The following is a 72089-nucleotide window of genomic DNA, read 5'->3' as shown; positions in this document are numbered from 1 at the left end:
CATATTGAGAATGAAGGCTCTTTAAGACTACTGTGGGCCACAGGGAGAGGCAAGGGCAAGCCGTAAAAATGCTGAAAAGCTTTCCTACTGTTTCAAGTTGCCTGTTTCTTGGTTCAGTGTTGACTGAGTTGCTGTAAATCTCTAACTATTTTCTGGAGTTGTAATAAAGGTGATTTAGACAGTTTGCTCAATTTTTCAGTGATCTGTGGTGGGATGGGCCTTTGGAACTACCTACTCTACCATGTTCACTGATGTCACTCAAGAATTTAAAAAATGGTTTATTATGATATTTTACTTTAATGAGTGGGTCCAAGAAATTACATTAATGTTTATACAAATTGTTAATAGGATGGAATCCGACGTGGTAGACCCAGAGCAGATACTGTCCGGGATCTAATAAACGAAGGAGAGCATTCATCCAGCAGAATCCGTTGTAACATCTGTAATAGGGTGTTTCCACGGGAGAAATCGCTCCAGGCTCACAAAAGGACTCATACAGGTAAGTTGAGTAGAAGTAATATTTAAAGCTGATTTGATGTTTGGGCCCATAAATTAATATTTTAGTTGCTTTATATTTCCTTATTGTGAAGTTTTTTCAAACAGGCATTGTATAGTCCATTTCTTTTTTGTAGAAGGAATGGTTTTCTCAACATTGGTACCATGTGACTTCTAAAGGTATCATGGTAATTAATCTAGTTGTCATAGGAATGTTATTGCTAAATTTAGTTCTATCATTCTACCTACCTGAATTTTACTTGATATGCCCTTCAGTTGTCTGTATAATTGTTAAAACTGATTTGTAGGCCAAATACTAACACACTATGTGTCAAGTGTTTTAGCAGAATTTCTAGAATCCTTAGTGTGCCATCCGAATGTTTGACCTAGCTATCTAATCTGAGGTGAAGTATAATTTTTCAGAATTAAATGTACTGTAGGTAGCTATCCCAGGACTATCATATCTTTCTTTGTGTGGAGAAACTATACTTATGTTTTAAATACCATAGAGAAAGCAAAGAAATAACAGAGGGGCCCTTGTTCTTTCCATAGAGAAAGTTGGCCCCAGAAGAAGGAGCCTTTTGGTTCTAATAATGGTATTTAATAATTTACAGATGAGGAAACTGAGGCACCAAAAAAGCAATGACCACTGCCTTACAACCTCCCACACCCTTGAGTCTAGGGTGATGCCGGCCAATACAGTAGCACATGTGGCTCTTGAGCACTTGAAATTTGGCTAGTCTAATTGAGATGGGCAACATGTGTAAAACATGCTTAGTATGAAAAAGAGTAAACAGTGTCCTTAATGACTTTGATATTGATTACATATTGAAATTATAATATTTTAGATATACTGGGGTAAATAAAATATATTATCAAAATTAATTTCACCTGTTTCTTTTTGCTTTTGTAATGTGGTTACTAGAAGTGGTTCACATTATATTTCCATTGCGCAGTACTGGTCTAGAGTTTGGGCTTTTAAGCCTTAGTTGCCTATTGTTTTTCACTGTGTTTATGGTCACCACCCAGTTTTTGTTTTTGTTTTTGAAAAGATACATTTTAGTAATATGCTAGAATATAGTTTTCTTAGCTAAATCCCTGAAAAAGGGTAAAGTTTTAATTTTGAATCATTATAAACTAAGGTGGCCAAGAGGTTTTGACTTTAGGTACCATTCAGTAAAACCATTACTAAATGAAATATCTGGTTTTGGGAATTTTCAGATTTTTTTTGATCTAATTAGTCTGAAATACCCGCAAATAACTGGTTCACAGGCCATAAAGTATGTGTTGCCACTGTAGATAAGGTTCAGGACTCTTTGGCATAATGAGAAGATTCCCGAGTCTCAGGCCTGATCTATCACCAGTCTACCATGTGTCACCCCAATACTTTCAGGCCTTGGCCTGCTATGCTGTATGCCAGAGAACTGAGCCCAAGATTTGCATGGTATGGCTGAGCCCCAGTATGTAAATGCTTTGTCAGAAACTTTTCTCTTACTATTTTAAATACCCCCCCATATCCTGTGTTTTATTAATTTGTGTTTAACTATCACAATCATTTACTACATTTCTAAATAATGAGAAACTAGGGAGGATTTGTTATTGTCCTTTGAGTCATATAGGAAGGACCTGTGCATAGTTGTTGATCAAAGAATGATTTTTCAAAAAATAGTTTAATTATAGTTGAACAATATTTTCAAGCACTTTCTCAAGCCTAGCACTGTGTTGTATGTATGAATTGCAATGGAGTACAAAGTATTACACATCTTTGTATCAGGAGAGTACCAGGACACATAAATAACAGTGGATACTGAGTTTGTGAAGGGATACATAGTTCAATTACTTGGAGGTAGCAGGGAGGTGGGAGGAATTTCACTGAGAACCTACAGCACTGGGAAGATCTGAATGGGCAGAGAAGATTGGATTTCCAAGTAGAATGAGATGAGGACCAGCCTTATGGAATGCATCTCAGGAGTGAAGTAAAGATAAAGCCCGCCCTCTAACCCAGTAGCTACAGTGCAGATATTAGGGGACCAATGAAAGCAGATCATTTTCACTTGTTCAAGGGGCGTCGTAGGGTTTGAAGTGATTTAGGGGGTAGTTCATATGACAAAAGCAAGTGTTCCATGTCATTCACTCCAGAAGTGCTGTGCAGGGAATAGAGAGGGCAGCGAGAGTTCCTTCTGGGTGGGAGGGTCTGCCAGTCTAACCGGGCAAAGTACAGTGGGAAAGCAGGAGTGGGAGAGCTAGTGCTTTGGATAATGGGGAGAAAAATGACCGGATAAGCCGAAGATAACTTTAAGGTTTTCAAGCCGGGAACCTAAAAGCTCAAGGCCCAAGGACATTATTCCGGTGCCTCCCAGTGGAGAGCTGCTCAGGAGCATAGAAGTGATTCTGTTAGCACCAGCACTTCAGGTTTGAGAGGCCGTGACATGTTTGATTGTTCGGAGTCACAACTTATATAGAGGTTGATTCTCTCTGTCCCTTCTTCTTCTCACCTTATCGTCTCAGAAATAATACATAATATTTGTCTACTTAGGCGAGAGACCCTATCTGTGTGACTATCCAGACTGTGGAAAAGCCTTTGTTCAAAGTGGACAGCTCAAAACACATCAGCGCCTTCACACCGGAGAGAAACCTTTTGTTTGTTCAGAAAATGGTATGGTGTTAGGACTTAAGTTTATGTAAGAACTGGCTTGTGAGTTAAAAGTTAAAATATCTTTTACTTGAGGTTTTTTAGGAGGAGAGCTTTTGATGTAAATTCTGTAAAACATCCTAAGCTCTCTAAATTGTGATCCATGCTCATTTTCTGGGAAATGATTGATTTTTAAATAAAATATTCTTTTTAGATGAAAATCTTCAGGGGCAGTTAAAAACAGTATATTCAGGGGGCACCTGGCTGGCTCAGTTGGCAGAGCATGTGACTCTTGATCTTGGGGTTGGGAGTTTGAGCCCCATGATGGGCAGAGAGATTACTTAGAAAAATAATAATATATTCAGTTAGAGGTGGTAGAAAGATTTATACAAGTAAATACAGCCTTTCTGGTAGGCTTTTAGTTTGGTTTTAAACTTTTTAACTATTAAATTGAAGGAAATACTTGATTTCTAAATTTTCAATAAAGGGGGAGATTTTCCATTTTACTGCCACTGTTAGTAATTTCTTATCACTTTTCTTAAGTGATTTTCTAAATCTCCTATCAGAATTTCTTGAGATGTATTCCTTATGCACATTTTTACATAGTTATAGCTGAAATTCAATATAGGTTTGTGCTGTTGCTCTGTGGTTCTCTTGATTGTTGTCAGTTGTTAACAAACGTCTACGCTCTTTTCTCCAGAAACCAATATTACACTGTATGTTAACCAACTAAAATTTAAATTAAAAAAAAAAAAAACCAAAACGAATGTTTACACACCTTTTTTTTTTTTTTTAAGATTTTATTTATTTATTTGACAGAGAGAGACACAGCGAGAGAGGGAACACAAGCAGGGGGAGTGGGAGAGGGAGAAGCAGGCTTCCTGCAGAGCAGAGAGGCTGATGCGGGGCTTGATCCCAGGACCCTGGGATCATGACCTGAGCTGAAGGCAGACGCTTAACAACTGAGCCACCCAGGCGCCCCTGTTTACACACTTTCATTTGCTTAAGCATATGTACAATGATTGCCTCAATGTTGGATATTGAATATTTGTTTTTAAAATTTGTTCGTTGCCAACAAAGCTGAAGGGCATGGCTTCCTCTCCTCTGTAAAGCTTTGTTCATCTTATGGGATGTTTCCTTACAATCGATTCCAAGAATGGAATTCTTAGGTCAGAGGTTTTGACCATTTTTGCTAATAAATCACTTTCTGGTGGGGTTGATGCCTTTATGTTGCCATGACTAAGAGGTGAAGGATCTGCTTCCCCTTAGGATGGTTTTTTCCCTCCTCTAAGTTATAGAATGCTAAATCCCATGGTCTTAATTTGCTTTTCTTGGATACCAGGGAAACTGAACATTTTCCATGTTTGCTGGATGTCCAGATTCTGATAAGTGTTTCCCTCTATGTTTTGAAGGCTGCCTAAGCAGATTCACCCATGCAAACCGCCACTGTCCGAAGCACCCTTATGCCAGGCTGAAACGAGAGGAGCCCACAGACGCCCTCAGTAAGCACCAGGCTGTGGACAACCAGGCTGCCGCCGAGTGGTTGGCAAAGTAAGGTTCTCCCTGCACTCCACTGCAGAATTTCGCCCAGCACATGGGTTGATGTTGGGAGCTTCAACAGTTCTCTCATTTTAAATAAGTTGCTTTTATACACATTTTATAAAATAACTTGAAATGGTGCTTTATTTCCTTAAGCCACAGAATTGTTAGGAGTGGCACGAGGATCTGGTGTGTGATAGAAAACAAATACATGATATTAATTAGTCTGAGTGCCCAGCCCACAATTTATTTTAAAAGCAAGAATTTTCCTCATTTTCTAAGAATGTTTTATATGTTTTTGTATTCCACAGTGCAGCCTCTCTTCATTTTCTTTGTATTGGATATGTGCTGATTATTACTGGGATACAGGCTAGAGGTTCTTCTAAAGTAAAGTTCTACAAAGCACCCAGTTTAATTTTTTTTTTTTAATGGCAACAAGGGGGCCAGTATAAAAAAATTTCTCTAAAGGTATCCTGATTTAAGGAGTCATTTGTTGTGTACAAACCAGCATCAGCTCTTCGGGACCCTCCCTACTTCTTTGGATTCCTCTGCACTTAGGATCAAGTCTGGAATCCAATCCCTCTGCCATAGCTCTGCCTCCCTCTGGCAACGCAGCTGTGTCCAGCTACCTGGGCCTCGTATTTGTCAGCACCACTCTCAGTGGGGCTCCCAGGTCTTTGCTCCCTGCTCCCTCTGCCCGGAATGCCGCTTTCCTGTTCATTTAGCCACTCTGCTCTTTCTTCATTTCTTACCGGGGTCGAACATCGCTTCAGCAAGTCCTTCCCTAACCTGCTCACTAACCCCCAGAACAAACAAGGTTAGACCAACTTAATAGATGCTTTTACAACACACTGTGTTTTCTCTTTCAAAACCTTCATCACACATTTATTTGTTCAGTGTCTATCCTCCCTGCTGGACCGGAAGTTCCACCTGAGGAAGCATTATGTTTGTCTTGTTTACTGCATCACTTCCTCCCTCCTCCTTCCTCCTGCCTGGCCTCCGCTACCCCATTAACTCTAATTTTGTCCAGGTCAGAAACTTCTTGGTCATTTTGCCTTCGTCCTCCCTTTCTCCCATCTGCTCAGGGACGGACTGGTGGATTCTACTCAGTGTAAAGTCTAAACCCTTTGTTATGGCATTCAGAGTCCTTGATTGCCTGGTCCCAGCTGACCTTGCTAAGCTTCTTTGCTGTTTTCTGTTCCTAGTTGTCCTTGAAGTCATACTGAACTATTTGCATGTCTTTTTTTATACCTTTGAGTATTGACCAAATTTTTCCAGTTTGAGATGTCTGGATTTCCTGAAATCTAGTAGTTGTATTATTTTTGTGTGTGTAATTTTAAAAACAGCTTTACTGAGGTACAACTGACACACGATAGATTCTATACATTTAAAGTGTACAATTTGATATATTTTGACATATGTGTACACCTGTGAAACCATCATCACAATCAAGATGGTAAACATATCCATCACTTCCAAAAGTTTCCCCATGCTTCTTTGTAATTCATCACTCCTGCCCTTCCCTGCTTTCTTGCTCCTCAGACAACAGTGATCTGCTTTCTGTTACTGTGAACTAGTTTGCATTTTCTAGATTTTTATACAAATGGAGTCATACAGTATGTACTTCTGTTGTCTGGCTTCTTTTACTCAATGTAATTATTTTGTAATTCAACCATGTTGTTGACTGTATCAATGGTTTATTCTTTTTTTTTTTCCAGTTTAGTTTAGTTTTTTTTTTTTACTTGAAGTATAGTTGGCACACAATGTTACATTAGTTTCAGGTATACAGCATAGTGATTTACCAAGTCTGTACATTATGTTTGCTCACCTCAAGTGTAGCTACCATCTGTCACCTTACAACCCTGGGTTCATTCCTTCTTGCAGTGTAATCTGTTGTATGGATACACCTCAGCTTATTTATTCACTCACCTGTGGCTGGGCATTTGAGTTGTTTTTGCCTATTATAAATAAAGCTATGGTGTTAATATACAGCTTTGTATGGGACATTTTTGTATGGAGTGCTACTGTTCTTCAGATATGCCTTTCTTCAGTTACCTAAAGGTGGAACATTTTTTCTAGGGAATTATCAGTTGGCTATGTAATAGAATAATGGTGGTGCCTCTTAAATTTTTGAATAAGCTCTGTGTGTTACAGATACTACTCTGTCATATTTTGTGGGTTTCAAGTTTCTCATAGTTAGCTCTGTCAGAAGTCACCATCCCTCTGGGAATAGGATAAATAGGTTTCTAATGATTATTCTACTTTTTTAAAGTTTATTTCTTTATTGAGGTGTAATTGACATGTAACGTTTGTTCTACTATTGTGTATTTTACTGTAGTCCACTTCACATATGATCTTAAAGGCAGCGGTCGTTTATTGGCGAAAACCCTAGACTAGAGAATGGAGTAGAAGACTCAGAACTGCCAATTTTTGATTTTTGGAAATCTGAGCAAGTCCCTCAATTTCTTGACCTTAAACTTTGTCCTCTGTAATGGGAAATATATGTAATGTATGTGAAATTACTTTATAGCTTTATAAACTAAAACACAGAAAAAATAATACTGTGGTAAAGAACCTGTTCTCAAAAGGAAAATCAAACATTTGAAAAGGTCGTGTATACCTACAGCTAACGTGCATGCGTTTCCTATAGGTATTGGGAAATGAGAGAGCAGCGTGCCCCCACCTTGAAAGGAAAGCACGTTCAGAAGGCCGATCAGGAGCAGCAGGACCCTCTGGAATACCCTCAGTCTGACGAGGAGGACGATGAGAAGCGCGGGGCCCAGCGCCGGCTGCAGGAGCAGCGGGAGCGCCTGCACGGAGCCCTTGCTCTCATAGAGCTCGCCAACCTGACCGGAGCGCCGCTCCGCCAGTAGCCTGGACACCGGCTCTTCCACTGTACAGAAGTACTGCCCAGCGTACTTAAAAAGTAGATCCGTGGGCATAAGCTAAGCACCTTATTTGCTTATCATAGGCTGCTATTCTGTAGAAATTTATGAAGAATGTCATTGCCCCATAATATGGGGTGAGAGAGAATTGCACTTTTTTTTATATGGTAATGGATTTGTTGTAAAGTTTAAAATATTTTGTAAATATGGGACTTCTAGTACAGGGTAGAAAAAGACATATTGTGGGAAGCTAGATTTTGCAAGTTTAATGCATTCATTGGAAGCAGTTCTCACAGGAAGCACTTTCTGAATAAGACACTTGTATGAAAAAACAGAATGGTACATGTAGCCAAAGAACGTTGAAATAGATTATTTATAAGATCATTTTTAACAATGTATATTAGTATGTTTAACAATGCTGTAAACACTGAAGCAAGCCAGAAAGTATAAGATATGTGTGTAAGATATGTATTTTTAAACTGCAAAATAGTGTGCCTATTGAGAAGTGGAAAACTGACCATTTTGGAAGATGTTCTAAGTTATGGACTTTGGAAGAGAAGAGATTTTTGAGGATCTTGGTAAGATGCACCGTAGTTGAGAATTTTCAGAATTGGAGTAATATCAGTCTTATTCTATCTTTCTGAGGCTTTACAACTCACTATGATATTTACGTTTGAAAAGCACTTGGCATCCCTATTATGTTAACTTGGGAACTTTTGCACATTGCATATTTCTCATTTGCTGAAAAAGAGTGATTAATCTTGCAAAGTCTAGGTAACTTGGTAATTGGTTTTGTGTGTTGTTTTTTTTTTTTAATATTATGGGCCCTGTAATGAGATTTGGCACTTGGATTTTTATTAATAAAAGGGACATCTACAGGGTGGTTTTGTAGTGAACTGTTTTAGATCTTTTGTTAGCAAACACTAAATTTTAATTGTACTGCTTGTTTAGAATTATTAGCAGATGGAAGCCTCATATTTATATTTTCAGTGCATAGAGCCACCTTCTTGCTTTACTTCAGAATAACATGCCAAGCTATTTTGTGTTCACTAAATTTAGTTATCAGTTAAACACTGCAGAAAATAATAGCTACTCAAATAAGTAGGTTTCTGGAATAGTTTCAACTGCAAGTGTGCTAACTTGTGTGGTGGTTTTAAGCCATTTTTCCAAATAGATGAAGTTTTTAAATACCACTTTATGTACTGAAGCATGAACAGAAAAATCAAGACCTGAGCAGTTCACCTCCTTTATGTGTAGGCATAAACCTCCATCATTTAAGCTTTTGTTTAAGCAGAAACTTAATTTGATAGATTGCTTAATTGGAGTAAACCTCAGAGTAATAGAGGGAAATAATGGGCTCTTCAGTGCCTTTTTTTTTTCTTTTTGAAGTAGTAGCCTACGGACATAGTTTAAACATTATCTAAAATGTAGGCTTCTTTATCCAAAAATTCCAGCGTGTTGCAGTTCACAGGTTGTTTAAAATGCGTAGCCATGGGGAAGGGGTGGTATGTAAATGTCTTGGAAAGAAGCAAAAGTGTGAAAGATGATAGTAACAAATAATGTGTATGAATGAGGACATACTTTAAAAATGTAATTCCTCTGTACAGTAAATTACAAATCTTGAGGGATTCTTTTTTGTAATAAGAGAATTTATATTTGTAATGGTCTAAGAATTTTGTTTGTAATCTGGTATATAGAATTTTAACTTGCAGCACTTATAAGCACAGTAAGAGAGACTGTAGCATCAGAATTTTCATGGTTTAGGTTTCAGCATTTTCTCTAGAATTTTTCCTCTCAAATATAACTTAAATGAACTATGAAAAGCAACACTCATCAGCCTTGGGAAATTTAAAATTTGATGAACTTACCTAAAGAAGGAAGGGCAGTAAATTGTATTAAAAAATACAAATACTTCCCAATTCATGGATAATAAAATTTAAGGCCTTCAAAAGTAAGGGTTTTTGTTTCTTTTTCTGGTCAGCCTTTGTCAACTATAATAGTTATATTCACAAACATTTTTTATTTGTATAATTGGAAGTTTAAGAAATTATTACAATTACTATAGAAACATTTAAAATGTTCTTTTTTGATATAAGCTATATACTTGGACAAAATACATTGGCATCTAAAATTTGAGGTGTGTTAAGACTGCTTTTTGTTTTAAAAATGTGGTTTACATTCAAATTTTTGAAGTGTTTTATGCTTCATATGGCTCAGTTGTAGTTTGGCAGAGATAACAGCATAAGAATAAAGATGCTGTAATTTTAAAAGATGCTTTGAATAAAAATTTATTTTAATTTACAGTTTAGAGTACATGTTCATTCTTTTTTTTTTTTTTTAAGATTTTATTTATTTGAGAGAGACCACGAGGACAAGCAGAGGGGGAGGGAGAAGCAGACTCCCCCCTGAGCAGGGAGTCCAGCGTGGGGCTCGATCCCAGAACCCTGGGATCATGACCTGAGCTGAAGGCAGATGCTCAACCGACTGAGCCACCCAAGCATCCTTACATGTTCATTCTTGAACCCTTTTATACTGTTTTCCTATCAACAATATGATAACCATAATATAAAAAAATTGAAAAGGTAGAAATGTCACCTACAGCCCTACATCCTCCCATATTGTTATTTGGTGCGTTTTATATATCATTTCCAGTGTGTCTCCTCAGGCATCTGTTTAGCATGGTAGAAACCATAGTGTGGATTGCTTTTTCTTACTTTAAAATTATGGCCTTTTAGATTGTACATATTAATTTAACTTCCTCCTCTGGTTCATTGTTACAGTGTTAAAAATACACTGGTGTGGATAAGTATTGCCAGCTCTGTTCCAGGCCTCACGGTAAGGGTGATCAGGAACTGGGATTTTATTTCACTTATATTCAGGATGTGTTGAATGTGGTCATCTCCCTGAGAAGCCACTCAGGGCCTGTTTACTTTTTAAAGAGTCAAGCAAGTTGGTTTAATTTTTGTCATTAGTTATTTATCTTTAGTCATATACTTGCAATAGGCAAGGTTCAGCCTGTCTAGGCTTTGAGCAAAAGAATTTCACAGAGCTCTTCAGTGTGATTTGTAATTTAAACAGTTAGGATGAGATTTTGACAGCCACTTCAGATCCTGGAAGTATGTATGTTGTAGAAGCAAATTAAATGCAAATATGATTAAGGCTGTTATTAAAAGTGAGTTTACTGTTTTGCAGCCAAAACTTATTTGGAGACTCACTGGAAACTAAATTGATCTTTTTAAAGGAAATTATCCAAAATGACTTCAAGTTCAGAGTTTTTGGTTCAACTGGAATATGACTTCATTTTCTATTTCATTTCATTTATTTATTTATTTTTAAGTAGGCTCCATGCTGGGCAGGGCTTGAACTGAAGACTCTTGAGATCAAGACCCAAGCTGAGATCAAGAATCAGCTGCTTAACCTACTGAGCCACCCAGGCACCCCATTTTCTTTCTTTCCTTTTTTTTTTTTTTTTTTTAAGATTTTGTTTATTTGACAGAGAGAGACACAGCGAGACAGGGAACACAAGCAAGGAGAGTGGGAGGGGGAGAAGCAGGCTTCCCGCAGAGCGGGGAACTCGATATGGGGCTCGATCCCAGGACCCTGGGATCATGGCCTGAGCTGAAGGCAGACGCTTAACGACTGAGCCACCCAGGCGCCCCATTTTCTATTTTTAAAATGGTCTTAACGTGTGTTTGCTTTTTTATTTTGGGTAATGTGGACTCTTTCTGGCTTTTTTAGAGCTAGTTATTTGTTAAAAGTTCTGCTTTAGTTCTTATCAGTGTTGAAAATTACTGGTTGTTCAATGCCTACAACAGAAAAACAATTGTATGGCATCAATAGTTAGGCTCAAACATTTCTTTCATTTGAAATCTTTAGCTTTTCTAAAAAGCTAAAATTTCAGATTTTTAAAGTTAATTATTGAGAAAGAAAATAGGGGACACTTATTTGAAAAAAAAAATGCTACATCAGGTAGAGTGTGGTCAGAGTAGGCAGTTTTGGGAGGCTCTCCTTCACAACAAACACTGAAGCTAGTTGCTCTTCGCTTAGAAAAACAATGGGCCCTGATATTAAGGAGAGAACCAGCCATAAAGCACCTAGAGGCAAGGAAAGAGTTGAGGCTCTGCACCCACCTTAACCCTTGTTACTCCTACGTATTAACTGGAGAGAAATGAACACAGACGTTCACACAAGAACTTGTACATTAAGGCTCATGGAAGCATTTTGTATAAAAGCCCTAACTGGGAACAACCATGCCCATCAACTGGTGAATGGATAAACTGTGGTCCTACGCTGCAATTTAAAGAAATAAAAGGGGGGGGGGGGTGGCAAAGCCCTAAACAGTAAAAGCCTTGACAGAGTACATACATGAAATTTATACGACGTTCTAGAAGAGGCAAATCTAACTCGGCAATACAAATCAGAATGAGATGGGATTGCCTTCAGTGGGGCACAAAGCGCACTACTTGAGGTGATGGAAATGTGATTTGGGTGGTTGCAAGGGGGTACATATTTGTCAGAACAACGAACCGTGGGCTTGTGAAACTTCCATTTCCTTTTACGTAAATTATACATTAAAAAGTGTAGGGGAAAAAAGGCAAAACAAATGCTCAGGCTAAACTGCAGCCCCAGGAGGGCAGCTGGGAAGGCGGAAGGTCTGCTCTACTGTCCCAACCCCGTTTCTGTCGTCCGCCAGCGGGAAGGAGGTGCTTAGCCCCGGGGACCGGCGAGCGCCAGCTCGAGCCGCCCGCACCGTCCGCGCCGCAGCCGCGGGGCGCTCTCCCGGGGCGCGCACTCGGGGCGGCCGCGGCCCTTCCTGTCTCGGCCGCGCCCTCTCGCGGGTCGGCCGCGGGCGGGGACGGAACTGGGGCGGGGCGGGCCGGAGCGCGGCGGCGGGAGGGCGGCGGGCGGCGGGTGGCCGCGGGACATGACGGCGGGCGGCCAGGCCGAGGGCGCGGACCGGGACCCCGCCTCCGCGCGGCTGCCCTCCCGGGTGGCCAAGCTGCTGTCGGCGCTCTTCTACGGAACCTGCTCCTTCCTCATCGTGCTGGTCAACAAGGCGCTGCTGACCACCTACCGGTGAGGAGGACGCCGGGGGGCCGAGCGGGGGCCGCGGGGCGCCCGGCCGCTCGGCGGCGCCCGGTCCCGGGACCTTACCGCTCGCGGTGCCGCGCGAGGTCCCGGGGGTGGGGGCGCGGCGGGGCTGCCCCTGCCCTCCGAGCACTCCGGCCGCGGCCGGCTCGGCGGGCTGGCGGGGACAGAGAGCGCGGAGTCTCCCTGCTGATTTCACGGAGCCGGGACCTCCGCAGGCTTCTGAAAACCAAACCACAACCCAACAGAGTGGTTTTACTGTCGGGCAAGGCGGACACAGCTCACCACTGCGTACTGCTACCGCAAGACACGGCGCAGCTGTGCTTGTAGAGCTACACCCCAAAGCTTTCGAACGTCCTGGCGGGCTCAAACAAGTGATCCGAATGTGAGCTTCAAAGGCCAATAGTTCTGCACGCAGATCCCGATGTTCCACAGTCAGAGGAGTCCTGAGGCGGGACGTGCGTTGTTTGATCTTTCATTCTCGAATTACCAGTGTGTTCGCGGAAAACAATGAGAAGTTCACATGATGTACTTTTTTGGATTAGTGTGCAGTAAGCCAGATTTGTGGTTCCTTGAGCCTATTTATAAGGACTAGAAATTCCTGTTTAATTCTGCTATCCTTAGAGCAGCACTGAAAGCCCTGTGGATTTAGATCCAGCTACACCATCTGAGAGCTGTGCCTGCTGGGCCAGACCCATAGTCAGCAGTTTTCTCAGATGCAAAAGCTGGATAATTACCACCCTGTTAATTACCTCCCAGAGCTTTGCAGGAGCTGCCATAAGTGAGGGCTCTCTAACTATACTGCGGTACAAGACCGTGAAATCGTAGTTCTATAAAGAGCCTAAAAGAGACCTCAGAGAGTGTCTTCAGCTTTCTTATTTTATACTTGAGAAAGCTGAGACCCACATGAGCTTGGCTGGTTACACCTCCAACAGATGGTTACTGAGCACCTACTATGTGCCAAGCCCATTGCAGGCACCAGGGAAGCGGCTGTGATCAGTACAGAGCCCCTGCTCTGGAGATTCCACACCAGTGGTAGAGACAGAAAGAAGTGGGTTCATGAATAAGCAGGGTGATTTCAGGTATGGTATGAGAGTGCCTGGGGTGGAGTGGTTGGCACTAGAGCATTCCAAACTGAAGGGGCTGTGACGAAGGGGGACATGAGTTTGATCTGCTGGAGACCCAATGAGCAAGTGCAAAAAGGTAGAGATGACTGGGGGGGGGGTAGGCAGGGAAGGCAGGATCAGATCCTTCCTTCATTCAGTAATATTTATTAAGCACCTTTTGTGTGCCAGGCACTGTTCTAGGCACTTGGGATATCGGAGTGAATGAAGCAGATCAAAATCCCAAATGTCATGGAGCAAATATCCATCCTCCTAGAGCTTACATGGAACTTTCTAGTCAATCAGTAGATAAACTGGTAGAATTTATATTATGTCAGATGCAGTTGCGTGGTCAGGAGAAAAAAGTAAGGCAGGAAAGGGAGTTAGGGAGTGTGGGCATGGGAAAGAGTTTGCCATCTCCTGTGATCAGTGAAGCTTCACTGAGGAGGTGACATTTGAGCCAAGAGATGAGTGAGGCGAGGGAAATGAGGGAAGAACATTGCAAACATGAAAGAGAAAGGTGTTTGGGTGGGAGTGGTACTAGATGAGGTCCCAGGGTAATGGATTGCTAGATCGTGTAGGGCCTTTGAAGCCACCGTGGAGGCTCTGAGGGAGATAGGAGCCACTAGAAGGTGCTGAGCAGAGGAGTAACATCTAAATCCCTTCGGCTGCTGTGTTGAGAGCAGATATTGGGGGACCAGGGTGGAAGCAGGGAAACCATGATAAATAGTTTTGATTTTAGTCTAAATGCATTTGGGAGTTCCTTAGAAGGTTTTACCATGAGGAGTGACATGACATAATTTGTGGCATTAAGAAGATTTCTTTGGCTGGCAGGTGGTTGGAGAACTGATGGCATTGGAATCAGGGAGAGGAGCTAGGAAGCAATTGCTGTTTTCTAGATAATTCTGAGATGGCTTGGGACTGGGGTGAGGGGTAGCAGCAGATATGGAGGAAGAGAGAGATTTGGGATATTTTTTGGTGATCCTGCAGACCTACAAGGTCTCTACCAGTGTGTTGCAAGCATGCTTGTTGGTGTCCATGGAAAACACAAATGCTGCCTCAAAGAAATTAGAATGAACATATACCTAAACCTGTATCATTTAACACATACAATGCAAACTAATGAAAGAAAAAGAAAACTTAAGCCATCTATGATAAGAAACAAGAGAATGGTATTAAAAGGCTTGTTTGGGAGTGGTTGACAGTTACGTTGGATGAAGTTTGAAGGTCAGTCTTGGTTTTCTGCACTTGAATGAGCTGTGTGCTCTCTGGCCATGGCAGTTCACTGCCTCCAAAAACATGTGTCTTCTTGTTGGAAGCAGGGACCAGTAAACACTGGTTAAGTGCTTCGAAGATGAAGGGCAGTATCCAACCGGGAAGAATTATTATTGTATGAGACATCTATCTCATGCTCTAGTCTTTCCATCTTTAAAATTTTGAGTTCCGTGATTGAAGGAGGAAATGGAGTTTTTGTCTCTGCAAAACAAAACTCTTTCAATCCTTAGAAGTAAACATTTCACATTTCTGTAATGTAATATACAGTCGGAGAAGCCTGTTCAAATAACATTGTTCGTTCTCTAATCTCAAAATGCTTTAGGAGCACATTTTTGAGGGGAAGAGGGTTGGGTTAATTTCGTTGCAACAATAAACCTTAGAAATCTGATCCAAACATTAGCTATTTGAAGATAGAATGTTGTGTTGTAGAACAGAAGGAAGGACATTTCAATAATTACCTAATCCACAGGGTCATGGGAATGTAGCTCAAAGGATGTTTTTTTCTCTTCCATTTTGAACAGATTGTTTCTGTTTGGGGTACAAGACCGATGGGTGGTCTTTGTTCTTTGTTAGACTTCTCTGGTTCATTGTAAATGCTAGATTTATCTGATTGGACAGAGAGGTCTTTGAAGGATGTGAACTCTCAGACCCTGTTAAGGTGAGAGGGAAAAGGAAGGTCATCCAAGAATCTGTGGCCAGTTGGTTACACCAGTAGGTCTTTGGAATCAGATTCATGAAGGTTGTGCAGGTGGTCTGGAGTAGGCTTTTTGGTTGCCATTGTAATATACTGTTCTCTATGACATGCAAGAATTTACTAACAGTGCTTAATAAAAATATAGAGCTTAGTTGTATTTAGTTCAACAAGCATTTGCTGTAAATCTACTTCTTTATGCATCCTCCAGGACTTTGGGGATCATTTAACAGAGTGGTTTCCAAACCTGCCCGGGAATGTGAATTACTTGGAGAGGTTTTTATAAAAGCTATTGAATTGAGTCTCCAGTGGTGGGAACTAGAAAATCCATATTAAAAACAAAAACAACTCATAATTTTCTCTTAATCTGATGAACACCTGCTCTCTCCTCAAGACACTGCTCCCTTGGCCCCTGGATGCAGCTGGACCTTGGTCTCACCCTGGGTCTGGCCAGGAGGTGGGGGTGGGTCCTCTTGCCTCCCCACTGTCCAGACTTACCACTCCTTATGGTCCTCTGCGGTGGTTCTGGAGCTCCTGTCACTCACATATCAAAGAGTCCCGGTCTTCCTTTCCACCTGGACTGGTGTCAACCTTGGGGACTTCAGGATCCACCGAGGAACCCGCTTACCCGGTGTGGCCCCACTTCCTGCAGTCATTCCCATGGCCATGTGCTCGGCCTGACCTGCCAGGTGTCCACGCCCCACACCGCCTCCAGCTCGTGTTTGCACATCCAACCCTGCAAGTCCTTTCCCAGGCCCACTGGGGCTGGCACTTGTCCGGCACAGCCTACCACCTGCCTCCCCCCTTCACATGGAGCAGTGCAGACTGTTGTGGGAGAAAACCCACTTCTGAGCTGACCGGGTTGACTTTAAAATGATGATCACAAAGCTCAACTGGCTCTCCTTCCTACCTACTAGTTTCTTCTGGGGGCTTGCTTTCCTCATCTCAGAGCGACTCCTTCCCACTTTCTCCTTCCTCCTGAACCCTCCCACACCCCTACCCTCCACTCCCCATCTCTGATACTATTGAGAAAGTAGAAACCGTCAAAGAGGCCCCCACCTTGCCCTTGCTGCTAGGATGTAGGGAGCCTTTTGTCCCCGTGGGAGGTCCAGCTCTCCTCTTCTGCAGCTCTGCTCCTCCAGCTTCTTCGATCTCCTCCTCTATTCTGCTTCAGCAACCTTCAGCCCTTGAAAACATGTTCAGGTTTCTCAACATTGCAGGGCTCAATCCTAGGACCCTAGGATCTCAAGGGAAAATAACCCATACTTGATCCCTCATGGACCCTCATTGCTCTGTTCCTTTCAGAGTCTGACTCTTCAGAAGTCTTCATAGTCTTCACTTCCTCACATTCACTCGTACAAGAATTCAGTTAAAAAATTGGAGGTTATTTAAATACAGAAATGTACAAAGAAGACAATAATAATTATCTATATTCCCACTACCTAGAATCAGTATCTTGAAATATCTATTAAAAAATTTTTTTTTAAAGTAAACTCTGTGCCGAATATGGGGCTTTAACTCACGACCCTGAGATCAAGAGTCACATCCACTGACTGAGCTAGCTAGGTGCCTCTCTCTCTCTCTTTTTTTTTTTCTTCAAGAAAAGTCATTCTGTCATGATCATTACAAAGAATTCAAACAAAAGAAAAATATTAAGGTGAGATTTTAAGAAATACTATAAAGATGTATAGATTTACTTTTTAAAAAAGATTTATTTATTTGAGAGAGAGCGCTCAAGCGTGTGTGTGAGCAGGGGGAGGGGCAGAAGGAAAGAATCTCAAGCAGACTCCCAGCTGTGTGCAGAGTGGCCCCAAGATCATATATATATACGCCACATCTTTATCCGTTCATCTGTTGATGGACATCTGGGCTCTTTCCATATTTTGGCTATTGTGGACACTGGAAAGAGGGGCTTTAATTTAATTAATTAGTTTTTTAAGTATCACCTAGGTGCTCCCCACCCCCAGCACTTTTCATGGTGAAAAGTTTCAAGCATACAGAAAAATGGAAGGCAGAGTACAATGAATACCCATATACACATCACTGAATAATGAACATTTTATTATATTTGCTTCCCGCCCCCACCAGAAACCATTGAAAATAAGTTGCAAACATCATGATACTGCACTCCAAAATATTTTAACATGTCTCTCCTGAAATAGGGAGTCTCCTGCATAGTATCATTTTTGCTTTTAACAAACTTTAATGATTTCCTAAAGTAATCTAATACCATCCCAGTTGTCCCAAGATATTTTTATGGTTGTTTTAAACATTTAAATCAAGATCCAACCAAGCTTCATGAAATGCATAGAGTTATGCCTTTATAGTTTATTTTAATCTAGAAAAGCTCCTCATCCTATTTCTTCCCCATGATACTGACTTTTTGAAAAGCCTGGGCCAGGTATTTTATAAAATGTCCCACATTATGGATTGTCTGATTTATGTTTTGAAGGCTTGCTTAGCTTATTTCCCAACTGAAATTTAGATCTAAGAGCTTGATAACATTCAGAGTAAATCTTTTTGGCAAGGCTGCTGCCTAGCTGACCCTGTGAACTCATATTGTATCGTATCCGGGGCTGTCCCACTGTTTGTCATGCTGGCTGCATTTGAAGGTGGGAATTGCAAGTTGCACATATGTATGAAATTTAGTTTTAACTGAATTTCAAATATTGATTTCTTTACTATAAGTGTTAGTATTTCTTAAAAGATCCCTCTAAGATGAAGAGGTCATGAAAAACATTAAGAAGTTGATCTCATCAGGGCGCCTGGGTGGCTCATTCGATTAAGCGATTAAGCGTCTGCCTTCAGCTTGGGTCATGATCACAGGGTCCTGGGGTGGAGCCTCGCATGGCTTCCCACTCAACGGGGGCTCTGCCTATCTCTCTCCCTCTGCTCATGCTCTCTCCCTCTCTCTCTCTCTCATAAATAAAATCTTTTAAAAAATAGTTGATCTCATCATGTTTATCTTGTAAACACGTTTCAATTGTAAACACATTACAATATAAGGCCTCCCTGCTATGAAGGGTGAAGATACTTGCATGCTTCTTCCTGTCTCCCCTCCCCTCCTTATCTTGTTTTATAATGTAGCATCCTGTTGTGTAATTAGAATCCCACAGCTGTTTGCATCTGTTCTATATTTGAATGGATATAGTAATCAGCAACAGCCCTTTTACCACAATGTCTCCATTTCTAAATTCATTGTTTTGATTTGACACCTAATTGGTGGATTCCATTGTCAGGTAGTTTTTTTTTATGGATTTCATGGCTACTGGTTTACTTATGTCGAACATTCTTTAACAGTGTGCTTTTAGATCTGAAGATTCAGTCTATTTATTTTCCTCATGTCAACAAATTTGCTTTTTATCTTTGAATCATTTTCTCTCTTTATTGAGCTCCTTCTCTCCATGTATTATATTTTCCTCTCATCTGGTCTCTTTGTCTGTCCTCCATTAAGCCTTTTCTTGTTGTTTTACTGTTTGTTTATGTTGCTGTCTTGTGGTTTCGTTTGATGTGACTGGTTATATTCCCTGGCAAGCAGACTCGGAGATGCGGAGGAAGTATAGTGGGGGGAGCTGTTAGGATCCACTCCCAGGGTGGAGTGAGGGGGGTGGGGTTTGGCTGCGCTGCGAGCACAACAAAGCCTGATCCCAGGGGCTCTGGAGCTGGGGTGGCCCACCAGACTTCTCCCAAATTGGGGTGGGGGCCCTGGCCTTTACACCTTTGCACTCACCGGAGATAAGAATGCAGGTTGCTCACAGGGAGGGTGTTTGCGATGGGCAAGGCAGCTTTCTTCAGCTGAGGATGCTCTTGGGCAACTGGGGAATGAATGCTCAGTCCAGAAGGTGGTGTCTGGGTGGCACAACTAATTAATTTTATTCTCCTGGTGGTGCTGTCCAGGAGTATTCCTTCTGTTTTCTTTGATGAGCTCAGTCCATTCTTTATTCTCTTCTTGCCCTCGCTGAAATAGGTGCGTTTCCCTCTGACATACAGATTGAGGGCTCGGGGGGGTGTGTGTGTGGGGGGGGTATTTCCCTCCATTTTAGTAGCCTGAGAGAATGACTGGGAGCCAGTGTAGGTTTGGGCAGTGAGCAGGGTGTATGTGCTGCCTTGTTAAATATGGTGTGAAGTAGGGGTCAGGAGTGTGGATCTACATTACCTGGTGCCATTTGTTGAAAGACCGTCTTTCCCTCCCTGCTCTGCACGGTCATCTTTTTTTTTTTTTTTAAAGATTTTATTTATTTATTTGACAGAGAGAGACACAGCAAGAGAGGGAACACAAGCAGGGGGAGTGAGGGAGGGAGAAGCAGGCTTCCCGCGGAGCAGGGAGCCCGATGTGGGACTCGATCCCAGGACCCTGGGATCATGACCCGAGCCGAAGGCAGACACCTAACGACTGAGCCACCCAGGCGCCCCTGCACTGTCATCTTTGTCATATATGTGTGTATCTGTCCTCATCTCTGTTCTCATCCATTGTGTCAATGCAAAATGAACAAACCTTTTAGAATCTCTAAAAGTAAGAAAGAGAGTTTTATTCGAGCCCAAGTTAGGATAGCTGCCTGGGGAAACATGCTCTTCACAGGGAAGAAAGAGCTCCAGGTAATGAATGGTTTTTACAGGGTTATATATTGTTTTTACATCTTATAAAAGCTCAAAAGATTATATATTAACATATAGGCAAGAATGACAAGGTTTTTTTTCCTCATCAATTGTAATCTTTAATTAGTCTTTTATTAGATTTGTTCCTGGGTATATTATTATTATTATTTAAAGATTTTATTTATTTATTTGAGAGAGAGGGAGAGAGAGCATGAGTTGGGGGGAAGGGCCAGAGGGAGAGGGAGAAGCAGACTCCCCGCTGAGCAGGGAGCCTGATGCAGGGCTCAATCCTAGGACCCTAGGACCATGGTTGGTCTAAGATTTTTTAATAACTCCTGACATTATGTATTATAGACTGTCTGCAAACTTTTATCAGTTGTTAAAATTGTTTGTTATTCTGTGTTTTTAAACAGATTCCCATCACCAATTTTTCTTGGAATTGGACAGGTAAGTGAAAAAGAAAAATTAACTGCTTAATTAGTTGTCATCATACATGATGAAATTTTAAGTGCTTTTGTTTAAGACCATGGTTTACAAATTTATTCAGCGGGCAGAGGACCAGAGGATCATGGTACTTTTGGTGAAACAGCATGAAATATTGACACACATCTTATGTCTTTCTGTAATTTAGGAATAGTTGTCTTTGGAGGAAAAAAAAAACAACTACTTGTTTCAACTTCCTTAATTGAATTTACCCTAAAACAAGGGGCCCGAAGACTGACAGCCTCCAAGGCCTGGTGGGCAACAAATGAATGTGTTGGAGGCTGGGGTGGGACCAGGAGCACAGTTGCCCCAGTTGAAGTGTGCAGTTGGTACTCAGTTTAAGCCACTGTGCCGAGAGGAAAAGGGCTGGGGAGATGAGATTGGGTTCACTACACCCTTATTATCAAAACTCTGGAGGTGCTTCAAGAGAAGCAGGGGTTTTGAATTTTTACATCAAATTTCTAAATGCTGGCAACACATTCCAATTTTTACAAAACTCTCTATGGGCCTAGCTAAACATGTTTGCATTTTGCTTCCTGCAGTTTGTGATTTTTTTGTTCTCAAGTATAAAGACAAGGTTGGGAGTGCCTGGGTGGCTCAGTCGTTAAGTGTCTGACTTTGGCTCAGGTCATGATGCCAGGGTTCTGGGATCGAGCCCCACGTTGGGCTCTCTGCTCAGCGAGAAGCCTGCTTCTCTCTCTCCCACTCCCCCTACTTGTGTTCCCTCTCTCGCGGTGTCTCTCTCTGTCAAATAAATAAATAAAATCTTTTAAAAAAAAAAAAGACGAGGTTGGATAAGCTTTCAGACTAACTCCATTTGTCTGCTTCTGAAATTTCCCATTAATATTAATTCATGGCTTGTTTACTCTCTTGATCATATGCTGGTGATTTCTAGTAGGCAAGTGGTAACAGGCACCAAAGACACCTTTTTTTTTTTGTTTTGCTTTGTTTTTGCTTTAATTTATAGGGAGAAAAATGTAAAATTAGGACAATTGTATCTGTTAACTTAATTTTTAATTGTGAATCTTGGAAAGGATGTCATATGATTAAACATTATTCTGGTTAAATGTTTTGCTGCTAAGGCACTCTTTGCAACATCATTTTAGGGAAAAAAATAATAAGAAATAATATATTTCCTTAAGGTCAAAAATATATTATCTTAATGTTTCAATGTGAAATAGGTAGAAAAGAAGAGTACTTTAAAAGATCAGTGAATATGTGATCATGTGCCCTTAGTAATCCCCCAGGCAAATAAATTCACTGGCTTGTACTCAAAGTAAAGCCTTTCTGATATGCAATTTGTGGGGGAAGAGAGAAGCAGACCTAATTTAAAAAGTCTGAGTTGCAGAATATTTTAAGTAAGTGTTAGGATATTTCTGTAAGAATTACAAAGTAAGTTATAAACTATAATTATAATTCAAGATGGGCTCCTGTTATATTAATCTATCATAAGTATTACATTTGTAAACTCATTAGGCTCAAGGTTTAGGATGATAATCATGTCGAAGGAGTTCTTAAATTTTTGCATCATAATATGGAGAAAATTGAGTAAGTTCTAAAATTTGCATAAGAAGATGATATTAAGATTTTTTATTTCATAATAATAATCTGGAGTATTTCTAACACACTTGATGTACTCCAGATTAATAGGGTTCAAATGAGACATTTTTGCAGGACTGGCTAGATTGAAGAGAAAAATAAATCCCTTTTAAAACTGTTTTTCTCGGGGGCCCTGGGAGGCTCAGTCCTTAAGCATCTGCCTTCGGCTCAGGTCATGGTCCCAGGGTCCTGGGATCGAGCCCCGCATCAGGCTCCCTGCTCGGCGGGAAGCCTGCTTCTCCCTCTCCCACTCCCCCTGCTTGTGTTTCCTCTCTCGCTGTATCTCTCTCTCTCTGTCAAATAAATAAATAATTAGAAAAAAATCTTTAAAACTGTTTTTCTCTTAATTTGTCTTCTGTATTATAGGAATATTGGACGTTACAGAAAGTGTGTTTGTATGTGGAGTTTGCCCCCTCACAGTACCCTCAGTCTCTATGCGGGAAGGTGACCATATGCTCAGTACACAGGAAGTATGGTCCAGAATCAAGGAGTGGCCTCGCCGACTGGTCACTCTGGCCAGTTTTGGGGACATCATTTCTTTTTTCCCCTCTGTCACTGTTCCTTGAGCCCCTTGAGATAATATGTATATGTGTGAGTCTATTTGATCTTATACTTTTTGCTTATGATTCTGATGGAATTTATACATTGGCAAGAAAAACGATTTTAATATTCTAAGAAATAGTTATTATTTAGAACCTAGAAAATGGATTTTTTGGATAATATTTTCTTTTTGATGAATGTGTTTTCTTCTGATGACTTTGTACCTCAGTCTTTCCAGATGTTTTGCTGAAGTTTCTCCCTCTCCCCCTTTTTTTTTAGATGGCAGCTACCGTAATGATACTGTATGTATCCAAACTAAATAAAATAATTCACTTCCCTGATTTTGACAAGAAAATTCCTGTGAAGGTATGTGATGAAAAGTACATATAGCTTTGATGGAAGATGTGAAAATGCTATAGAATTATAAATTGATCTAAGAATACATGTCAGTTTCCACACACACTGTGCTCCCTGCTTACACTGGGTAGAGACTTTTTAATAGAGATATTATATTATTCATTCAGTTGTTCATTAAAATAATGTAATAATAGTAAAAGTGTGTGCTTAGCAATTGACATTAAATAAATGCTTTATGTCTTCTGAAACAGTAAAGCCCTACCAGGAGGGGCGCCTGGGTGGCTCAGTCGTTAAGCGTCTGCCTTCGGCTCAGGTCGTGATCCCAGGGTCCTGGGATCGAGCCCCACATCGGGCTCCCTGCTCCACAGGGAAGCCTGCTTCTCCCCTCCTTCTCCCCCTGCTTGTGTTCCCTCTCTCGCTATGTCTCTCTCTGTCAAATAAATAAATAAAATCTTTAAAAAAAAAAAAAAAAGCCCTACTAGGAATTGGTAAGCTTTTTTTAGCTTTTTTTTTTTTTTTTTTAATTTTTAAATGTTTAAGTAAATATTTAGGCTTTGTGGGCCAGACCATCTCTGTTGGAACTATTCAGCTCTGCCACTGTATTATGATATATAAATGAATTGCTGTGATTGTGTGCTAATAAAACTTTATTTACATAGACAAAAGATGGGCCGGATTTGGCTTTTAGGCCCTACTCTTCTGATCTTGTTTTAAGTTTTCATTTTTAGCTTGGATCCATAAAAGCTGTGAGTGGAAGGAAGAATACAATTTGATATCCATAGAAGTATACGGGTTTTTCTGTGGTGGAACTAGAAACATAAAACCTGCCTTTCCTTCTTGGGAATGTGGAACAGAACTACCTTTTGTGAACAGTTGCTGGTTCAATAAACAGATGTTTTAAGCCAGGCATTTAGTTCTTAGAGCAATCCTATACAACAGGTGGTATTAATTGGATTATGAGGACATGTTTGGATTTAAGGAAGTTAAATCAGACTATCAGTTCCTTGAGGGTGAGGACCTCAGACGGCTTTTTCTCTACCATGTCTCAAGGCCTGGAAAGATGCTGGCATCTATCACTAGATTATTCATTAGGCTGACTAAGCACATGTGTACAGCATCAATAATCAGGGACATTCACAAAAAGAGAAAAACAAAATACTGAAGTACAATGAAAGCTATTAACCCAATCATAATAGGAAAAATCAGAATATCGTTGGGTTTATTTTATGATATACTATAGTTTATCATATACTATAGTTTTTAAACATTTTAAAAATTTTAAAATTGTGGAATATGATCTAATATGTAGGGAAAAAGGCATCATACATGAATGTATAGTTGAATGAATACTAACCTGTGCAATCATTACCTTGGTCATGAGATGGGTCACAGAATCTCCTTACCCACTATTCTGACTTTTGTAATAATACTTTTTCTTCTTGCTTTCTTTGTAATTATTCTAATATGCATTCTTCAATTATGTTTTGCATGAATTAGTTTTGCTATTTTTGAATGTTCTGGAAAGAGAATACTGTTCTGAACATACTTAGGGTTGGATCTCAGTGCACATGTATTAGTCAGTTAGGGTTCCCATAACAAAGTACCACAGACTGGGGGTGGGGGGGTAGGGCTTAAACAACAGGAATGAGTTTTCTCACAGTTCTGGAGGCAAAAAAGTCCAAGATCAAGGTGTCAGCAGGGTTGGTTTCCGGTGAAAGTTCATTCCCTGGTGTGTGGACAGCTGCCATCTTGCTGTGTCCTGATGTGGCCTTTACTTTGTATGTGCATACTCCTGGTGTCTCCTTCTTAGAAGGACATCAGTCCTATTGGATTGAGCACCATCTTTATGACCTCATTTAACTTTAATTACCTCTTAAAAGCCTTATCTCCAAATATAGTCACATGGGGGTTAGGGCTTCAAGATATGAATTTTAAGGGGACACAATTTAATCTAAAAATGGCGCGTGTGGCATGAGTTTCTCTGGGAGGTATATCAAGAAGTGGAATGGTGAGGGTGCCTGGGTGGTTCAGTTGTTGAACGTCTGCCTTCGGCTCAGGTCATGATCCCGGGGTCCTGGGATTGAGCCCCATGTTGGGCTCCCTGCTCAGCGGGGAGCCTGTTTCTCCCTCTCCAGCTCCCCCTGCTTGTGTTCCCTCTCTCCCTGTCTCTCTATGTCAAATAAATAAAATCTTAAAAATAAAAAGAAGTGGAATGGTTGACTCCTATCCTATGCATATCTGCAACTTGAGTAAATAATGTCAAAATGTTCTCCAAGCTGGTTGTACCAGTTCACACTCCTGACGAAAGTGCATGAAAGTCCCTGTTGCTCTGCATTCTTGCCAATCCTTGATATGTCAGTCATTTTATTTATTTTTTTCACTTTTTGCTATTTTAATTACTGTGTGTCAATATGTCAGTCATTTTAAATTGTGCTAATCTGGTGGGCGTATAATGACTTCTTGGCCTTTATTTGCATTTTCTTGGTGATTAATGAGGGTTTTTTAAATGCCCATTTTGGATATCCTCTTTTGTGAAGTACTTGTTCAAGACTTTTGCCCATTTTTCTATTGGGTTGATGTCTTTTTCTTACTGATCTGTATAGGAGTTAAAAAAATGAATTAATGATAATCCTCTTGTTAGTTATATACAGTATTACAAACACATTTTCTACCTCTGGGGCATATCTTTTTATTTTCTTTATCCCATGTGTTTATCATGTATTTCTTTATCATGTATTTCCTATCATGAGCAGGAATCCTAATTTAAAGATAGTTAAATTTTTTTTTTAAAGATTTTATTTATTTATTTGACAGAGAGAGACACAGCAAGAGAGGGAACACAAGCAGGGGGAGTGGGAGAGGGAGAAGCAGGCTTCCCGTGGAGAAGGGAGCACGATGTGGGGCTCGATCCCAGGACCCTGGGATCATGACCTGAGCCAAAGGCAGACACTTAACAACTGAGCCACCCAGGCGCCCCCTAAAGATAGTTAAATTTTATCAGCCTTTTCCTTTATGATTAATCACTATTCTTCTTTAGGAAATCCTTCCTCACTTTGGGGTTATGATGATATTTTTCTAGATAAAAGGTATATATAGTTTTTCAGAATTAGGTTTTTAATCTGCTTGCAGTTAATTTTTGTGGATGGTGTGAGATAATGGCCCAATTTCATTTTTTTTCCCAAATGAGCACTCACTTGTCACAGACTTAATTGAAAAGTATATCTTTAATATTGTGCCACTCCTGTCATGGCACTATTATTCACATATGTTATTTCTGTGTTCTCCATGTCTTTTAATTTGTCTATTTGTGTTTTCTGCACCATTACCACACAGTCTTAATTACTATAGCTTTGTGGAAAGTTTTGCTATGAACTAGAGCAAATCTTTCCTTCTTGTTCGTGATCCTTCACATTTCTATATGGATATTGGAAGCAGCTTGTCAAGTTTCAGAAAAATAACCTTTTGTGATTTTAATTGGGATTTCATTGAAGTTATAAGTCAATTTGGGACAAATTGATATTTTTAAAGTATTGAATCTTTCAATCCATGAACAAAGTATACATATACCTTCTTTAATTGCCTGCAGTAAAATTTTATAATTTTCTCTGTAGAGTTCTAACATTTCTGTTAGTTTATTCCAAGGTACTTCTTCCTTTTTCTTTATTTTTGTTCTTGTATATATCTTTAAAAAATATATTTTTTGGAAAATTAGAGGGACATATTTTTCTATTACATTTATATATTGTTTTTGTATCTGCAAAATTATAGAATATTAATCATAATTTATTTCTGGTTTCCTTTAGATTTTTCTACATTCACTGTCAGGTCATCTGCAAAAAATGACAGTTTTGCTTCATTCTTTCCAACATTCTAACTTTTATTTCTTTTACGTGCCTTATTCTATAGCATAGGACCCTCAGTGCAATTTTTGATAGAAATGGTAATACTGACATCTTTGATCTCAAAGGGAAAGCTTTTAACATTTCACCATTAAGTATGTTGTTTGCTGTAGGTTTTTTGTAGATACCTCATATGCCTGTTCCAGTTATCTTTTTTTTTTTTTTTTTAAAGATTATTTGCAGGGGGAGGGGCATATGGAGAGGGAGAGAGAATCTCATGCAGCCTCAGTGCTGAGTGCAGAGCCCAGTTCAGGGCTTGAACTCGACCTTGAGATCATGACCTGAGCCGAAACCAAGTGTTGGACACTTAACTGACTGTACCACCTGGGCACCCCTGTCCCAATTATCTTATGCTGCAGAACGTAGTGACTCAAAACAGAAATCGTTGTATTATTTCTCACAGTTTCTGTGGTTAAGGTATTAGAGACAGTCTCAACTGGGTAGTTCTGGCTTAGGGCTTCTGTATGGTTTCTGACAGACAATAGCAGAGTGGAAACAATGATGGGTGTTCTGGTTGGTACAGCTGGGAGCTGGTCACAAATCTTTCTCTCCCTATTATCTCAGGCTTCTCTATGTGGTTACTCATGTAGGCTAGTTTGGGCTTCCTTACAAAATGGCAGGCTCTGGGGAGTCAAAATGGTTACACAATACTGAATTCTTCAAGGGCAGGTGTTGCAGCAAGCAGGGCAAAACGACCTTGCTTTTTATGACTTAGCCTCAAAGGTCACATAGCATCATTTCATCTGTACATTATTAGTTGAAACAGTCCCATGCAATTTTACGTGGAAGGGACTTAGAGCCTACCTCTGGATGAAAGGAAGGGTCAAAGTCACATTTTAAGAGCATGTGAAATGGGGAATACTATTGCAGCCATCATCTCTAATTGTGGATTTGTCTATTTCTCTTGATATTTCTGTCAGCTTTTTTGTTTGTTTTGTTTTATTTTATTTATTTTGAGTCTATATCATTAGGTGCCTAAAAATGTAACTAGTTAAATCTTACAGGTAAAGTGTTTTAATTATAGTTGACCCTTGAACAACACAGGCTTGAACTGCATAGGTAGATTATATGTGGATTTTTAAAAAAGATCTTTTATTTATTTATTTTAGAGAGAGAGAGAGAGAGAGAAAGCAGAGGGGAGGGGCAGAGGCAGAAGGACAAGCAGACTCCCTGCTGAGCAGGGTGCCTGATGGAGGGCTCAAACCCAGGACCCTGAGATCATGATGTGAGCCGAAGGCCAGAGGCTTAACTGACTGAGCCACCCAGGTGCCCCTACATGGATTTTTTTTTTTTTAATAAATACAGTACAGTGCTATAAATGTTTTCTCTTCCTTATGATTTTCTTAACATTTTCTTTCCTGTAACTTACTTTATTGTAAGAATATAGCATAAAATACATATAAAATAAAAATATGTGTTAATTGTCATTTATGTTATTACTAAGGCTGTCGGTCAATGGTAGGCTATTAGTACTTAAGTTTGGGGGAAGTCAAATTATACATGGATTTTCCACTGTGCAGGGAATTGGCATCCTTAAGCCCTGCATTGTTCAAGAGTCAACTGTATATGAGGTGGACCTTCTCTGTTTGAGTTCTTTTAGTGTTTCCCTGGAAGTTATAGCAGGCATACTTAACTTGTCAAATTCCAAATTAGATTAATAAGTGTGACTTCCCCCTTAACAGTGTAGGGACTTTTACCCATTTACCCTTCTTCCCAACCTAATATGCTCTTGTCAGCAGGTACTTTAATACTCTATTTTATGTAAATCTCTCAGTATATATTTTTTCTTTTTTAAAAAGCCATCAATGTTTGTTTATATTTACCCATGTATTTACTGCTTCCTTTGCTTTTCTTTCCTTTCTGCATCCCACACTTTCCACTGTCCTCCTGATTAAAGTACCTCCTTTAGAATTTACTAGTGGTGGGCTTAAATTCCCTTAGTTTTTGTTTGTCTGTAAAAGACTACAGTTTTCCTTGGCTTTTGAAAGATATTCTTGTTGGGGGTAGCATTCTAACTTGACAGATCTTTGAGGATGCCATTCTACTGTCCTCTGGCTTCCATTGTTTCTCTCTGGGTTTCTGTTCTCACTTTAGTTTTGGCCTGGGGACTCACCATCTTCCCACATGTTTGATGCTCTTATGAAGGTTTTAAATTATTTTATGTAGCATTTTTAATTGTTTTCAGTGGGGAGATTAACACAAATAATCTAGCCCACTGTTTCTAAAAACTAGAAGTCAGTATTGTTTTTTTTGTTGTTTGTTTTTTTGAGTTATATATGGAAAGTGGGCAACTGATTCTTTTCAGTGCCTAAGAACTTCTAAGATAAGTTGTACTATCCCAGGAGTGTTACTGTTGAGCCAGTTGTAGGCTGTCAACCAGAATGTTGTGAATAAGGGGAAGGTCCTAGGTCTGAGGTCCTCTCTTCTTCGTGTCTTCTTTCTTGAGCAAATCTCCTGATAATAAAATTTTGTAACTTTTTTTGGGGGGTAGATGACACTTAGTATTTCAAAATCCTTCAAAGAATATCTTATCTGAGTTACCTGCTTAATGTCTTTTTAGTGGAAAAAGAAATGCTGGACTCACCTTGATAGCTATGGATTATTATATCAGTCAAAAAGTTCTCAGTTAATGTGTGACCTTATGAAAGGATATATATTTTTTTTCATTCATGGAAGACTAGGTCTTACATTTTTGTGTGTTTATTCAGTATGTTTTGAACAATACTTCTCTTGACAATCGGAAAATAATCCAGGAGCTCAGAGCTCAGTAAACCTAATTCAAGTACTACTGGTACATTGTTTAACCTTGGTAGATACGTAATCGTTCTTGGCCTCGAAAACAAAGTAACTCCAAAGTAATATGGCTGGTAGACACAACTTTTTGAAAGGGTCACCACCCTTGTGACATCCCAGTGAGATATGAACCTTTGCTGTAATCCAGAAAAGTACATAATGCATAGATAACAAGTTTGTATGTCTTCTCAAGGGGCCTTCTGAACCTTATGCATATACTATAAATACCTATCCTCCACTCACCAACTCAGCCAGGTGTCTCCACTTAAGAGAGGTGCTTGTTCAGAGCCTCCCTTTAGGGAGATAGTCTGCTAATGTTGGTAAGGTCAACATTTCCGTTTTAACGCAGTTCCACCCCTCCCCGCCATGGTTACAGATATCACTGCCCACCTAACTATTTTGGTCACATGGAGAAACTCATGACGTGTTTTAGATTGTGGAAAATTCACAGTTGTTACAGGGAAACAGACTCAAATGATTTGCTTACTGACAGGAAGTGTCACCATTTATATATGTGAAGGAAAATCGTTATTGGAGTTCTAATCAAATATTCTTTCTTTTTTTTCATGGAAGCTGTTTCCTCTGCCTCTCCTCTATGTTGGAAACCACATAAGTGGATTATCAAGCACAAGTAAATTAAGGTAAGTGCAGGAGAATGGTTGATGGGAGGTTGTTGACTCATTTGTTTCCAGTGGTACGAAGACCAAGTTTGATTTTGAATATACTGCATGGGCTACATACGGAAGACAATAATATTTACTAATTTAAGAAAACTAAGTGGAGTTTTGAGTTTAATTTGCTAATGTTTTTAGGAAAGTTAAAAAGCTGATTTTTTTCCCTTTATATTCGAGTCTGAACATAGAATGTGAGATCTGTGGGCATGAAGACAGAGAAGGTCCTGATTTATCCAGGAGGATTTATTTACATTGTATATTCAATATCCAATTCATTTATATGAATGGTTCTGTGTAACTGGTTTTATCATGGTTTTGTAAAAGCAGGAACATTCTGTCAGATTTGGTGTAGTTCAGGTTTGGTACAGAGAAAAAGAAGTGACAGATGTAATTTTTAAGTGTGTTATATACTTCTGAAATTTGCATTTGCATATATTTTAGGGTCCTTTGATTAACTACTTTTGTTAAAAGTCACTATAAAAAATGGAAATGGAAGTATAGAAAGACCAAGCCACTCTCTACATCAGAAAACTTGGATGCAAGATATGTAGCCTAATTAACACACATGAATGCAGGTGTAAATAATGAGAAAATGAAGTTTGTGCAAAGGATGACAGAGATTGAGGTAAACCCTGTTAGTTTGGTGAGAGTAACGGGGCAGGTAGGAGGTAGACCAGAAGGAGAATGTTGTATAAAACAGACAACTGAAATCAGACCTGTTGTCTTTCCTCTTGTTTGGAAAGGACAGGTTGTGGTTGTGGAAAACAAAATGAAATATTGGCTGTAGTTATACATTTTAGTCGGTTTTTTGTTTCTTTCTGGGATCAGGAAGATCAATTTTCCTTATTTGTCTAAAATTGGTATTAAAGTGTCACGTGGGAGGTGCTATCCCTGCGTTCTCATGTATCCTGTTGGCCTGTCTCTGAGTGAGTGCGCCTGCAGCTGTGGGGGGATGGCTTCACTCAACACTGACAGCTGCTACCCCTCACACTGGAGGGCTCTGGAAGCCTCTGCTTTGTAGATGAGAGCTGCTGCTTTTTTTTTTTAAAGTGATTTTAGAAACATCCTTATTACAGGTGTTCTAAAATGCTCTGCATGCACTGCAGGATGTGTATAACTTCCATTCATCGATACAACACTGTTCTCAAGTAGCAAGCAGGTAGCAATGTTAGAAATATCTTTATTACAAGTGTTCTTAAACACTTTCTACATGCATCTAGAAGGGGGGGGCACTTCTTGGGTGCCGTGGGGCTTTCTGGAAGAGAGAAGGAAGCAGAAAATGAGACTGAGGAGGAAGAAGAATCGTTTATACATGGTGTCATGTAATGCATTCCTCTATGACTCATATTTTCCATAAACTGGTAGTTGGTTCTACTGGTTTGATCATCTTCAGGTTCAGTTTTTCAGGCAAGATCAGTTTATTGGTATGTTGGGTGCTTCCTACTGCATCATGGGACACATAATGTTTTAGCCCACTTTTTTAAAAATAGCTTTTTGAGGTATAATTGGCATAAAGTAAAGTACACATAATTAAAATGCACAATATGATAAATTTTGACCTATGTATACATCTGTGAAATCCATCACAATATCCAACACCCACAGAAATTTCCTCAAGTGTCCTACTTATAATGATATTAAATTGATCAATTCCCCTTTTATTTTTATTTATTTATTTATTTAATTTTTTTTTTATTCTTATGTTTCAATTCCCCTTTTAATAATTTTAAGGGATCAGTCTGGTCCCTTCATTAGAAAGTGTCCCATCACTCTTTCACCTAATGGTTTTAGCATTCATTGATGATAATTTTCTAAATCCATTATTTCATTACAAGTTACAGTATGGTGATCTTCTAACTATATCACCCCATCTGCATGTGTTGTCTAAACTTTAATAAGTACAAATTTGCACCATGTCACACAGGAAAGGCAGGATGTAAGCTTTATTTATACATGTTCAGAATAATAAATTAGTGTCCTGTCACCTTCAGTGGTGACCAGTGAGTTTTTGTTAATTTTTGTTTTTTTGCTATCATTATAAACTCATGAATTTTCATTTATTTGATAGAAATCTTTTGTCAGATACGTGTTTTGCAAATATTTTCTCTGTCTGTAGTTTGTCTTTTCATTCTCTTAATACGGTCTTTCAGAGCAGAAGTTTTAAATTTTAATGAAGTTCCATATCAAATTTTTTCTCTCATGGATCATGCTTTTGGTGTTGTTTTTAAGAACTCATTGCTGAGGGGCGCCTGGGTGGCTCACTCAGTTAAGTGTCCGTCTCTTGATTTCGGCTCAGGTCATGATCTCAGGGTTGTGAGATCGAGCCCTGCATCAGGCTCCACACTCAGCGGGGTGTCTGCTTGGCATTCTCTCTCTCCCTCTCCCTCTGCCTCTCCCCACCTCCTTCTCTTAAAAAAAAACAGACACACACACACACACATACACACAGATACTCATTGCTGAGGGGTGCCTCACTGGCTCAGTCAGTAGAGCATGTGACTCTTGATTTTGGGGTTATAAGTTTGAGCCCCACACTGGGTATACAGATTACTTAAAAAAATAAAATTAAAAAAAAATAAAGATAAAAACTCTTTGCTGAAACGAAAATCACCTAGATTTTCTCCTGTTTTATCTTCTAGGAATTTGATAGTTTGCATTTTACATTTAAGCATATGGTCTATTTTGAGTTTATTTGTGAAAGGTGTAGGGTCTATCTGGATTCTGTTTTTTGCATGTAGATATCCAGTTGTTTGAGCATCATTTGTTGAAAAGATCATCTTTCTCCACTGAATTATGTTTGCTCCTTTGTCAAAGATTAGTTGATTGTATTTGTGTAGGCTTATTTCTGGGCTCTATTGATCTATTTCATTTACTTGATGTTTCAAGTCATTGTATAAATAATTCTTTTGATGTTCACATTATTCCATCTCAGGCGAATGGGAGCCCCTTTGAGTTGGCTTTTTTGTTCTAGGGCCGCAGTAATCTGATTACTTCCTTGCTGTCTGGCACATGATGTCCCAGGCTTATCTTGGACTTTTCCTGCCATTTCTCCAAGGATCCCCTGGTTATTTTTAATGTTAAAGGTTATGTTGAGGCCACAGTCTGGGTGAGGGACTAGCCAACACAATTTCCTGATGATTAACATGTGGGTTGTGAGACAAAGAAAGGAGACAAAGATGACTTCATGGTTTTTGGAAGAATGGGATTACCATTGATTGGATTTATGCCTAGGAGGATTGCTGGTCATATGGCAGTTCTCTGTTTAACATTTTGAAGAATTGTTGAACTGTTTCCCAAAGTGGCTACACCAATTTACAGTCCTACCAGCAATGTAAGAAGGCTATGACTCTTCTACATTCTTGCCAAATTTGTTATTGTCTCTCTTTTGGATTATGGCTATTCTAATAGTTGTAAAGTAGTATCTTGTCATTGTATTGATTACATTTTTCTGATGACTAATGGTGTTGAGCATCTTTTCATGTGCTTGTTGGCTATTTTTTAATAGGGTTATTCATCTTTTTAAGTATTAAGTCTTCTTTATATATTCTATGTATAGGTACCTTATATTCATGATTGCAAATTTTTCTCTTATTTTGTGGGTTGTCTTTTTACTCTCTTAATGGTATACTTTGAAACACAAAAGTTTGAAGTTTTTAAAAATTTAACAAGGTAAAATATACATAACATAAAATTTACCATTTTAACCATTTTTAAGTGTACAGTTCATTGGCATTCAATATATTACGGTGTTGAGTAATGATCTCCAGTATTTCTAGAACTTTTGCATCATCTTAAACTGAAGCTCTGTACCCATTAAATAATAACTCCCCATTTTCTCATGCTCCCAGCCACTGATAACCTCTATTTTACATTCTGTCTCTATGAATTTGCCTACTGCAGATATTTCATACAAGTGAAATCATACAATCTTTGTCCTTTTAAATTATGGCTTATTTCATTTAGCATAATGTTTTCAAGGTTCATCCATGCTGTAGCATGTATCAGAATTTTAGTCCTTTTTTTTTTTTTAAGTAAACTCTACATCCAGTGTGGGACTCAAACATACAACCCCAAGATCAAGAGTCCCATCCTCTGCCGACTGAGACAGCCAGGCACCTCTGTTCCTTTTTCTTAAAGCTAAATAATATTCTGTTGTTTGTATATATCACCTTTGATTATCCATTTATAAAAATTGAAAATTTTGATGAAGGCTAATTTATCAGTTTTTTCTTTTGTGGCTTGTGCTTTTGGTGTTGTATCTAAGAAGACTTCGCCTAATCAAAGGTCATGAAGATTTACCCCTATGTTTTCTTCTAAGAATTTAATAATTTTGGCTCCTACCGGAATTCTCCTACAAAGACTTTAGGTCTTTGATACATTATGAGATCAATTCTTGTATGTGCTGTGAGGAAGGGGTCCATATTCATTCTTTTGCATGTGGATGGATATTCAGTTGTTCCAGCACCATTTGTTGAAAAGATTTTTCTTTCTCCATTGTATTGTCTTGGCACCCTTCTTGAAAATGAATTGACCATAATTGTATGGATTTATTTCTTGATTCTTAATCCTATTCCTTTGATTATATGTTTATAATCAATAACTAAATAGTACTGATTACTGTAGCTTTGTAGTAAGTTTTGAAATTGGGTCCACCAACTTTGTTCTTCTTTTTCAAGATTGTTCTGGCTTTCTGGTTTCCTTGCATTACCATATTAATTTTAGAATCAGCTTGTCAATTTCTGGGAGGAAAAAGCCAACTGAAATTTTGATAGGGATTCTGTTTAATCTAGATCTATTTGGGGGAGTATTTCCATTTTAATAATATTAAGCCTATTGATCCAGAAACATGGAGTATCTTTCCATTTACGCTTCTTTAATATTCTAACAATATTTTGTAGTTTTTAGTGTACAAGTCTTACACTTCTTTTCTTAAATTTATTCCTAAGAATTTTGTTCTTTTTCATGCTATCATTGACAGAATTGTTTTAATTTCCTTTTAGGTTTGCTCATTGCTGGTGTATAGAAGTGTAATTGATTTTTATATATTCAATTTTTTTTTTCCTGCACTCTTACTTAACTATTAGCCCAGCTAACTCTTTAGTGGATTCCTTAGGATTTTCTATATATGTCATCTGCAAATAGAGATAAATTTATTTCTTCCTTTCCAAACAGTATACTTTTTTTTTTTTCTTCTCCAGCTTAATTGCCCCTTCTAGAATCTCAAGTACTTATTGAATCGATGTAGTGTTGAGAGCAAACATTATGGTCTTATTACTGATCTTAGGGGGAAAACATTCAGTTTTTCATCATTAAATATACCTTACTTTCTTTTAAAAGACATCATGTAAAAATACTTTTTGGAATTAATTGACTTTTGGCTTGCTTTGAAAAAGGCAGTTCTAACCAGTCTCATAAGACATCTTTAAGTTGTGGACATAAAGTTCCTGTAAATTCTTTCTGTACCTGCTCTCCGGTTGTGATGTCATGTTCACGATCATATGAAACCCTTCCTCAGGTCTGGTCAGGAGGGGCTGGCCACTGCCCTCTTGGCTCTGGTTCTGACTTTCCTTCTCTAGGTCACCATCTTCTTAGGGTCACATCTGGAAGCAGATGAAAGTGGGCTGTTCCAGCCCAGGCAGTTTGTTGGTTGTGCATTGAGCTGTGTCTTGGAATCTCTGGGTTTTGACAGCCAGTGAAGGGTTCTTAAGTATTTTTAAAAGGCAGTGAATATAGCTTCATTACATAAAGTTTTGGGGAAAAAATAACCCATAATTTTATCCTCTAACATACTATTTTATTTATTTTTTAAGAACGATTTTATTTATCTGGGGGGAGGAAGCACAGAGGGAGAGGGAGAAGCAGACTCCCTGCTGAGCAGAGACTCCCCGCCGCCCCCCAACGCAGGGCTTGATCCCAGGACCCCAGGATCACAACCTGAGCTGAAGGCAGACACTTAATTGACTGAGCCACCCAGGCGCCCCTAACATACTATTTTAAATATCGATTTCAGTCTTTTCCCATATGTGGACTGTATCTTGTTTCAGTTGTAGACTCTACATAGTTTTGTGCTCTCCTTGTTTTATTTAATATTCATTTTCTAATAGTAGTATAAAGTTTTATATTATAGAGTTAACACATAATGTTCCCTCAGGTAGATTTATCATGTTTATTTTATCATTGTCTTGTGTGACTTTTAAGTCGTTTCTGATGTTTTCCCCAAAAACACTATTGCAGTGAACACATTTGTGCACATGGTTTTTTTCTTTCTTTTATATTAATACCATAGGTTAAGTGTCCCAACAAGAAATAATTAGGTCCCAGGTTAGCACAACTTAATGACTGTTGATACATAGTTCCAACTTGATTTGCCAAAGGGTGTGTTGGTTTATATTGCATACAGTCTTTTAGCATGGTCTTTGTAGTTTTAGCACAACCTTTGCAGTAGTTGGATAGCGTGTTGTTTAAAAATTGTTAATACGTGAAAAAAATTGCTAGTAAGCGAAAGTGGCATGAAACTATTAAATCTCCATTTCTTTTTATTATTTAATGTGATTTGTTAATGGGATAGGTGAGAATTAAGGTTCATTTCTTACATTTAATTTGGAAAGTTAGTGGGCTTAATTAAAAATGTAAACCATGTTAAAAAAATACTTGGCATCTGATGTTATTATATTTGAATCTTTTCCTGACAGCTTGCCGATGTTCACCGTGCTCAGGAAATTTACCATTCCACTCACTTTACTCCTGGAAACCATCATACTTGGGTGAGTTTTGTTTTTCCTCTATCCCCCTTGTGTCCTTTCCCCTCACCCCACATTATTTTTGCATAGCAAATTCTCAACATCTAGTTATTTTTCCAAATAGTTGATTTGAATTGCTAGTAGCAATAACTTAGGGCCCCATGGTTTATTCACTTAAAAGCATCTCCTGTTTCCATGATTCCTTAAGCACATAATGAGTGATTTTTTTACTTGTAATTTTATATTAGACTAATACATGTTTATGATAGAAAATTATTTAAGAAATGCAACAGCCTCAAAACAGATGTAAATATGTTTCCTGAACTAGATGGAATAGACACTGATTTTGGAATACAGAGGAAAAATTGTCCATGTATACATACAGGATAGAAATGCAGGAAATCACAGAAATGCATTCTGATACAGTGATTATGATGTAACATAGGAATAAATTAATTTTTATAATGTTGGTTTAAAAATCTCTCATAAAGATACTCAGGCTGATACCAAAAAAGTTGATTCTTAGTTTTGTTGGGAAGACTATTTAGCAATAAAATTTGGATGATGGCCCAGTGTTCTAAGTCCTACTGTTGAATTTTATCCTAATCTTTGGATGCTTGATAGAAGACCAACTACAGCTGCCAACAGAGGCTCTTCTGCATTTTGTCACAGCATCTTTCCAATGAGAACAGAGAAACACATTTATAATCAGATTAGACAGCTGCTTAAGAAATACATTTGGTCTAATTTATTAATCCACTTACAGATACTTACAGTGCTTTCTCTGTGTAAAGTGATGTCCATTAGATTTTAGCTATAAAACTGTGAACAATGTCTGTTTTCAGTTTAAGAATTATAATCCATGTTTTTTCCTCTCTTCCTCCTTTCCTTCTCCATCCATCCATCCATCCATCCACTACAGGAAACAGTATTCCTTGAACATCATCGTCAGTGTTTTTACCATCATACTTGGGGCTTTCGTAGCAGCTGGGTAAGACTTTGGACTGTTTCTGCTCAATAACTTCTTTAGGCCTTTGACAATAGGCCCAGCCCCGCCTCATTTTCCATTTTCCATCTGGCTGCAGTTGAATTGAGCAGCCAAGAGACAAGTGTGTTGATGTTCGTGGGTTCCCCATGTGTTCCTGTGAAAGTCAGACTGGGTTCCAGCTTGACCAGAACATTTCTGAGAACGTAGAAAGGGAACGTTAGAAAATATGAATACAGCTTTTCGTCATAAAAAGGAGTAAACTGTTTGCTGTTATTACTGAGTGTCTTCAGTACAAAAAATTTACTTGAAAAGTTCTTGGGCATTTGGTCAAGAATAACGACTATATAAAGCCCTGGAATGCTGATATGTTTATCACCTGTGATGCCTTAGCAGTCTGTTTCCAAGGGTGGCAGACTCTCATTAAATGTATTTGTATATTTGGGACATGAGCCAATACCAGTGCACGACTAAGTTGACCCTTGAACAACACAGGGATTAAGGGCATCAGTGCCCCCCTCCCCTGCCCCCACATAGTAGAAAATCTGAGTATAACTTTCAACTCCCTAAAAACTTCACTACTAATAGCTATTGTTGACCGGAAGCCTTACTGAGAACATAAATATTTGATTAACACATATTTTGTATGCTATATGTATTATATACTGGATTCCTAAAATAAAGCAAGCTAGGGATAAGTGTTAAGAAAATCATAAGAGAAAATACATTTACACTATTGTACTGTATTGAGTGACAGAAATCCACAGATAAATGGACAAGCACAGTTCAAACCTGTGTTGTTCAGGTGTATTATTCATTAACATGCAAGGCCAGAAATGTGGGCTCCCAAGTTTGCAGTTGAAAGCAGACAGTCAGACTCCTGGCTTTTATAGCCTAGTGGTTAAAGCATGTGTGCAGTCCTATTCTATGGGTCCAGGACTTAACCCGGCCCCTGTCAGCTGTTTCTCAGCCTTTCTGTGCCTCAGTTTTACTCATCTGTAAAGAATGTAATAGAAAAGCAAAGCCTCCCTGTCTGAAGGGAAGAATGCAAAGATTGGATGAATTTCAGTTAAACTAGTTTCCTTAACTGATTTAGAAATAAGAGTTCTGGGGGTGCCTGGGTGGCTCAGTCGGTTAAGCGTCCAACTCTTGATTTCGGCTTAGGTCATGATCTCAGGGTCCTTAGATGGAGCCCGCATCTGGCTCCATGCTCAGCGCAGAGTCTGCTTGTCCCTCTCCCTCCCCCTGTGCTCGCTTTCAAGTAAATAAATAAATAAAATCTTAAAAAAAAAGAAAGAAGAGTTCTGGATCACTAACTGCAAAATAAATAAGGATATAGATATTATCTTCTTCTAGTCTCCTCACTTACTAGCTGTATAACCAGGACAAGCTATTTAACTTCCCTCCACCCCAGTTATTTCAACTCTAAAATGGAGATTAGAATAGACCCAGCTAATAGGGTCTTTGTGTGAATTAAAGGGGATAACAATAAACTGGGGTTTACACTACTAGTACATGGCCAAGGCCACCAAAAACATGTTGAGTGTTTACTGCCGGGTGTCGTCCTAGGTGCAGGGGGATCCAGCAGCCAACAAAACAGACAAAAATCCCTGCTTTCACGGAGCTCCCGTTCTAGTTGGTGGAGACAGACAGTAAGCAAAAGAAACAGATTAGAAAATACAGCGTGCCAGATGGTGACAGATATTAACAATCTGTTTGTTTTATTGTGTGATAAATGTGTTCATCCCTTGCCTAGAGCACGGTTTGCTATTTACGTTTTCCTCGGTGAGGTCCTCCTTGGCGGTCCTGGCCGCGGCTGGATGGGGCCCCGTTGCGCGCTGGCCCCTGGTTTGCAGAGCCAGCGAGGACCTGAAGCAGCAGTACTTAGAGCCTGTTGTAATCATGAAGATTTTGTTCCAAGAAAGTCATAGGAGCAAAGTAGCTAAAAGAGGGAGGTGCTCTGTTGAAAGTGCCCTCCTGCCACAGTGCTTTGGGGTGTCCCCTGGGCAGCCTCTCTTTTCTAAGTCTCTTAGAGCTCAATTTGGAAACTGCTGACTTGGAGGCAGTTGTACACTTCTACAAAAAAACGGTTTATAAAAATGTCTGCAAGGCTGTGGTGAGGAATGGCGCTTCAGATGCTGTGTCTGTGGAGGCGTATTTCCAGACCCAGTGAGTAGAAATTCGGCTCATAGTTACCACATATGATATTCTAATGAGCTGAAAGGGTAAATAGTGTTTTCAGAGCATCTCACTTTCCCCCAAGAGCTGGCTTGGAACAGCACTTCTCAACTTTTTCCTTCCTCAGCGCCCAGAGAATGGATACTATCTAGGTGGGTGACAAGCACCCTTCTTCACTGCAGACCAGCCACGACCCCTCCCTTCTCGCCTCTCATTCAGATCTTCTCAACCAATTGCCAATAACTGTAGAGCTGATTCAGTCAGATGGGCCAGGTTATGCTGCTGTAACAAACAGTTCCCACATTTACACACCAAATATATTCTGGTCATGCTGCATACTCAGACCAACGTTAGTTAACACCCTGGGGGTGCTCTGCTTTTTGTAGCTACTCAGGGACCGAGGCGGATGGAACCCCTGCTTCAAAAGGGACTCCCTTCCTCATCCAGGAGGGAAGAGGGCATGTGGGGAATCGTGTGTTGGCTTTTCATGCCATGTGTTACCTCCTCTTACATTTCACTTGCCAAACAAGTCACATGGCCAAAAAAGTAGAACTATTATGTCTGTAAACAGCCCTAAATGACAGCGATGAGGGTTAACCATGAATCTGCTCTCGTGTATTAAAGCAAGCGAATTCTTTTCAAATTTCTGTGCTTTTCCCAGTGGCCTGAATGAGTGGTGCTGGGGACTTGTAGCCCCGGGAGCAGGAGACCTGAGAATTCTGGGAATTTCCCTCAGGCTCTCCGAGGAAGTGAGCAACACCTTTCCACTCCCCTAGAGACCTGGGGTTTTTATCCATTTTTTATCCCTTTGCCATTTTATGGAACAGCGGACTCTTCTTAACATGGAGCCAAATGTGAGTAGGCATGAGATTTGGAAGACCCTTATTTTGAGAGATTCTATTTTTTTTGTGATTGAACCAGAGAATTCTGATTTATGATGATCTAAAATTAATTTGCATTCTCATAGATGTATTTGTAGTTAATACCACCAGCGGAACCCTCGAGTAAATCTGGTTTAATTTGCATTCAGATTTTGATGGAATTTTTGCCTCCTTATTTTCTTCTCTTTAGTTAGAAATAATCTTTAAAAATTATTTTTTTAAATATTGCAGGGATCAGGATATGCCACTCCAAAATATGCCACTTTGGCATAAACATTATTTTGAGCTGAAGGCAATTAATTGAGAATCAACAGATGTAGGAAGAATTCTCTGTCTTCCTATTTCCTGGCTAAAAGCAGACCATAAATTTCCCTTTGTAAGGTGGTCCCCCCTACACCCTCCACTCTCACCACCACACCAGGAATAGGATAGCAGTTCTTATCACTGGTGATGGAGAATCAGTACCAAGATGAGTCTGCATAAATAAACCTTACTACAATAATCCTTCTCTTCCTTTAGTTTCCCCCATAAATTTCCTAGTCTTTTTTCCACAATTCATTTGTTCCTTGGAATCCAAACCTCTTCTTTTTTAAAATGATATCTAAGCCCCAGAGTCTAACCACTTATTTGAGATCATTTCTTTTTTGTGAACTCCTTTACATGTAAAATATTTAATAAAAGTTGTGTTCCTTTTTTCTCTTGTTAACCTACTGTCAGTCAAATTTGCAGGCTCCAGTCACTGAACCTAAGAGTGTAGAGGAAACCCCTTTGATGCTATTTTATGCTATTGGATGCTAATTTATGAATTATGACATGGGTCTGCTACTGTCTGTAAGATCAAGTGTGGTAGATGAGTCACATCAGGGCTCAGCTGTTCTCTCCCTCCTCCCTGTGCCATGTCCCCCTGCACATTTTTATACTAGTATTATTTATATAAAATGGAAATTGAAGAGAAGATGGTTCAAAAGAACGGGGAGAAAGGAGCCTTAGAGAAGTTGCAGAGGAAGAATGGGTCCCTGCCTTGCTTTTTCTGATGGACAGGGTGGGGGCGTGCCAGTGGATGATGTGACCGGCTGGGCACCAGATGGAGGTGGCAGTTCCTCCTTCAACCCCTCTTGCCCCAGTAACTGCCCAGCTGTCCCCACAGGGCTGTACCCTGGAGATGGCCCTGTTTATTACAATAAGCAAAGCCACTGTGGGTGTGTTGGACAAATCACTCCCCTTAGAAAAGAAGGGCTCACCAATTATTATGCCAGTTGATCGTTAGCGAAAAAAAGAAAGGGCTTTGCAGTTCAAGGAAGATGGTTAATGTCCCTCTGGTTTTAAGCCATTCATGATTGAATTGAAGCCACCTGATGGCCTGGTTTTGTTTTGTCTGGAGGCAGAGCAGAGGAATTAACCAGAGGGGGAAAATATGCCAGAGGAAAAAAAGGTAGTTACCAGCATCACAAGTGGATTTGATTAGGGAAAGATAAAACAGGCAGGCTTTGAAGGCCAAGTTGTGTGAGTTTCTGAATAATCGTCCTCCTTTTTGTGTTCTCCCTCCCAGTTCTGACCTTGCCTTTAACTTGGAAGGCTATATTTTTGTATTCCTGAATGATGTCTTCACAGCAGCAAATGGAGTTTATACCAAACAGAAAATGGACCCAAAGGTACCAGATTTTCACTCCTATGGTTTTTAGGCTTTGAAATTGCATGAAAAAAAATTTGCAAAGTTGGCATGTAATTTAATTTACATGTAATGCTTTATAAATCACTAATTTCTTTTCAGTTATCTTGTCTGTATGGGTTCTTGTTACCCCTGACCTTGCAAAGTTTTGGGTGAAAATAAGACAGGGAGGGAAAAGATACCACTATTTTCGACGCAGAGGCAGAATATATAAAGAGGAGATTATTTTGAAAGGCAAATAAAAATTAAAAGAAGGTTTTTGCCATCCTCCTCAGTGGCCAAGGCAAAGTCAGGGGTATTCTGAAGCAACTGCAGTTTGAGAGTCTGAAGGCGTGGGTTACAGACAGAAGTTTTGCTGTTTACTGGTCACTGTGACTTTGGACCCTTAACTTCTGCAGACCTCAGACTCCTCATCTGTGGAATGGCTCATGTGTAAGGTCCTGGCCAGCAATAAGTACCTGCCCTGATCAGTAATTGAGCAGCCCTCCCCCCGCCTCCTGAGAGACTGGTGGCCCCCCTGTCAAGGCCCCTCGAGCTTACCCCCACCCCAGCTGTTCCGGAAGCTCTGGAAGATGAGCCAGGCATATGTTGCTTTGTTCCAAGTTCTTTGTGTTGAGTGAGGGAGTTTGCTCTGATGGACAGACTTATTTCTATGAGCTGTTTTTTCTGCACGGACCTTTGTTTTTTACTGGTGGCAGTTTTACAAAAACAGGTTTGTTGCCTTTTGAGGGTCCCAGTATGTCACCCTTTATGAAAAATGGTGGAGAAGTGGTGTAGCCACTTTAATGAAAAGTAAATGTATGCAAGATAAGAAAACAAGATACCTGGTATTTTAATACTGCTGCTCCTTAACGGAAAGAGCGGATATTTTTAAGGAATTCTGTTTATATTAACATTTTAAATGTTCTTCATTCTGTTCCAGGTTTCCCATTCTGAATACAATACTTAAAAAAAAAAACAAACCAACCAACCAGTTGGAATGGTAGAGATGGGTGGGACCTGGGAGGCCTTCCATGTTCATCCGTTTTATCTGCCATTTTTGTGTAAAACAAATGTTTATTTTGCTATCGTGGTGTACTTGAAGTAAAGCCTTCTACATTAGGAATTTGCTAAAAAAAAAAAAAAAGGAATTTGCTGAAAATATTCCAACACAGAGTTGGTCAGAATAATTTTTAACTCTGCATAAATACATAGTTGTATAAATGGCTCCAGGAAATCTGATGCTTCATATTTCTAAAATTGAGTGTTTTCTTTGTTTTTGTAGGAGTTGGGTAAATATGGAGTGCTTTTCTACAATGCCTGCTTCATGATTATACCAACTCTTATCATTAGTGTCGCTACTGGAGACCTTCAACAGGTGAGCTGAGGACGGTCCTTAATTCCTGCGTAGCAATCTCTTAATAGTTAACTGCTGGTACTCACTACAGTGAAAAGTGTAACGGTAACTAGGATTTGCAGGGGGGTACGTACATGAAAGTGAGCTCTCTGATATCGCCAGTAACATCTTTGGCACGATCCTTTCTTTGGTATTTATCTTCAGACACATGGGAAGCAGCAGGAAGTAGTCACAAGAATCTGGACTTGAAGATTTTTTTTTTTTTAAATGACAGTAAAAATCTGAGTTTGAGTCTTAATATCCCTATTTACTGATGTGGGGATCCTGGGAAAGCTAACTTAGAAGGGGATTTTGATAGTTTTTAAAAATGGATTTAGTTATCTACTGCCTTTATAATGGACCTTTTGAAACACAGGCAAAGTAGAGAGAATAATTTAATGAACGTCATGTACCTACCACCCTGTGTCAACACTTTTGGCATTTTGCCATTCTTATTTCATCTATTCCCATCTGCTTGCATTTTTTTTTTTTTCTCCTGGAATATTTTAAAGCAAATTCCAGCAGTCATGGCATTTTGCATCTAAATATTCTGGGATGTACACTTGAATTTTGAGAATGTGTTGTTCATTTGGTGTTTGCCCTGCTTACCAGTTCACCGCACACACGTGAGAGACAAAAAGAATGGTCAGTTAGTAGGAACAGAGGAGGCCCAGCTGGAGGGAGTGAAGGCCAGTCTCAGGAAGGGCGAAGATTCGCCCCGTAGCATCCACAGTCGCCATCTTGAAGCATACCAGCCCCTGCCAAGCTCTACTTTTTCAGGGAGTTGCCAGCCATACCACTTCTAAGAATTTTGTCTGTATCTTAAGGGAGATGCTTAAGTTCGTGTGAGAAAATTTGCTGGGCAAAAATTACGATCCAGCCTGGCCTCTGCCCACAGAACCAAGCCCCAGACATTAACTCTCTTGTTACCAGACCCGGGGTGGGGGTTCAGAGGGGCCCTATGCAGTAGCCGTTCACCCACCACGTGACAGTATTGCTGTGTTTACTAACCAGCATGCTTCTGTGGTGTATACAGGTTGAGTGGATCCCATTTGTAGCCTTTTAGGGGTTTGAAGACTTTTGAGAAGGCTGCAGGCTCTTGTGGGCTCCTAGGGTGGATGTCAGGGCTTCTCATTCTTTCTTAAAGCTATACTTTCTCATTTGTACAATTCCTTTCCAAAAGAGGAGACAGCAGAAGAGCTTAGCAGCAATGTTATGAATGGCATGGTGACCAAAAACTGAATTTTAGGTATCTTATGAGTTAAATCCACTAGATGTATCATGTTAATAATTTTATAACATTGTTTCAGTAGGAATGTGTGTTCCCACATCCAAACCATTGCTTTATAAACTTGTAACATGTGCTCTCAGAAGTTTCACCTGCTTGTGGGATGCCTGGGTGGCTTGTGGGAGCATCTGATTCTTGATTTCAGCTCAAGTTATATCTCATGGGTCGTGGGATGGGGCCCTACAACGGGCTCTGTACTCAGTGGGGAGTCTGCTTCAAGATTCTCTCCCTCTGCCCCTCCCCCCACTCTCTCTCTCTCTCTCAAATAAGTCTAAAAAAAAGTTTCACCTGCTTGTAATGCTTTGCATCACAGAATTATTATACTTTCTCAGTTAATAATAAAAATAATAGCTAGTATTTATTGAGGACTTATTCTATCAGATTTGTTCAAAGCATTATACATGAACTATTTCACTGCTTTCCACAGCGGGCCTCTGAGGAGAGGGTACTGCTATTATCATCATCTTTTAGACAAGGAATCTAGAGCACAGTGTTTAAATAGCTTCCAGGGATAGCAGGTGAGCAGGCAGTCTGACTCTGGAACACAGCTTCCACTGTAATCCCAGTTACTTTATTGTGTATGAAAAGTGTTTGTTTCTTTCCTTCATGCATGAAAAACCATAACCTAGCACTTATATCTTAGAAAGTACAAGAGGCTGGGCGCCTGGGTGGCTCAGATGGTTAAGCGTCTGCCTTCGGCTCAGGTCATGATCTCACTCAGGGTCCTGGGATCGAGTTCCGCATCGGCCTCCCTGCTCCTTGGGAGCCTGCTTCTCCCTCTGCCTCTCTCTCTCTGTCTCTAATGAATAAATAAATAAAATCTTTAAGAAAAAAAAAAAAAAGAAAGTACAAGAGGCTGAACATATACTTTAACTTATTAAATAGTGATGTTCTAGAAGAATACTATGCTCCTATTTTGGCTTTTGGTGCTGAACTATCTCAATATTTACCATGTCTGGCCTCTTCTGTTTGCCTAGGCTCCTAAGATTTCAAACAGAAGTTCCTGTAGGTACCTTAGAGGCCCAGATGTGGTTATTACTCACTGTAATTCCAGATGGATCAGAACTAAATACATAGATTAATTTAAAAATCTATATGAAAATTATAATTTAGAAAAAAATAGAATGTGTTTATAACTGTAAGAAAGGCCTTCTATAGGGGTGCCTGGGTGGCTCAGTCATTAAGCGTCTGCCTTTGGCTCAGGTCATGATCCCAGGGTCCTGGGATCGAGCCCCGCATCAGGCTCTCTGCTCTGCGGGAAGCCTGCTTCTCCCTCTCCCACTCCCCCTGCTTGTGTTCCCTCTCTCGCTGTGTGTCTCTCTCTGTGAAATAAATAAATAAATAAAATCTTAAAAAAAAAAAGCCTTCTATAAAAATGACAAAATACAAAGTCATGAAACTAAAACTTTGACTCTATTTTCATTTAAAAGTATTATATGATAAGAGATGCCAAAAGATATGGGGCACTTTCTGTAATCAGTCATTTTTAAAACCCTGTAGAAAAAATGGTGGTATTTTTCACTAGTAAGATTGTTCTGCTCTGTTCCATTGAACCATAGCAAGCTTCTTCCAATCGGTTACTTTTTTTTTTTTAGATTTTATTTATTTGAGACAGAGAGAATGAGAGAGAGAGAGCACATGAGAGGGGGGAGGGTCAGAGGGAGAAGCAGGCTCCCTGCTGAGCAGGGAGCCCGATGCAGGACTCGATCCTGGGACTCCAGGATCATGACCTGAGCCGAAGGCAGTCGCTTAACCAACTGAGCCACCCAGGCGCCCCCAATCGGTTACTTTTAACTATGGTTGAATCCATTTTAGATTGTGAACCAAATACAATAAAGAAGAGAACTTATGTAATTAGGTTTGTTAGTCTAGAAAATTGTCTTTTATTTGCAGTTTGGTGTGATTGTACCAAAAGCTGATTGATGAATTACGGTGAAATGTTAACTTATTAATGGAAGTACTTTGCTGAGTCATTTTTCCTGGTTGACTGGAGAGGATCGGAAGTTGTGGTAAGACTCGTGTGTATGATTCACTGCACTGGAGGTCACTCCTGGACCTTGGACTTACACAGTCAACAAATCTGATAACAGCACCTTGATTTTGCCTCTGATTAGCAAAGTCAGCAATGCCAGCTCCTCTTGTCAACAGTTTCGGCCCCTGGAAAATACCGATTGGGTGACCTTTCTTTAGTCATTTGATTGCTGCAGTAGGTTCAGAGTACATGGTTTATTACAGCTGATGAATAGGGAGAAGTAATAGGACTTATTTTTCTGATAAAAAAGCCACATAAATGCAAAATAAAAAAGATTCACATTCTATCATACTTTTACAACAATAACAAGTCTACAGGAAGCAGTACTTTATTGTTATTCATCTTTAATTTCTGTTTTTTAAAAATATTTATTTACTTGAGAGAGTGTGCATGCAAGACAGCATGAGCAGGGGGGCAGAGGGAGAGGGAGAAGCAGACTCCCCACTGAGCAGGGAACTCAATGGAGGCTCGATGCCAGGACCCCGATATCATGACCTGAGCCAAAGTCAGATGCTTAACTGACTGAGCCACCCAGGCGCCCCCTCTGTTTTAAAATAAATGTCATACTACATTATTTTTTAAAATGTCAGCAGCACAGCCTCATCATTATTAAAGGAACAAAACAAAACTAAAATCTATTAAAATTTAGAGTGGCAAAGAATCCAAATATTTTTATGAACATTACTATATAGCCCTCAATGGTTTATATGACATCAGGAATATATAGTTTTTATTTACTGTTTGCAGAAATACTTACAGCTTGTTGAATCAATAAATATTTTTCTATCCTTGGTTTGAAGTTTGGAGCATATGGTTTTTTCTTATTGCCAGTTTTATTTTAATTTTAGATATAGAGTGTTTTCTATGTTTTATGTTTGGTTTTGGTCTTTGACTGCCTTGGGTATTTTCTGCCCCTATGATTGGCTTAGGCTTGCCAGTAAGACAGATTCATATTTATTATTTTTCTTTCACAAGTAAGCATTTAAAGAAAAGAATTTTATGATGGAAACTTTCAAACCTATACAGAAGGAGAACAAGTAGTATAACAAACCCCATGGACCCATCAGCCAGGTTCAACAATAGTCAACATTGATTGTGTCTCTTTTTGATAAGAGAGTAGGCAAAGTCTCACTAATGAAACAATGACAAGCATGGCAAGGATGTATTAATTGGAGGAGAATTCCATTCTAATTGGCCTAAAATTTTTGAATTATAAGCCTGACAAATATTTAAAGAGTTTTAAATCTATAAAGTTACTAAAACTTGACTAACAAAGTTTTGCCTAGGAGAAAGTGAATAGAATTTATATTTAATTATGTTATTCAGCACATACTTAGTGTAGTCTTGAGTCACCTTAAAATCATTTTTGGATGCAGGCAAAGGACAAATCATGAATAAAATGCTCCTTTTTATTGTTACCTGTCATTTCAAAAGGGTTAATTTCATTTTCTCAGCTAAGAGACTAAGACTAAGGTCTTGGAGAGTTGAAACTCTCTCATAAACTTCTCTGTCCCAGCTCCTCCACCCCGATTACTTGCTTGCTTTGTAAATAGCAAATAATAGTTTATTTGTTCATAATACTTACTAAGCATTTGTAAATTCTTTTTTTTAAAGATTTTATTTCTTTAGAGAGAGAGTGCATGCTAGCAAGCAGGGGAGGAACAGTGGGGGAGGGAGAGAATCTCAAGCAGACTCTGTGCTGAGCCCAGAACCCAAGGTCGGGCTCCATCCCATAACCTTGAGATCATGACCTGAGCCAAAACCAAGAGTCAGACGCTTAACTGACTGAGCCACCCAGGCTCCCCAAGCATTTGTAAATTCTTGAAAACAGTTCACAGACTTCGTTTTCTGAACTTCCCAACATTATTAATTTTATGATAAGCTTTCTTCTAAGATTATTTATACAAAGTAAGCCCAACCATGATTTTGCGACTACGGAAACTATAGCTATGTTGTGTGCTTGCCATGTGCCATCTTCCAAACAATTTCATTAAATCCTCACGTTGACCTTTTGAGGAAGTTTAAAAAAAAGATCCCTCTTTTGTAAAATGAATCTGAGATCCAGGGAGTAAAAGTAATATGCCCAACCTCACAAGCTGGTATTGCCTAGGATTTTTTAAGTTGTATTTTCTGTTGGCAAAAGTGTTTCCTGTACTAAAACACACAATTTGGTAAAAGCCATAGGTTTAAACTGCAATATTATTAGTCTAACCATTAGTTTTCTTTCTTTTTCATAATAGGCTGCTGAATTCAATGAATGGAAGAATGTTCTATTTATCATACAGTTTCTTCTTTCCTGTTTTTTGGGGTAAGAAACCATCCATAAGTAGAAGCTTGATCTATATGATATGTCTTGACAAATCAAATCAAAATACACATTCTATCTGCTCTGTCAAAATCCCTTTGTCTGTGCTTCTCCAGCTTTTTCTGGAAAGTAGCCCTGCAGCAGAGGAGTGGAGTGGGACCCAGGATCCCTGGGAACACAGCCAGAAGACCAGGAGCAAGCATGAAACGGTTTTATTTTTGAAAGTCATGCCGATGTCATATTCTACTCCAAAATATGATGTTGCCTATTGATTTCGGAAAGTTAGTCTGAATGACATCAGCTGATGTATCAAATTCAGTACTGTTTGTTGTCTTGGGCACAATGTCCCAAGTTTTTCAAGATCTTCCACCTCACATAAATATGTGGAAATGATAACCATTTATGCTAGTGCTGTACCTGCTGTATTCAGGGAGATTTTTGAGGTGAGATGTCCAGGCCATTGTACTGTCCCAACAATTTTAGACTTTTGTTCTTAAAATTTTCCTTATGTCCGTCTTCCTGTTGAGAAGCCATGCAGCTTGTGTCTTTTTTTTTAATCTTCTAAAAGCTTGAAAATTCCTTTTCATGAATAGATAATACATGCAACTGGTAAATAGTCCAGGAGCTGCAACAGAATGCACAGGGAACATAAGCTCCCCTCCCTTCTTCCCTGCTGTCCAGCACTGCAGTTTTCCTCTCCAGAGGTAACCACGGTTTGACAAGTCCTTGGAGTATCCTCCCTGAGCTGGGCTCCCTGCATATACAAACACCCGTGTCTTATCTCATGTGGAAAGGTGCTTTGAATGACTGTCTCAGGGAATTAGTTATCAAAAGACTTTTCCTGTGAAGAAAGATGGATTTCCTCCTTTTTTTTTTTTTTTTTTACTACCAATACTATAATTTTCATTATGTTTAAATGAACTAAGAGCAACTCACAATCTCTTTGATCAACACTTAAAAATTCTCAAACTTGATTTTAATTGCAGTGATTAGTCATCTATAATAAAAACATTTATGTACATCTTCCATTTCACTAATTCTCTCTTTAGCTGTGTCTGATTTGATGTTTAATCTGTTGATGGACTTTTTAATTTTTTTTTTTTTTTGGAGAGAGTGCATGAGTGGTGGGTGCGGGGGGCACAGAGGGAGAGGGAAAGAGAGAATCTTAAGCAGGCTCCATGCTGAGTGTTGATCCTGACATGAGGCTTGATCTCACTACCCTGAGATCATGACCTGAGCTGAAGTCAAGAGTCAGATGCTTAACTGACTGAGTCCCCCAGGCCTCCCAGGACTTTTTGATTTTAACAATTTTATGTTTTATTTGTAAAAGTTTCACGGTTTTGTTTTTTTTTTTCAAACTTTTCATTCCTAGTAGTCTCTCATTGGTGATCTTTGTGATTGTAGTAACTTTCATTTCTTTAAATGTTATGCACACAGCTATTCTATATTCTGTATCTAATGATTTCAATATCTGCAGTATTTAAGAATCTAAATGTGTATGTAGTTTGTGACTGTCAAACTGTGTGTGGTTGGTGACTTGTGGTTGTGAGCATATTGCTTAATCTAAGTGCTGTGGGCTGATTGCCAGTTCTCAGATTGCAAATCTGAGAAACTTTTCTGTAGGGACAGATTGTTTTTGCTCCTGCTGGTAGCCAGGTATTGCCCTCTACCTGGACCACTACAGGCATTTTCGTGGGTCTAGGCTCAGTGGGCTAAAGTGTCCCTCCCAACCTGGAGTTTGGCTCAAGGCTCAGTTTCTAGACAGTGCTGTTCTGCTAAGGTCTCTACCCTGAGGCACCCATGTTCTCTTCCAGCTGTCCTGCTGCTCTGACTCCCGCCGGGTCCTAATTCTTTCCCTCTGTTTCCAGGGCCTCCTTTTTTAAAGGAGGAGAGTCTGGGCGACCTCTTGTGCCTCTTTCAAGACCAACAATCTCTCAAGTAGTGTGTCCTTTCCTGGCACAGGAAGGTCCCGTAGGGCCCTTAGGCAGCCATTGCCAACTTAAGTGAAATATTTGTAGTTTTCTCAGTTGTTGTCTCGCATTTTACTTTGAAAAAAATCTAAGCTGTGTTTGTGAGTTACCCTTTGTCAAACCAGCTTTTCTTTTCTCTCTGATTAAAAAAAAAAAAATTCAATCCATATCACACAAACTCAGACTAGCACCTTTCTCTGACGAAACCCAGATTTACCTATGGACAACAGAGCCAAGTTTCAAAGTCTCTTCTCATTTCACTATAAACTTGATGAGATACTGTTTCTATTTTTGTTTGCTTGTTTGTTTTACTTGCACTATCCTGCTTAATCACTCCTTGAAGGAAATCAAGAACTAAACCCTGCGAAGTCTCTGTCCTCAGTGATGATGTGGTGGGCGGGGCCTACACGGGAGCCTCCACTCTTTGGGGCTTGCCTATCAGAGGCTTGACCCCATCTGTATATAATTCCGTACAATTCCCCCCCCACTTAATAATGTGCTTCTTAGAAAACAAATACTCTTGATAAAAGTTTTTACTATGTCATCAGTAGTCCCTTTGCAAATGAAAATGCCATAAAGGCATAGCAATTATAAATAAATCAGTAAAAAATGATGGAATCTTTAAGATTTCAGGTTTTATCCAAATTTAAAGATTAAAATTAGGTAGGTCTGTTTGTAAAGTGGGTCTTTTGAGGACACTAAAATCATGGCACCCTTCCAACAGCTAGGTGTCTGAACTCTGGAATCAGAGGGCCTGGGTTTGAATCCTGGCTCTGCCACTTGTTAGCTCTGGGCCCTTGGACAAGTAAGTTATCTAACCATTCTGAGCCTCAATGTCCTTATTTTTAAAATGGGATCTTTAACGATGATATAAAGTATCTGATTCATAGGATGGAGTTATATGGATTGAATGAGCTAATAGTGGTGAGCACTTAGCGCATGCTGGACACACGGCAAATGCTCAGTAATGTTAAGTGTGGTTGTTATTGTTAATATTTCTATTTCTTGAGGTCCACGTGTTTTGGGCTCGCCTCCTTTCACCCCAGACAGAATTGGTACTACCAATAGTCCATGGCTTCAACCATTTTTCTTGTATTACATATATAGTTGACTCTTGAACAACACATGTTTGAACTGTGTGGGTCCATTTATGTGTGGATTTTTTTCAAAAAATACATACAGCTCTGCAAGTGCATTTTCTCTTATGATTTTCTCAATAACATTTTCTTGTCTCTAGCTTACTTTATTATTAGAATATAGTATATAATGCATATAATATACAAAATATGTGTTAATTACCTGTCTGTGTTCTCAGTAAGGCTTCTGGTCTACAGTAGGCTATCAGCAGTTAAGTTTTTGGGAAGTCACAAGTTCTCTCTGGATTTTTGACTGGGCAGGGGTTCGGCACCCCTAACCCCTGTGTGATTCAAGGGTCAACTGTACTTTACCTTCAGTGGTCATATTTGAATCCTGAAACTGCTCTGGAAGGAAGCTTCAATTTCAGCATGGTGGCTTTTTCAGAATCCTTTCTTGAAGTTTCTCACTCAAAGGATTGAGTCATTTATTTCTTCATAGTAAGAGAAGCCATTGTAAGCTTCTGAGCACATTCTCAGTTTTCAGAACAACTGGTATGGGGCTCGTTTGTCCCTTTTCTTCGGTCCTTGCTCAAGGAATGGCTCAGGGCTCACACATATGCATCCCAACCCTTGATTCCAGAGGACTCTGATGCTCAGCTTCTTATTTACTTTGACTCTTTCAAGTTTGCATTTCAAACTTGCGTTTTCTAACCACCAAACCCCTGTCCCGTGTTAAATATATAATTACAAAATTTTAACACTTTAAAAATGTATGTTAAGTGAATGGAATGGTGAAAAGGGCAGACTTTTAATTTTCTTTTGAGTTAGGGTGGACTCAGCTTTCAGAAATGCTATTTGTAATCAGGAGTTTGTAAATAAAGCATATGATGAGTTTAATTATGTCCAGAAGGTAGACTGGATTGTGGGAGCTAAGATAATTTAATGCAGGCAAAAGCAAAATATAGACTGAAATTTAAGTTGACAGACTAGATTTTAAAAAGCTGGGGCACCTGGGTGGCTCAGTCAGTTAAGTGTCTGGCTCTTGATTTCTGCTCAGGTCATGATCTCAGGGTCATGAGATCAATCCCTGCAGGGCTCGGTGCTCAGTGGGGAGTCTGCTTGAGGATTCACTCCCTCTGCCCCTCCCTCCACTTGTACACACACACACACACACACACACACTCACTCTCTCTCAAATAAATCTTTAAAAAGGTAAAATATTTGCTCTGCAGGTATTTTTAATCTTGCTGAAAAATTATGGGCCCTGGTTCATTCATACCAGCAGCAGGCACCAGCCCTCAGTCTTTGGAGGTGATGATTCTAATCTGTTTCTGCCCCAGTAGCAGACCCTTTGATCCCACTGAAGCAGTAATATAGTCCTTAATAAAAACATGAAAGTACCAAATATTTTTTAACCACAGGATAAAAGAATTTCTATTCCTTGGACCCTCACTGATACTGCTGGGATGTAGCGCATGAGAGAAAACAGGATTCTGCAGACAGCTAGGGCACAGGAACGACAGAACTTTAAAGAGTGCAGCTATTCCCACATTCCCAATAAACCAAATCTTAATGTAAAATTGGTGCTCTGGGAAGATGCACCATATATATGGTATGACTTGGGCATCCCTGGCACACCACTGAGGTCTTGGATAGGAGTGTGTTCTTACTAGAGATGGGTGAGCTGAGATTACTTGAAATTCTTTGAAATCTGGAATTAGAGTACTATGCTGGGGTGCCACTGTGGCTGATGGAAGGAATGTAAACGTGGCCTGTTATTGTTTGAATATTTGTGTCGAGTTTATGTAAATGCTCCTTCACGGAATGATAACCAGCACAAGTTGTAAATGAGGTCATTTGAGTTCTATTTGTGACTGCCATGAGTGTGTCATACAGCCTTGGGTAAATCAGTTTTTTGTATCGTTTTCAGAAACAGTAAGCACCTTGGAGCAGGAGTTCTGTTCCAGGGGTTTCTATGTGGGCACGTCCGTCTCTTGGGGATCTATAAACCCAAGCATGCTGCTGGTATCTGTTGTCTGAATGTGAATCCATGTGTGTGTTATTATTTTTCAAGTGTACATAGACGATATCTGATTTAAAAATGCAGAATGGCAAGAAGCTACTGTTAAATATCTTTGCATTTTATTAATCCACAGATGCTAAAATCAAAACTACTGTCATGCAGAGGTTGACCTTTTTAGTGTTAAAAATGGTATGGTTTCCTTTGAACTGAGTTAATGGAGGTTCTTTTAGTTTAGACCCTTGGTCGTCTTGGCCAAAGGACTACATAGGTGCCTATTCGCATATAGAAATAGATCGTTTCTTAGAAAATTGTAATACACTACTTTGATCCTTGTGGTTTTATATTTGCCCTCTCTGGCGACACCTAGTGGTTATACTAAGAAGTGCCGCCTTTTTGTCTAGAGGCCCTCCTTAGGACAGTGGCTATTTCAGACGTCCCCAGGCCTCAGAGAGGGGGTCTCCTGTCCTCAGCCCAGCTGGTGAGTGTGTGTCCTACTTGCCCACACTCATGGTATATGGATCCAAGGGATCAGCCAATTCTGAATGCAGGTGGAGGTGGTTTCACTAAAAGGTGGGATGGAGAAAACGTTGCATGATTGGAACCCTGGAGTAGGAATTTTTTTTTTTTTTAAAGATTTTATTTATTTATTTGACAGAGAGAGACACAGCGAGAGAGGGAACACAAGCAGGGGGAGTGGGAGAGGGAGAAGCAGGCTCCCCGCAGAGCAGGGAGCCCGATGCGGGACTCGATCCCAGGACCCTGGGATCATGACCCGAGCCGAAGGCAGTTGCTTAACCAACTGAGCCACCCAGGCGCCCTGGAGTAGGAATTTTTAAACAAAAATAAAAATAATATCCATGATTGCCTTGGGTTTAAGGCTGCATTCATTTAGGAAGCCTGCAGGAAACTTTTCTGTGTCTGCTAAGTTGGGTTAGACCCCTCCCCTGTGCTGTAATCTCTAGTATTTTATTAGACTCACCTCCTCCAGGGCCGATGCTGTGGGTTATCTACTCTTACTCTCTGGGCCGAACAGAGTAGGCACTCAGTAACATCACGTTGAGTTTTTTTAATCTTTTTATTTTATGCATGAATAGGATTATTTATAGTTCCTGGGGCTCTGAATTCATGTTGAATTTATTAAAATTATAAACATTAAAAAACCTTAGTTTTTTTTTAGGGCTTTAGGTTCAATTTATAAATACTGTTGCTCTATTTATAAAGCTAGTAATTTTTGTACTAACATAACGTTTAATTATTTGATTAATGGCTTATTAACTCAAGTTTAGCTGATTAAAATCTCCTAAACACTTGCTGTAAGTTGGTTTCTTTTACCACTCAGTGAATTAAAAAAAAATTTAAGCTTTTTAAACTGCATTTACAAATTGATTCACCTGATTTTTCTCCAGCTACTCCAAGCCCTAATGAGGCCCTCTGCAAAGCTTATGAGCCAGGTTGCTTCACACACCGAAGCGGTTCTTTGCAATTTAGTAAACCAAACTTAGAAATGTGGTAAATCAGCTTCCTTTAAACATCAAATATTGTGTTTAGACTGACACGGATTTTCTTACTTCTTACAAATGAAAATTGCAAGTCTAATCCCATTGCACATTTCAGTTTCAAACCACAGAGGCCAAGATGTCGGGTCCTCTAACTTGTCAAATGGCTGTGATTACTTTAATAACAGAGATGTGTGTTATTCTGAAGATTACAGAATTTAAGTTTATAATTGAGTTTATTCCTTAACATAAAAGCGTGTGTGCTTTATCTCTAAGATTTTTTCTTTACCATCTCTGCTAAGAAACATAGTCAGGCTGAAAGTGGTTACTGTGTTGATTTGTGATCTGGATTCTCTTATTAATAGAGATTCTGGCCTGGACCGGGGACTGGGCACTAAATTTCTGCAGGAAGAGACTATCTAACACACAGCGACGTGGGCTGAGCTCTTTCTTAAGAGTCTGATTCCCTCTGTTCTGCCAATGGGGGATCCAGGCTTATGCCTCCTAACTGGGATTTAGCTTTAAAATCCAACACACCTTATGATCTCTCTGTATCTTTTTGGGTGGATAGAATTTTGCACTCCACTTAGATTGCAGCTAATTTTCTTCACTTCTTGATAGGAATGAACACATTTCTTCTGATTGGATTCTGTATTCTTCTCTCTCTCTATCTATATATCTATATATCTATATCTATATCTATATATATTTTTGACTGGTGCTTGGTCACAATTCTGTAGTCATTTTCTTAACAGTAAGTGTCAATATAGTGCTCAGTGTTGAATGCCTGGTGAATTAACTGGTCATAGGGCATAGGGGTGTTGTTGGCATGTGGAATCCATTAATTTCTTTCTCCTTTTCCTTTTTCTTTTCCTTTCCTTTCTCTTTAATCCCCATCACCTATTTCATCCATCCCCACACCTCCCTCCCCTCTGGTAACCATCAGTTTGTTCTCTTTTGTTAAGAGGCTGTTTCTTGGTTTGTTTCTCCCTTTTTCCCCCCTTTGCTCACTTGTTTTGTTTTTTAAATTCCACATATGAGTGAGATAAAATGGTATTTGTCTTTCTCTAACTGACTTATTTCACTTGGCATTATACTCTATAGCTCCATTCATGTTGTTGCAAATGGCAAGATTTCATTCATTTTTATGGCTTTGTAATATTCCATTGTATATGTACATCACCTCTTCTTTATCCGTTTATCAGTGGGTGGACCCTTGGGCTGCTTCCATAGTTTGGCTATTGTAAATAATGCTTCTGTAAACATAGGGGTGCATGTATCCCTTTGAATTAGCATTTTTATATTTGATGGGTAAATACCCAGTAGTTTGATGACTGGATCATAGGGTGGTTCTATTTTTAACTGTCAGGAACCTCCATACTGTTTTCCACAGTGGCTGCACCAGTTTGCATTCCCCCCCGTAGTGCATGAGTATTTCTTTTTCTCCACATCCTTGCCAACACTTGTTGTATCTTGTGTTTTGGATTTTAGCCATTCTGTCCTCTCATTGTGGTTTTGATTTGCATTTCCCTGATGCGAGTGATGTTGAGCATCTTTTCATGTATCCGTTGGCCATCTGGATGTCTTCTTTGGAGAAAAGTCTGTCCATGTTTTCTGCCCATTTTTAAATTGGATTATTTGCTTTTTGGGTGTTGAATTTTGTAAGTTCTTTATAGATTTTGGAGACTAACCCTTGATCAGATCTATCATTTGCAAATACCTTCTCCCATTCAGTAGGTTGCCTTTTAGTTTTGTTGATTATTTCCTTTGCTGTGCAGAAGCTTTTAATTTTGATGTAATCCCAATAGTTTATTCTTGCTTTTATTTCCCTTGTCTCAGGAGACCTATCTGGAAAGATGTTGTTATGGCCAATGTCAAAGCAATTACTGCTTGTGTTCTCTTCTAGGATTTTAATGTCACATTTAGGTCCTTAATCCATCTTGAGTATTATTTTGTATGGTGAAAGAAAGTGGTTTGGTTTCATTCTTTTGCACATTGCTGTCTAGTTTTCCCAGCACCATTTGTTGAAGAGACTGTCTTTCCCATTGAATATTCTTGCCTCCTTTGTCAACAATTAATTGACCATGTAATTGTGGGTTTATTTCTGGGTTTTCTATTGTTTATTGGTCTATATGTCTATTTTTGTGCCAGTACCATACTGTTTTGATTACTACAGCTTTGTAATATAATCTGAAGTCTAGAATTGTGATACCTCCAGCTTTATAGGATTGCTTTGGCTATTTGGGGTCTTTTGTGGTTCCATACAAATTTTAGGATTGTTTGTTCTAGTTCTGTGAAAAATGCTGTTGGTATTTTTATAGGAATTGCATTAAATAGGTAGATTGCTTTGTATGGACATTTTAATTTTTTTTATTTATTTGTTTATTTATATTATTTTTTTATTATGTTCAGTTAGCCAGCATATAGTGTATGGATATTTTAACATTTGTTCTTACAATTCATGAGCATGGAATGTCTTTCCATTTCTTTGTGTCATCTTCAATTTTTTTTTTGTTTGTTTTCTGAGTACAGGTCTTTCACCTCTTTGGTTAAGTTAATTCTTAGGTATTATTTTCGGTGCAGTTGTGTAAATGGGGTTGTTGTAATTTCTCTTTCTGCTGCTTCATTATTAGTGTATAGGAATGCAACAGATAGTTCTGTATGTTGATTTTGTATCCTGCAGCTTTACTGAATTCACGTATCAGTTCTAGCAGTTTTGTGGTGAAGTCTTTCAGGTTGTCTATATAGAGTATCATGTCATCTGCAAATAGTGACAGTCTGACTCCTTCCTTATCAACGTGGATGCCTTTCTTTTTGTTGTCTGATTGCTGTGGAATCCATTAATTTCAGTCTCTTTTATCCAAAGCCAGCAATCCCTCGCTGATTTTCCCTTCTAACCACCAGGGGTTCTCACCTGGCTGCCTGTTAGTATTATCTGTGGAGCTTTGCTGCTGCAAACAGCCAGTGGCCCTATCTCAGACCCAATGAGGGAGAACTTCTGTCAGGCATCGTATGTTAAAAATATGCCCGGTGATTCCTTTTTTTTTTTTTTTTAAAGATTTTATTTATTTATTAGAGAAAGAGAGCACGAGGGGGGGAGGGTCAGAGGGAGAAGCAGACTCCCCACTGAGCAGGCAACCCGATGCGGGGCTTGATCCTGGGACTCCACGATCATGACCTGAGCCGAAGGCAGTCGCTTAACCGACTGAGCCACCCAGCTGCCCCAAAAATGTGCCAGGTGTTTCTGATGCACACAGAGGATTAAAGACCACTGTAGCTGTAAAAAGATTTCAGACCATTAAATAAAAAACTCCCCATCCTTACCCCCTTTACATGGGAACATAATGGGAAATGCACAGACAGAACAAACTTCCTAAGGTAGGAAGTTTGGCTAATGCTCGATTGGACCATTTTCCTGTAAAAAGTCGGAGCTATAAAGGAGATGTTTTAAGATGTAGGTTATAAAATCTTTATGGGATGTTTTTCTTTTTTATTTGTTCAAAGTACTTGTGGGTGGGTCATGCACAGACTCTTCTTAATCTGGGGTACCCGGCACAGTCAGGCACACATCCAGGTGTTTCCTTCCTTTGCCCCAGGTTTCTGTTGATGTACTCCACAGTTTTGTGCAGCTATTACAATTCGGCCCTCACAACAGCAGTGGTTGGAGCCATCAAGGTAAGTGGGTGAAGCCTTGGGAAGTGGGGAACTGGCCGTGAGCCCAGTCTTCACGAGAGAAGCAGAGTTCGATTTTATTGTTGTAACGGGTGGAATAGGAAGCGTGGAGGCTTGTGACCTTTTCAGCTGTACCTGAGTGATCTCTTCTTAGATCCTCTCGACCCTAATCCATGAAACAGAGGGAGGGCTTGCTAATTTAAACAAGGAGAGACAAATTATGACCTTTAATTTGGGGGCAGTAGGAGGGGATGGTCTGGGAAAATGAAGTAAAAAAAGCAGAAAAATATTCCAAATTTCTGCACTCACCAAGATACCTTGTTTGGTACCTTGTTTGTACAACTTGGTTTTCTGGGAGAACCCGTTGATTAAGAAAGGGAAGCCTTGTGAAGAACTGTTTTTAATTTAGATATATGCTCAGTTATAAGGTACTAAACTCATGGATTGTGTGTAGGTATGTTTTGTATCTGTGTGTTTGAGTACACACAACAATGAAGAGGAGGGTGGGGTGTTCTGTGCTCTATCCCTTGCTTTGTTTTTCCAATCACACGAAGAGAGGAGTGAGAAGGACCACCTGCTCTAACAGGAGACTTGTCTGTTGACTACATAGACCCTCCTAGAATACACAGGGCAGGGCACTGCTTGGAATTTGCTGGATGTCTAATCCATGCAAGTTTAGGGTCAGTATGATTAAAATTCACTACCCAATGGTGGTAGAGAGCTGGGATCTGGAAAGCTGATAACAACTCAACTCTTACATCTTTTTTCCTGTGTATTAACTGTAAGGGGCATAAATGCTGCAGTGTTCTGTAATTACCATGCCATATAAAGCCATATGTAGCGGTTTTTTATTCGTTCATTCAACATTCTGTGAACGGCAACTGTGTACAAGTCTCTGGGCAAAGTAACTAAAATATTTAGTTTCAGATTTTACCATATATATATGTGTTCCCCCTAAATCCTTCCCTTTTAAAATGACTAATCCTCTCTCTTTTTCTGCAGAATGTCTCCATTGCCTACATTGGAATGTTAGTTGGTGGAGACTACATTTTCTCTGTGTTAAACTTTGTAGGGTTAAATATTTGGTAAGTGGGATTTCTAAATGAACTCATTTTAGTAAAATATGAATTTTAAAAAGTGTGATTAATCTGTTACAAGTGAAAGAACGGGAGGTGTTTTGACATTTTAGTTTCTAAGATAATTTTACTTAAATCACTCAGTTCATCTGTTTTTATGACATGCTCCGTGGATCATGGCGATGTGTATGATGAAGATTCAAGGGGCTGAGATCTGAATTTAATTCATGTGTCTTTCTCACCAAAAAAAAGAAAAAAAAAAAAAGGCTCCTAAGTTGTCTGCCTTCATTTTGTGAAGTGAGCCTTACTGACGTCCTGCTCCCAACATTAAGGATATTGGGAGGAGGGTCTGAGATACTTTTGAAAGGCATTTTGGGGTCCTAGGTGAGACACTGTCTTAGGATAATAGTATAGTTTACTCAATAATAAACAAATATTTATTTTCTCTCCAAAGTTTTGTATTGGATTTGATCTATTTTTCTGCCCCAAAAGATTTCTAAGTAAGAGGGGGTAATTCTCATCAAGTAATCCACAAGCTAGGAGAAAAACAGGGGTCTCAATCACTCCCTTCAAATTAAGCTGGTTAGATCTATAAAGATGTATATTTTATACAGACCTAGTGGTCTGTATACCTATGAGTTTATTTACTTTCACTTTTTTTTTTCTCCTTTCAGCATGGCAGGGGGCTTGAGATATTCCTTTTTAACTCTGAGCGGCCAATCAAACCCTAAACAACCTGTGGATGAAGAAAACATTCCTCTGGATTTGAAGAGTTAGAATCTGAGGCAGGATTGCCGCCTGGGAACATGGGGGCAGGGGGGCATTCCCCGCTGTAGGAATGTGAAGCCAGATGTTCTGGTCACCAACAGCACAAAGCCTCCTGGTTAAAGCACAGCAGGAATGTCTGCTGGCTGCGAAGAGAACCTACCTCAGATACTACTGCACAGTGAGCCATCCTTAGCCCCGAGAAGCATATTTGGGCAAAGCCTTACCATCTGAAAGTGCATCTTTCAGAGGAGACCATTGATTAAAGGGATCGTAACCAAGTGCGGGCAAAGCCCTGACCGTTTGGTCACCCAGCCACATCTCTGAGCTGTTGTTCTGCAGTACCAGGTGCGTTGAAGAGGATGGAAATGGCCAATCGTGTGAGAGTGATTATTATCAGCACCTTGGCCTTCATTTCAAGGATCCCAGCCAAAGCGAAGTGCCAGTGAGAACCATTTTCTTTTCAATTTAAGCAAACAGGTCTTTATTTTAATAAAATTAGCCAATTAACTGCAAGTTATTTGTTAGCTCTCATTTGATCATATATGTTGGTATCTTTTCCCAATCATCAAAGTAAAATAAAAAATAATTTATATGCTGGTCTCATACTGTGATATTATTGTAGATAGGCAGAAAGACTGCCTGAAGGGTGATATTCCTTTTAAGGCTCATGCTGGAAAATATTACAAAATAACTCAATTGGGAAAAAACCTCCATGTGCCCTCTTCACATTTAAGTAGCTCGTATTTCTCTCCCCATATCCCCAGGTTTGTTCAGGGGGTTTTGAAATTCAGATCACTTGGATTTTAACCAAAGGTACATTTTTTCATAGGCTCATCTGACCTCCCAGACCTCATTCCCTGTGTGGGAATGAGCCCTGAATGGATGAACATTATTTTCATTTCCATCAAGAAATGGGCTGGGGTGCCTGGCTGGCTCAGTTGGAAGAGCACTCGACTCTTGAACTCATGAGTTCAAGCCCCACGTTGGGTGTGGAGCCTACTTAAAATAAAGCAGTGGGCCATCCCTGTTGGGGCTGTGGTGCAGGGCGAGGCTCCAGTCTGGGAGACAGGAGCCGTTCTAATCCCACCTCCACCACTAACCACCTGACAGCCTCACAGCTTACCTTGCCATTGTGGCCGCCATTCTTTTAATCTTAAAGTTGAACTGGATCTCCAAATCCTTGCTAGCTCTCACTTTCTAAGTTTCTAGAAGCTGAGCCAGATGTGGGACAGAGTAGCAAATGAAGGAATGATTATATTGATGCGTTATTTCAAATTACCTTTTAAAAAAATTTAGTTTTGGGGCACCTAGGTGGCTCAGTCGGTTAAGTGGCTGCCTTCGGCTCAGGTCACGATCCTGGAGTCCTGGGATCCACGTCCTGCTCCCTGCTCAGCAGAGAGCCTGCTTCTCCCTTTCCCTCTGCCTGCCACTCTGCCTACTTGTGTTCTCTATCTCTCTGTCAAATAAATAAAATCTTTTAAAAAAAAAATTAGTTTTAATTGTAAAACACACAGAACATAAACTTTACTATCTTAACCATTTCTAAGTGTATAGTTCCGTAGTGTTAAGTATATTCAGATTGTGGTGCAAGCAATCTCTAGAACATTTTCATTTTGCAAAACAAACTCTGCACCCATGAAACAGTAACTCACCACAGCCCCTGGCAACCATCATTCTAGTGTCTGTCTCTATGAATATGACTACTCTAGATATCTAAGTGGAATTGTACAGTGTTTGTCTTTCTGTGCCTGGCTTACTTAGGGTAATGTCCTCAAGGTTTCTCCTTGTAGCAGATGTCAGAATTTTCTTCCTTTTGAAGGCTGAATAGTATTTCATCATATGGATGCATATACCACATTTGGCTTATTCATTCTTCTGTCAATGGACACTTGGCTATTTATGAATAATTCTATGAGCATGGGTGTACAGAGGTGTGTACAGACCCTGCTTTTAATTCTTTTGGATATTAAAATTTATTTCCTCTGTATACAGAACACTTCTGACATCAATGTGTGGGTTTTTTTTTTTTTTTTAATCTCATATCAAGGAATTCTCCTCTCTGGACACCAACCAGGTGTCCTACAATTCAATTCTAACTGCCTGGAGCTAGTGCAGACCCCACAGGTGAGGGACTCAGTCCCCTAAGACTTCCCCCACTTCAGATGCCAATCCCACGTCCTGTGCTTCTGACCCACTGGCCATGAAATCAGGGGTTTGTACACCCCCCTCCCTCAGGTTGGATAATTTGCTGGAATGGCTCACAGAACTCAGGGGAAGTGCTTGACTCTCTATTACTGGTTTCTTATAAAGAATACAGCTCTGGAACAGCCAGAAAGAAGAGATGTATAGGAAGCGGTGTGTGGGAAGGAGCTTGGAGCTTCTATGCCCTCTCCGGATGCACCACCCTCTCACACATCATCGATGTGTTCGCCAGCCCGGAGCTCTCCAAGCCCCATGGTCCGGGCATCCTTACTCTTTCCTATAGCAGCCGCACCATTTTACATTCGTGCAAGGGTTCCAATTTCTCCACATCTTGTCTGACTTGTTATTTTCTGAGTGTTTTTTTGTTTTGTTTTGCTTTTGTAGTAGCCATTCTGATGGGTGTGAGGTGATTATCTCATTGGAGTTTTGATTGTATTTCCCTAATTTTTAATGATGTTGGACATATAATTATGTGCTTGTTGGCCATTTATATGTCTTTGGAGACGTGGCTTTCTAAATCCTTTGCCAGTTTTTGAATTGGGTTGTGTGTTTTGTTGTTGAGTCATTGGGGGTTCCTATTTAATTTTTTTCTTCTGCAATCACCCTGAATACTTCCTTACATGACCCTTTCTTTTTACCTTTCTGTGGAGACTTCGCCTGCTTCCATGTGTGGCCAGCAGAGGGCGCGCAAAGAGCAGCCCGGAAGCATTTGCAGTTTCTTTTTTTTTTTAAAGATTTTATTTATTTATTTGAGACCGAGAGAATGAGATACAGAGAGCATGAGAGGGAGGAGGGTCAGAGGGAGAGGCAGACTCCCCGCCGGGCAGGGAGCCCGACGCGGGACCCGATCCCGGGACTCCAGGATCCTGACCTGAGCCGAAGGCAGTCGCCCAACCAACTGAGCCACTCAGGCGCACCGCATTTGCAGTTTCTAGATGATCCTTAAAGACCCAGTTTCCCGCGCTGTGGCGGTGGTGGGAGCTCCAATCTGGTTTTCGAATTAAGATTAGTTGAGGAAGCTGGGTGCGGAGAGGTGGTACGAAAGGGATTCATGAGCCTCAAGGAGGCTAAAGAGGAAATGTAGCCTAATGCCCCAGGTCTCCAGATTTCTTTTATTCTTACTAAAAGATGTTGCAAAAGCCATTTTACAATGGATGGGACAAAGAAAATTAATTTAATATCCTTGATATTTTGCTTACTTCTGGCTATTGTACTACAAATAACAGTGACACCATTTGTTAACTTGGACTTTTCCCTGCTGTGTTAATATTTTTCCTGCATATTAAATGTATCTCAAGTACAGGGACACTGGAGTTTCGGACAGCTAAATTTGCTTAAAGACTAGAACCTAGTTTAGAGAAGAGTTATATATATTATGTATATATACATATACCCACATTTCTATTTCTATTTATATACAGTATCTGAGCCCTCAGGAAAATGGTGGTTACATATGTCAATTTCAGACTCTTCAGTTACTTTTTTTTTTTTTAAGATTTTTTATTTATTTATTTGACAGAGAGACACAGCGAGAGAGGGAACACAAGCAGGGGGAGTGGGAGAGGGAGAAGCAGGCTTCCCGCTGAGCAAAGAGCCCGATGTGGGGCTCGATCCCAGGACCCTGGGATCATGACCTGAGCCGAAGGCAGACGCTTAACGACTGAGCCACCCAGGCGCCCCAGTTACTTTTTTTTTTGCACAATCATTTGAGTTTAGTTTTCTCCTTTCTTTTCAACTTCATTGTTTTTCAGCTACAAAATAAGCTTAAAACCACAGGTTTGGATGTACCCTCTGTGAGCGTACATGTGTTTGTCTCAGTTCTGGGGGGACATCTGGTCACAAAGCACTCTGATGCTGGAGACCCTGGACAGGCACCGTCTGCCGGGAGTAGGGGCAGCGCCGGCCACAGACGTTGCCTAGACAGGCTGTGCTAGCGATGGAGGAAGAGCAAGGGGAAGGAGCACATCGCCGGGGAGAAGAGCGCTCACACTCAGAAGCCGCTCTTCATCGCCCTCCTTGATATTCTCAGTGACTTCTACAACTACTTGGTGAAGGCCATCCATCTCGGCTTCTTCTTGTAAAAGATTCTCTGTGACTATCTGTTAGAGTCTGGAAATTTCAACCACTTTCCTTTGATTTGCCCCACTTCATCCAATAGGCTGTACTTCACCAATTAGGCACTGATTTTCTTGTCCAAACATTTGTGTTTCTTGCAGGGATAATTCATTTTCCCTTTGCCGTCTCCCTGGGTGCCCGATTCAGGTTGTGCTTTGCTCTGAGTCTTGTTTGGATATTGCTCAGTGACAGGTTTTTCTTCAGAGACTTTTGAAGGTTTCTGTGAATTTTCTCAGAAGACATGGATTCTCTTTGTATTTGGTTCTGGTTCCAACTTAGATAATCTTTTCTCATCACCACGTGCTTAACTCCGGTGGCTCTTTGTCCTGAGTGAAGTTTGCATACTGTTTTAAAGTAACAGGCTGTGAAATCTGAAACAGTACTCCTGTTCTTGCTGGAAATGTATCTCTGTGGGCTTGTGTTCTTAGTTGCCTAATGGCTTATGAGCAGATCCTCACCAACGTCTGAGCGTCCCTGGTCTATCTGATCTTCTGTGTATGTCGTCTTTCAACATTCAGGCATGATGTGGCCATAAGCATTCATATAATAACTTCTCAGTTTGCCAGTGCGTAAAATCTTGTGCGGGACAGAGCACATGGATGGTGACCAGTTGGGTGCAGTAAGGGCTAGGACAGAGTAGGTGTGCAAGGCACCGAGATAGAGGCCACAGGCCTTTTTTCCCCCCAGCCTACAACCATCCAATCCATCAAATGAAGACAGCACCTTCCTCCAAGGGGTATTGTAAGAATTAAATGAGATAAGGCATAGAGAGTGTTTTGGCATTGCTTGGCCCCCAGTGACCGATAAAAGTTAGTTTCTGTTGTTAATAATAATATTATTGTTATCATTCTTGTTTCTAATTATGGTGGGAAGAACTCTAAAGAGAGCATCGCTCTACAGAGAAGGCATATTGGAAGGATGACTAGGAATTTATCAAATGGGGACAAGGGTGGAAAAACCACTTCAACTTTAAAGTCTTGGTTACTTGGCCTTATGAATCATTTTTGTTTTCTGTGAATGAATATGTGTACTTGGGGATACATTTTGGGTGCTGGGGCTTGGCAAGGGTCAGCAACCTAGCTGACCAGTAGCTGCTGCTCTGTGGTAGTTTTCAGGAAACTGAGGCTCTCAGCAGCTCAGAATCTCTGTTTCCTTTCTGTCATCAGACACTGAAACATGTGGACAAAGAAAGCATGCCCCTTAGGATGAAGCCAGAAAATCCCAAGCCCTTCCTGGGGATGCTCAGGTTCAGGACATTCTGTCTGTGTGCCTTCTGACTTTTTCCTCCACTCCTCTCATGATGAGCCTCAGGTCATAATCTCAGGGTCTTAAGATCAAGCCCCGTGTCAGGCTCCATGCTCAGCCTGGCGTCTGCTTGAGATTCTCTCTGTCTGTCTGTCTGTCTCTCTCTCCCCCAACTCTCTCTCTCTCTCAAATAAATAAATAAAGGATGGATTCAAGACTTTCCTGAATGAATTTTCTATTGTAAATTTGACTTTGAAGCCATGTAAATGTTTTATACATTTATAAAACAAAGTTAAACCACAGAGAATTAAAAAAGATGCAATCTCTAAAAAAAATGAAAGTGAAACAAATATATTTACACCTCAGAGGACAAAGTCAATGTGTTAAGAATCAAGATATTCGGTGTCAGAGAAAAATAATCCAAATACAAAATAAAAGATATTAAGTAAAACTCATATAATCCTAACTTTGACTCATGAAGTATATTCACTTAAAAGAGTTCCCCAGTTTTGCCCTAGAAAGGGTTAGAAATAATGACAAACTGGGGCGCCTGGGTGGCTCAGTCGTTAAGCATCTGCCTTCGGCTCAGGTCATGATCCCGGGGTCCTGGGATCGAGCCCCACATCGGGCTCCCTGCTCGGCAGGAAGCCTGCTTCTCCCTCTCCCACTCCCCCTGCTTGCGTTCCCTCTCTTGCTGTGTCTCTCTCTGTCAAATAAATAAATAAAATCTTAAAAAAAAATAATGACAAATTTAGTAACAAAGAGTACTCTTGGTGTCCAATCTATAGTCTCTAGATGTGGTTTTCCACTAAAAGGAATCAGGCTTCTCTGAGAAAAGGCACATTCTATGTCTGAAGCAGTTTTTCATTCTGGAAAAACACAGACACTAGCAAAGACTGCTGGAGTCTTGTCGATCTTGTCCAAAGAACCCAGGAGTGAACTTGAAGAGGTCCCACTGGCCAAAGTTGGGCCATGTTGAGCACTGATAAGAATAATAACTACAAAGGATTGAAACAAATAAAAAATGTTGAAATCCACATTTCATAATGATTCTCTCGCCAAAAACCCCGCAAAAACAAAAAACAGACAAACCACAAAAAACAACCAACCAGGTCTTTGGTCCACCTTGTAGGATGCCAGGGAACCAACTCATTACTTTAAATCTGGTAAATAAAGAGAAAGAATCAAGCACTTACTTCACCTTTTCTGTATTAACTATATTTCAGTGTTCTGTGCAGTCCTGTAGTTTAGGTGTTTTGTTTGTTTTGTTTTGTTTTTTAGGATAAAGGAAGAAAAATGATAGAATTAGAATATCACCATTTTTGCAACTCATAATTAAAGACTGGATGTAGGCACTGGTCATGAGTGATGCTAGTGTCAGAAAAAGAGACACCAGACATTAAGCTCTGGAAACACACAGCACCACCTATGAAGAAGGCTTGCCAGAAAATCAAACCCCGAATCTAATCAAGTCTTTAGGGCAGGAGTTGGCAAACTATGGCCTATAGTCCAAATCTGGCCCACTGACTTTTTGTAAATTAAATTTTATCAGAACACAGTCATTCACATAGTTACAGTTTTTTGTTTTTTTGCTTCTTTGTTTCTGGTATTCAGAAAAAGAAAAGTGCTTTTATCAAGTACTTCTTATAGCCAAAGTATTGATATCTATATTTATATCTATATCTATATATAAATATATGTATATAGAATATTATATAGAGAAAACATATAAAATATATAATCAATATATAATATATAAAATATATACGTATAATATATATTATATATGCATAATACTGTATATATATTTTTCATTTAAAGGCTTTAGTCCTCATTTTATTTTATTTTATTTTTTATTTTATTTTTTAAGATTTTATTTATTTATTTGACAGAGAGAGACACAGCAAGAGAGGGAACAAGCAGGGGGAGTGGGAGAGGGAGAAGCAGGCTTCCCACTGTGCAGAGAGCCCGATGTGGGGCTTGAACCCAGGACCCTGGGATCATGACCTGAGCTGAAGGCAGATGCTTAATGACTGAGCCACCCAGGTGTCCCTATTTTATTTGATTTTTTTAAGATTTTATTTATTTATTTATTTATTTATTTAGAGAGCTCGAGTGGGGGAGGGGCAGAGGGAGAGGGAGAAAGAATCTCAAGCAGACTCCGCTCTAAGTGTGGAGCCTGAGGCGGGGCTCAATCTCATGACCCCGAGATCATGAACTGACTGAGTCACCCAGGCGCCCCCAGTCCTCATTTTATAGGCGAGCAAGCTAGGTCTCAGAGCAATTCTGTAACTTGCTCAGAGAAGGATCTCTGCCAATGGGAAGAGTTGGGAAGTTTTAATAAAAGAAGTATCAACTCAGCTGGTTCTTAAAGGTTTCGTGGAATTTTAATTCCAATTCATGATTTTTAGTTACAAAAGTAATAAATTGTGGAAATTTAAAAAGTATAAAACAGCACAAAGATACAATTAAAAAAACAAGCCCTTAAATCCACCATCTCAATATAAAAACATTGTTAACATTTTGGTGACTATGCCTATATTTCTTTTTTGCTAATTGTCACATATAAATGTATAACTGGGACTACATTGTTTAGTCACCTGTATTTCTACAGATGTTATTTCATTTAAACTTCACAGTAGCTCTGCAAAGTAAGGAGTATTAATCCCATTTTATAAGAGTAACTTGAGGGGCATAAAGTTTAGCTTGTCCAAGTCACATGACAGAGCCAAAATGCACATCTGGAATGTCTTTCTCAGAGTCCATGCCTTCCTCCTCACTGTCTCCCAGACCATGTGCTATGCCATGGAGATGGCAGGGCATGGAAAGGAAAAAATCACTGGGAGGGATTGGTTCTAATGTCGGATTTGGTGACTGCTTCTATCTATCAAGGAAAGAGAGAAATTTCCAGACGACTCTAATTTTTCCAGCCTGGGTAGCTGGGAGAAAGTTGATCTCACAAATGATACTGACTTCAGAATCTGTTTAATAATACATGTAATCTCTACTAGGCAAAAAGTATTTCCTCAATCCAGACTTACCTCTAACTCAGGACTCTACTAACCATGTGATCCAGTGAGGTTTTATAAAATTTGTAATCACCAGTCATTCTGCACTAGGGAGAACCGGCCCTGTCTGAAAATCTTGGGAGAGTCAGCATAGAGGCTGGGGCACCTCATTTGTGCAAGCCAAGGCCTACCCACACTGTGCTAAAAATGGTCCCCTCCCTAAGTGGACTTTATTTCTGCCCTAGCAGAAATGGATGGGAACAACAAATTTTTGCTAAAAGAAAAGAAAAAAATCAAAGCACAAAATATACTTCTCTAGGCAGCATGTTACTGTCTTATATCACTTACATAACAGTGATATTATTTGTTAGAACAGCACAGAGAGTTTTAGGAAAGGCCAGAAATACTAGCCTGGGATTTGGGCCCCCAGAGTTCCACCACTGAATGAAGGGAAAGAAACATGGGTGTGTAGGAATCGGGAATGTCTCTTCTGATTCCAGGCTCTAGATCTAAGCCATACTCTGCCCCATAGACAAAGAAATGTAGCCCTGCAGACAACAATGGGAGAGGGGCTTTGATACTGTTGGGGAGGAAAAAGTTTTCCTTTGCCATTCGAGGTTCTGCTAACTGGACCAAGAATTAAATTAACATGAGACAGATTAACAAGAGAAAATCAAATTTAGTTCTATATGTATGGGGAAATATAGACATGAGAGTCCAAAGACAGTCAGGCAAAATTAGCTATATATGCCATTCTGAACTAAGGAGAAGGGGGTAGGGGTCTGGGACTTCAAAGGGAAGGAAAGCAATTCACAGAAAGATGAAAGAGAGTAAGTGTTTGGCAAACCGATGTTTGCCGGACCACTCGGAAACAATGGGACATAGAGAGAACTTTGATCAAAACAGCCACGCTAGTTTGTGCTCCTTGTCTACCATACCTAGTTCATATCATGATATAGTTATCTATGGTGACAGCTCTCCCCTTTCTTTTAGGCAGAGTGCGGAAGGGGAGGTCAAAGTTTCTGCCTGAGTCTTTTGGGCCTTGATTGTTTTCTGCTCAGCATCATCTACCTGCCAAAGTGAACCATCTTGGAGCAGCTGTCCTTGGTCTCTCTCTACAACACAAAGAAGGACGCGTGGGCACATGTTTCCTGGGACCCTTAGGATCCTGGAACTCTTTGGAGGTCTGTCTGACAAATTCACCTTTGACCAAGAAAACAAGTGATTTCCTGGTCAAAGAGCTCCACTTCAACTACTGGCTGGACACCTAACATCCAACTCCACCCTCCACATCCCCCAAGCCCAAGAGAACTTGTTTTGTTCCTTTTTTCTCTCA

At 39.8% G+C, this 72089-nt stretch overlaps 2 protein-coding genes and 1 pseudogene across 2 annotated transcripts in view; 2 read left to right on the top strand and 1 right to left on the bottom strand.

Annotated features, from left to right (window-relative positions):
- The window catches only part of ZNF367 (zinc finger protein 367), a 25638-nt gene extending 15784 nt beyond the window's left edge, over window positions 1-9854 (top strand). The window contains exons 2-5 of the mRNA XM_081802945.1: window positions 349-499; window positions 3032-3151; window positions 4540-4678; window positions 7317-9854. Coding sequence (XP_081659071.1) covers window positions 349-499; window positions 3032-3151; window positions 4540-4678; window positions 7317-7539 — 633 coding nt within the window. The 3' untranslated portion in view covers window positions 7540-9854. The remainder of the gene's footprint in view (window positions 1-348; window positions 500-3031; window positions 3152-4539; window positions 4679-7316) is intronic.
- A 2572-nt stretch (window positions 9855-12426) lies between these two features.
- On the top strand, window positions 12427-62775 carry SLC35D2 (solute carrier family 35 member D2). Its single transcript, XM_081802942.1, has 12 exons — window positions 12427-12627; window positions 20718-20751; window positions 23206-23292; window positions 30549-30616; window positions 37342-37413; window positions 38312-38380; window positions 42983-43085; window positions 44367-44459; window positions 50038-50105; window positions 60264-60342; window positions 61342-61424; window positions 62090-62775. The coding sequence occupies exons 1-12, from the start codon at window positions 12476-12478 to the stop codon at window positions 62190-62192; spliced, it is 1011 nt and encodes a 336-aa protein (XP_081659068.1). The 5' UTR covers window positions 12427-12475; the 3' UTR covers window positions 62193-62775.
- Window positions 62776-65907: 3132 nt separating this feature from the next.
- Window positions 65908-67043, bottom strand: LOC115937923 (syntaxin-18 pseudogene; annotated as a pseudogene).
- Window positions 67044-72089: the final 5046 nt, after the last annotated feature.

The sequence above is a fragment of the Leptonychotes weddellii genome, chromosome 14 (genome assembly GCF_054177405.1).
Source record: "Leptonychotes weddellii isolate Sample4059 chromosome 14, ASM5417740v2, whole genome shotgun sequence".
In the NCBI taxonomy this organism is placed as follows: Eukaryota; Metazoa; Chordata; class Mammalia; order Carnivora; family Phocidae; genus Leptonychotes; species Leptonychotes weddellii.
The sequence above is the reverse complement of the archived record's forward strand: the minus strand, read 5'-3'. Positions and strand labels throughout refer to the sequence as shown.

Coding starts and splice junctions, on each gene's coding strand:
- SLC35D2 (XM_081802942.1), top strand. CDS start 12,476: ATGACGGCGGGCGGCCAGGCCGAGGGCGCGGACCGGGACCCCGCCTCC. Junction 30,617..37,341: donor TCAAGCACAAGTAAATTAAG/GTAAGTGCAGGA, acceptor TTTTCCTGACAG/CTTGCCGATGTTCACCGTGC. Junction 50,106..60,263: donor CTTCTTTCCTGTTTTTTGGG/GTAAGAAACCAT, acceptor CCTTTGCCCCAG/GTTTCTGTTGATGTACTCCA.